Below are 61,796 nucleotides of genomic sequence, written 5' to 3' on the forward strand. Positions count from 1 at the left end.
TTTCTGGTCATAAGGAGACCAAAAGTGAATGCAGGATGTGAGGGACAGGCCCACCGGTGCCCTGTGGGGATGACACTCACTGCTCTGCTCCTGCTGGCCACACTGCTTCTGACAGAGGCTGGCATGCCATGGGCTTCTTGCCAATTGCAGCTTCTCTTGTCCCAGCCCGGAGCACTGCATGGCCTGCGAGAGGCCAAAGTGCAGCACTCAGCCTTCTGTGCCTTCTGTCTCACACAGGCGGACTTGAGCCATCAATTCCACCTGTCCAGATCCCTGAGTAGAACCTTCCTACCCTCACACACATCAACACTCCTGCCCTGCTCAGTTTCATTTACATTTCACTCCATTCAATGGCTTTCATTCCAAACCCTCTCCCCAGGTGCCAGGATGTCCGTGTGCATTTTGCTAACCTGCAAGGCCACACTGTGAAGATGGGATCCCTGCACCCAAGAAATGCCCTCTTGCTCTGAGGCCTTCCATGCCACTGGCAGCACAAGGGAGAGCCCTGCCTTGGCCTTTGCCTTCTGCAAGGCCCCAGTTTGGGCAAGCCCTGAATTCCACAGGAGGTCAAAAACAAATGAAGGCACATGGGGAGAGGGCTGCTAGGCCAAGGTGTGTTGGGCTGCTTCTGTTCTGTTTGAATTTTGGATCCCTTTGTCAGGCACTTTCCTACAAGCAATCATTAATCCCACAGCTGATCCTACAGCAGCGTTACAGGTCTATCAAACAGAGGGTGAATTTGACCATACTGCCATAGAGTAGGTAATTTGGGATGTCTGTACCTTCTGAGTGCCTCAGGCAGTGAGGGAAGGATGAGGGTGATGCACGTAGGAATTAGGATAAAAAAGGAGGCTGCACCCTTGTCCTGGATCTCAACAATTCCAGACATCCCACGGGAAATGTCCCACGGCCTCCCCCTTTATTCAAATAACATTCCAGGACTCCTCTGTGTCTTTTCCGGACATAAACCTCTTGTGTTGTGAAGGTTTTACACACAGGGAGACGCCCTAAGCCCTCAGTGCCCGTTCTCCAGCTCCTCTCTGCTTGCTAACACACCAAGAAGCCCTTGAGTGTCCTTGCTGCTGCACGCATCTCCCACGGCTCTGCCAGCCGCGCTCCAGAGCTCCCAGCTCCAGCTGCAGGGCCTCAGCGCCCGCCCTGTGCCCTCCCGCCCCCACAGCCACAGCAGGCCCCGCTGGCTGCCCTCAGCTGGCACTGCTGGCCCCAGGGCTCTCCAAGGCCTTCTGCGGGGGCCCCTTCCTGAAGCCCTGCAGGCCCTGCCCCAGCCCCAGCACACACCTGCAGAGGGGCTGTGCACAAGGCCTGCAGGGACAGCACCAGGGCCAGGGGCTGCCCACGGACACAGGGCAGCCTCAGGCTGCAGATGTGCAACAAATTCCTGCTGCTGCGGCTGCTCAGCCCCTGGCCCACGCTGCCCACAGCAGCTGTGCCTGCCCTGGATTGCTGCCACTCTTCCAGGCCCCCTTGGACGGGGCTTGGGGTAACACGGCCTAGTGGCAGCTGTCCCTGCCCTTGGCAGCACGGCTGCAACAAGACCATTTCTAAGGACCCTCCTGTGGGAGGTGGGGAAATCCAAGAAGAGAGCGACACTCTCCCTTGGAGGGAGAGTGTGTTGTAACAGCAATTCCACAGTTAGGTTTTCCCATAAAGGTAACTGTTTTCCCAGTTACTTCAAAGTTAGTTGTTCTCCCCTCCCTCATTGGCCAAAAGTTTGATAGTCCTCCCCTATTGGTTCAAAGTTGCTGTCCCGCAGACATTGGCTAAAAAGTTACTTCACCCTGTTCTCGCACCGTTGTTGGTGCATTTTCAATCCCTCGCCTGATTGGGCCGTTTCACAATCCCCTCCGTGATTGGAGAGTTCCTCATCCTCGCTCCTTGATTGGTGAACTTTTCAATCCTCTCTCTGATTGGAGAACTTCTCAATCCGCCCTGCGATTGGCCCTAAGAGAAAACCACACCCCTTTCCAACCCCATAAAAGCACAGTGTTTTAGACCCCTGGGGTCTTCGGTCCTTCTGATGTCGCCGGTTCCAGCCTCCGAATGAAGAAGCTCCGGAGATCTCCTGGCTCCCGCCGCTCCTTTCTGCGCCGCCTGGGCTCTGGATCTGTGGGCAAAACTGCTTACTAGCTTACCAGCTCCCTCTCCCTCTGCTGGCACAGAGCTGCTGGGGTTGCCTAGGCGACCCTTTCACAAAAGAGCTGAATCACTGTAGCGAGCCTGTGCCTCTGAGGCAGAGAGTGTCTTTTTAAAGACAACTTGCCGCAGAAGGGCGCGGCCCGCCGAAGACTCAACAGAACTGACCTCAGGTGGTCAGCGGGCTTCGGCCGCACACCCCCAGGATGCGTCAAGTGGCACCCGAACAGGGACCGGCTCCGGCCACCCTGCGGCAAGTTGTGTCTAGCTGGTTTCGGCCACTGGTTCGTACAACCTCGGGCTGCCACTTCCTCGAAGGGACACCTCTGCGTTCTAGCAGAGGCTACCGGAGAGGCACCGACCGGGACCTGCCAGCACCAGCAGACGGCAGCCGATCGATCCAGGCGGTCACCACCCACCGAGCTTTTGTTGACCAACGCCGTCGGGTGAAGAGAGACAGTGAGTTGTTAATATAAGGGGTCCTTTTCTTCAGTTCTTCATTTTCTCCGTGGGTGGGACACAGAAAGGAGGATGGGCAACAATATCAGCCGCCCATCACTCTCTCCATCTGAGCGGGAGTTTTATCTCCAAGTTAAACAATCCCTTGTTGTGGGAAAATTTCAGTTCAGTTCCAGCCTTTTAAAACGTTTTGTGCATTGGATTTTTAAGTCTTTTCCTAACACTTCTTTAGACCCTGTTTTCGTTGATTCTTTCTGGGACAAGGTGGGAAAAAGGTTTAATGTAGCTCAATTAGACGGGGACCTTTCAGTTGCAGAGTTTTTTCCTTTATTTAAGTTAATTATCAAAGCAGGGGAGACCAAGGGAAGTTGTAGTAAGAGGGATGGGGGAGGGCCCCAGTTGAAAACCCCTTCCCCCTGCCCCCCTCCTTGTGATCCAAAACCCCCTTCCCTTCCTGAGTGTAGGTCAGCAGGCGTAATGCGCGGTGACGCACCGGGATGCCACCGACCCCCGGACCCCTCCCGACCTCCTTTCTACCCCTGCCAGGACAGTGCTGGCCACACTGTCTTGGATCCTTTCCTCAACCCGGTTTCCACATCCCTCTATCCCAGTTTTCCTTCCTCCCCAGTTTGTAGTTCTCTTTTCCCCGGTTCTTAAAATGGCGCCGGCAACGTGGCCAGCCCCGCCATTTTGCCCCCTTGCGATCCAAGTTTACCCACCCTGTCCACACAAAATGGCCACCACATAATTACATCACCCTCTTGCCACTCTCCTTGCGCTTCGATTGGTGTGGTTGCGTCGGGCCCCTCCCCCGAAATAAAAATCACCCCTACCCCTTGCGGCGAGCTCACCAATACCGTTGCGGGCCCCACCCTTGACCACTCCCCCAGCACAAATACCACCCCAAACACTGGCTCCACCCCAGACGCCTGCCACTTTCCACAAAACCCTCCCCCTGTGTACCCCTCCACTTCCGGAAGTGGGGGTCCAGGCAGCCGGAAGGAAGCCATCTTGGCTCCCACTGCAACCCCGCATCACACACCTCCGGCACACAGCACCAAAACACGCCTGCGTTTTAAGCCCCCAACAACAGACGATGAAAGCAGTGAGTCTTCGCTTTCGGATTACGAAGATCACTGGGCTAAAACACGAGGGGACGCAGCCAAGGAAGGGGACTGGGAAATGGTAAACAAGATATCAGCCTTTCCTATTACCGTTAAAACTAGCAGGCGTTCTGGGAGGACTGTTACCTGGGAGCCCCTACCATACAATCAATTAAAAGAATTGTGCAAGGCTGCCAAGGAACATGGCAGAGGATCCCATAATTTTAAGAACTTATTGGAAGCTACCTTCGCCGCTCACACATTAATCCCGCACGACATCAAAAACATTATGGGATGTCTGCTCTCCCCAGCGGAGTACATGTTATGGGAAAGAAATTGGAAACGGCAATTAGGAACATTGGTCACTACATATCAAAACGATCCGAACAAACCTCAATTAAACTTAGAGCAGATTGCTGGCGAAGGGAACTTCTTTAAGCCACAAGATAAAACTAATATCCCAGAAACTGCAATGCTTGACATCACGATGGCCGCAAAATCAGCACTCTTGCTTACACCTGATGATTCCATTCCAACACAGAGCTTCACACATATCACGCAAGGTCCTGAAGAATCATTTATAAAATTCATAGGCAGACTAAAAGTTGCTCTAGAAAAACAACTAGAGAGCAAAGAGGTGCAAAAAGAAATGCTAACTAAATTAGCGATGATTAATGCTAATGCGAGCACCAAGGCGGTACTCAGATCCTTGCCCCTTGACCCACCTCCAACCGTAGATCAAATGATAGAAGCCTGTGTCAAACATAATTCCACCGAGAACACAGTGGCCCAAGCAGTTGCACAGGGAATTGCCCAAGGTGTCTCTGGAGCTTTTGCCGTAGTATCATCAAAAGAAAACTCCAGATGTTTTAATTGTGGAAATATTGGACATTTTATGAAGGACTGTCCGGAAAAGAACATGGTGTTGGACCATACAAAAGATCATAATTGGTTGCGCAGCAACCCTAGGAGAAGCTGGCAGCCGGGAAACTCCCGGCTGAGCGCGGACCGGCGCCACGCGAAGACACCAAATTCCCAGCCGTCTCGTCCTCCTCGCACCGTTCGCGTCCCTGGACACACCGACTCCGACCAGTTCCCCCACGGGCCACAGACCCCCAAGGAAAAGATACCAGCGGAGATGAAGAAGACTCAGTTTACGCCGCGGTACAGGTGGGGACCAGACGGGAGCTGGTGAGTGACCTCTCTATTCAACTTGAAAATGACTCTGTGTATAAAATTACCACTGGGAAACGGGCACCTCTTAACGGTCCCTGGGACATTTTAGTTATTGGAGACCCTTTACACAAACCACCAGAAATCGCAGTTATCCCAGAAGTGCAAACGCTAGAGCCCGGAGAGGAAATTTTTATTTCAATTTTGTGTTTAGATTATCCTTATTTTTTACCCGCTGGAGTTCCCTTGGCTCAAGCATTTTTACTTCCCCGAAATCTCCCTGATGTAGTTCCAGTAAATCCTACCGCTTTTTGGGTGAAAGTCATTGGGGCAAACAAACCCATCATTAAATGTACACTAGTTTCCAAAGGTGAAAAGGTAAAAAGACTCGGGATGGCAGACACGGGAGCGGACGTGACCATCATCGCAAGATCAGAATGGCCTGCCGACTGGGAGCTAGAACCCGTGGCAGGCATGATTTCAGGTATTGGGGGCGTTGCAACCTCATGGCGCTCCAAACGTAATGTAGTCGTAAGTGGGCCGGAAGGCAAGGTCGCAACCATCAGACCTTTTGTAGTAAGAGCTCCAATCACTCTGTGGGGACGGGATGTCCTATCCCAGTGGGGCGCATCACTGCAGATTAACTGCAGGGATTTTTAGTTGGGGCCACTGATGAGCGCGCTTGTAACATCCCGCAGCTCACATGGAAGAAAGACGACCCCGTGTGGGTTGATCAGTGGCCCCTCTCAGAAGAAAAGTTGCGCGCATTGAGATTGTTGGTCGATGAACAGCTTGCAAAAGGCCACATTACACCGTCTAACAGCCCCTGGAATACCCCATTGTTTGTCATTAAAAAGCCTGGAAAAGATAAATGGAGACTTTTACAGGATCTCCGGAAAGTTAATGATATTATTGAAGACTTTGGCCCTCTCCAACCAGGCATGCCATCGCCAATGATGCTCCCCAGGAATTGGCCCCTCGCGGTCATTGATATCAAAGACTGTTTCTTTAACATCCCCCTCCATCCCGCAGATGCACCCAGATTTGCTTTTTCAGTTCCTTCCCCCAATCGACAAGCTCCTCTCCAGAGATATCATTGGCTGGTGTTACCGCAAGGAATGAAAGCAAGTCCTTCAATTTGCCAATGGTATGTGGCTCGCATTTTATCACCTATTCGTGAACAGTTCCCAGATTGTATTTTATTACACTATATGGATGACCTATTATTATGTGCCAAAGACTCACAGACTTTACAGACTCTACTGACAACGACTATTACCACAGTAGAAAGCGCTGGATTTGAGATCCAACAGGAGAAAATACAACTTACAAGCCCATGGAGCTACCTCGGACTGCGAGTGCGGGAGCAGACCATCGTGCCCCAGCCGCTTGTCATCAACACCAATCCTAAGACGCTGCACGACTTGCAACAACTATGTGGATCGATCAACTGGGTCCGGCCTCTTCTCGGCATCTCCTCAGAGGACCTCGCGCCTCTATTCAACCTATTAAGGGGAGACAACAACCTGAACTCGCCGAGATCTTTAACACCAGAGGCCAGGCAAGCCATCGCAGTCGTGCAAGACACTCTCTCTGAACGGCAGGCGCACAGGTATGACCCATCCTTACCTTTCCTCCTCGCAGTGCTGGGTAGAGCTCCTCATATCAGTGGTGTGATATTTCAATGGGATCCCCAGTTAAAAGATCCACTGTTGATCCTTGAATGGATCTTCCTACATGCCAGGTCCACAAAAACTGTCACCACCCCCCAAGAGTTCATACCCTCTGTCATTAGAAAAGGGAGCGCCCGCCTCCGCTCTCTTGCAGGGTGTGACTTTGCGTGCATCTACATGCCTTTGGCCACTTCCGAAGAGCTTGAGTTTCTGCTCCGGAACAATGACAACCTCCAGTTTGCCCTCGATAGCTACTCAGGAAAAATATCAATTCACTATCCTGGCCACAAGTTGTTTAAAGCAGAGTTATGTTTGGTTCCCAAATTCATCCAAAGTAAGGTCCCTCTCGATGCCGTGACAGTTCTTACAGACGGCTCAGGGTCTTCACACAAGTCAGTTATGACTTGGGAAGACCCCAGAACGCGGAAGTGGGAGTCCGACGTTCAAGTTGTGGAGGGTTCTCCACAAATTGCAGAATTAGCAGCCGTTGTCAGGGCCTTCAAGAAATTCAAAAACCAACCTTTTAATTTGGTCACAGATTCGGCATACGTAGCAGGAGTAGCCATGAGGGCAGAACACGCTATTTTGAGAGAGGTGTCAAATAAAAAACTTTTCCAGTTGCTTTCTCAATTAATATTTCTTATCTCCCACAGAAAGCAACCATTCCATGTCATGCACGTTAGGTCACACACTGACCTCCCAGGAGCCATCACAGAGGGAAACAATAGAGCTGACGCGCTTGCTATGGCAGCACAAACACCTACATTGCCAGATACATTTCAACAAGCAAAATTATCTCACCAGTTCTATCACCAAAATACACCATCACTAATGAAGATGTTTCACTTAACAAAAGAACAAGCAAAGTCCATAGTAGCGACTTGCCCTCAATGTCAAACATATCAGGTACCCTTCTTGGACAGAGGGGTGAATCCAAGAGGCCTCAACAGCAATGACCTGTGGCAAATGGACGTAACACATGTTACGTCTTTTGGACGACTTAAATATGTACATGTGTCTGTGGACACTTTTTCTGGAGCGGTTTTTGCCTCCGTACATTCAGGAGAAAACGCCAAATTTGTTAAAAGACACCTCATGATGGCGTTCGCCACTTTAGGGGTCCCACAGAAAATAAAAACTGACAATGGACCTGCTTACATATCTAAACATCTTGAGACATTTTTTCAAGAATGGGGAATTCAACACACTACAGGCATCCCTCATTCACCTACAGGGCAATCTATAGTGGAGAGAATGCACCAGAGCATAAAAAAGGTACTCCACCAACAACAAGAGAGCACAAAAGCACTTTCCCCTATAGAAAGACTCTGTAAGGCACTTTATGTGATCAATTTTCTTAATTGCTCAGAGGCTGAACCGAACCCCCCAGTGATAAGGCACTTTAGTAACACCACACAAGCTAAACTACAAGAGAAACCCCCAGTATTAGTGAAAGACCCACAAACACAACAAATTACAGGGCCACATCAATTAGTAACTTGGGGATGTGGATACGCTTGTGTGTCCATGCCCTCAGGACCAAAGTGGGTCCCAGCCAAATGTGTTAAACCGTACCTTGAACCCCATGAGCCTAATGTAGTTTCTCCTGAGTCACGCACAGAACAAGACGAAGAACAAAGAACTGTCAGCTGGAAGATAAGAAAGAAAAAGAACATACAAGATCAAGCAAGGCATCAACCAGTGACACGCTCGATGAGCAAGAGACATCACACATGCTGAAAACAACGACCACTTCATCAAGAGAACTATTCTCCTTTAGTCCCTCCCCTGTTTGTCCTGATCCTTTCCCTCTTCCCTCCAATTTTAAGAATTTTATTTTGCTAAAGTTGTGTTGAATTATCACTAACACTGTTTTTTATTGCTCTTTAAATGCAGAGGCTCCTTACAACCTGCAACCATGAAACTGGTGCTTGCTTTCACTGCACTCATCTGTGTGTCCGCAGTGCACAGCAAAACTCGTGAGATAACTCATCCAGAGTCAGATGTTACCGCACAAAAGGTGTTGCAATTTGCCCTGCAGCAGCATGACCTGAACCACCGTCACAAGTCTCCAAGCCAGATTGTGAGGATTTTAAGAGCAGAAAAACAGATTCGCGCTGGAGTCACCTATGTGATGGACGTGGAAATCAAACAGAATGAACAACACCACGAATTGTGTAGCTTTGTAGTACACTCAGTACCATGGAAAAATTCTCTACAAATGCAGCAAGACAAGTGCAAAGATGTAAATTTGCTAATTAAAAGCACTACATCCAAGGCTCCGCACACAAGCACCATCTCCACTTTATCTACTATTACACCACAGCAACAAACCAATCGAGAAGCAAAATCAGATGCCTCTGTTACACACATTTTTCGTTCCCCCTTTTTCTATATCGCTATAGTCATAGGAGTCTCCTTGCCTTTAGTTTTCCATATTTTATATCTATATTACCGCAGACGAGCTATTAATGCCGTCTTCTCAGTTTTTCAAATGGGGGAGGAGGAGGGAGAGGACCAAAGTGAAGGGGGGGACAAGGACAATTATTTACAGGACACAGAAGTTTAATTCCCTGAACCCCATGTTCCTGAACCCACCTTCCAAGTTATACCAACCCTAGTCATTGCAGTTGTTGACTTAACGTTGTACAAAAGTTCTAATTTGTGTTTTATGTTTATTTAGCAGCAACCCAAGGGAACCGTTTCAGGTGAAATCTAGTTGCAACGTGAAAACATGCTGGTACTCTTCCTGTTCTGCCTGATAGCAGGAATTAAAGCGTGGCAAGTCGGACAACCACCCGAAAACGTCTGGGTGACATTAGCAAAGACACTACAACAGGACAACCTATGTTTGTCAATGGGCTCAGTCACCAGCCCTCTGTCCTCATGCCTGGTAGGAATGCCGTTTAACATCCAAGATCTAAGACCGCCACATCCCCTCGCTGGAAGGTGGCCCGCTCCGCCCACAGCACCTAAGTGGCCAGCTAGGGAGGCCTGGGAAAAGTGGGTAGCGCAATTACCAAAAGTTGCACCAGAACATTTTAATTCGGAAAGACCAGACAAAAGTCTAGAGCCCCAAGAACTAGACCTACTAGGGTCAGCTAGAGCAAGCAATTGTTTTAATTTTTATCTCCAAAATCCGAGCGTCAGTTACAAATTTGATTTGACCCCCTTAAACAAAAAGTATAACTCGGCCGCCTGGTGCAACCACACAGCAAAAGTCGCATTTGATACATCAGGATTTCTTCATCCCAGAGCTCTCCCTAAGGGTGTCTTCCTCATTTGCGGAGATAGGGCGTGGGCAGGTCTCCCTTCCAGAATACGAGGGGGTCCATGTACTTTTGGTCGGCTTACCACCCTCACCCCAAACACCACCATGCTGCAAGAATGGAAAAGAAATAGCACCAGATTGGCGCGCCAAAAGAGATCGTACCATCCATTTGACGAAAATTGTGATGCCACATTCTACTCTTGGCCCAAATCAAAAAGAATTGCAGTCTCAATCTTCCTGCCGTGGGTGGCAGCGGCAAAGAGTTTAGGGGAGATTGAACATTTGGGGTGCTGGCTCAGTAAGCAGGCCAACAAGACATCACAGGCATTGAGTGAGCTTTTAGAAGACGAAGAGACCACCAGGCACGCCACGCTGCAGAACCGAGCAGCCATTGATTATCTCCTTTTGCTACACGGACACGGCTGCGAAGAATTTGATGGACTATGCTGCTTTAATTTATCAAGCCATAGCGAGTCTATTCTGAAGAAAATTCAGCTACTGAAAGAAGAAGTCAAAGAACTAAAAACTGAGAAAGACCCAGAATGGTTCCAGAACTTGTTTGGACACTTCTGATTAGAAGGATGGGTTGCTGCAGTTTTAAATCAGTTACTTTGGTTTGTTATTGTCATAGTTATCGTGTTATTAATGTTTACCTGTTTAGTTAGGGGCTTCAGAAAAGCAGCTGCAGAAATTTTTTTAATAAATAAAAAAGGGGGAGTTGTGGGAGGTGGGAAATCCAAGAAGAGAGCGACACTCTCCCTTGGAGGGAGAGTGTGTTGTAACAGCAATTCCACAGTTAGGTTTTCCCATAAAGGTAACTGTTTTCCCGGTTACTTCAAAGTTAGTTGTTCTCCCCTCCCTCATTGGCCAAAAGTTTGATAGTCCTCCCCTATTGGTTCAAAGTTACTGTCCCGCAGACATTGGCTAAAAAGTTACTTCACCCTGTTCTCGCACCGTGGTTGGTGCATTTTCAATCCCTCCCCTGATTGGGCCGTTTCACAATCCCCTCCGTGATTGGAGAGTTCCTCATCCTCGCTCCTTGATTGGTGAACTTTTCAATCCTCTCTCTGATTGGAGAACTTCTCAATCCGCCCTGCGATTGGCCCTAAGAGAAAACCACACCCCTTTCCAACCCCATAAAAGCACAGTGTTTTAGACCCCTGGGGTCTTCGGTCCTTCTGATGTCGCCAGTTCCAGCCTCCAAATAAAGAAGCCCCGGAGATCTCCTGGCTCCCGCCTCTCCTTTCTGCGCCGCCTGGGCTCTGGATCTGTGGGCAAAACTGCTTACTAGCTTACCAGCTCCCTCTCCCTCTGCTGGCACAGAGCTGCTGGGGTTGCCTAGGCGACCCTTTCACAAAAGAGCTGAATCACTGTAGCGAGCCTGTGCCTCTGAGGCAGAGAGTGTCTTTTTAAAGACAACTTGCCACAGAAGGGCGCGGCCCGCCGAAGACTCAACAGAACTGACCTCAGGTGGTCAGCGGGCTTCGGCCGCACACCCCCAGGCCGCGTCACCCTCCCAGGCCAAGCTCTTCTGGCATTCTGTCATCACAGGGGCCACGGACAGCTGGCCTCAATTTCTGATCACAACCCAGTCAGCGCTGAAAGTTTGGCTCAGTTCAAGGAGACGCCCCACAAGCCCAGACTGACAGCTTGTCAGATTTACCAATGCTCTAGGGCTGCTTGAGATCAACAAAGTCTAGCACCATCCAGATTCTGCCATACTGAAGTTTATTGAATCAAGGGCACAGCACTTTCCAGCCTGGCGCTCATAAATGCGCTGTTATAAATGCCAATACAGTAGTCCAATTAGAAATATAATTTTTGGTTTATTAAAAAGGATCGAATTACAGAATTTCGGCAAACCCTCCCCCAGGGGAGTTACACTGATGATTGACCCGGGGAATCGTCAGTGGTGAACTGGGACATCTGCTCTCCCCCCTGAGTTCACCAATTGGCCTTGTTCTGGGTTAGGATTTTATACACTTTATTCCGCCTCTGGCAATAATTCCCTCATAGTCCTTTTGTTTTTAGGCTGGTTATTCGAATTCATAGTCTTCGCCGCTGAGCTGAAAAGAGTTTCCTCCTCCCTTTTAAAACGTCAGTCTTTGGTTTCCTGTGAGTCAATAGGCACCAAAGTTTATGAATGGAAAGAGTTCATTTCTGGAGATTTTGACCATGATGGTGCTCTGATGACGGTGCTCTGATGGCTGATGATAGTGCTCTGATGACTCTGCCATCCATGGTGGAAGAACTGATTGCTTATCTTAATGTGTCCTTCTTTCTGATGCCAAAGAGAAGGCCAGGCTTTCCCATAAATCCTTGGTCTCCTTCCTAAATGGAAATTCCAGGCTGGTGCCTGCCTCCGTCTCCGTGAATTCCAAGGCAGACTGAAACTTAAGACTATATTCTCGTATAACATATATACAGTGGTTTTTCTATTTTCTAACATGCCATTACCCATAAGAACACAAATTAACATCCCATATTTTTCACATGCACTTACTATAGAACATCATCCTGTGTCCCCAAAAGACAGAGACAAAGCCTAGGGCTTTACTTGTATAGAAAAAAATACTATCCTATATGTAATATATTCCATATAAATGTAACCTATGTAATAAACATGTTCTATGTGGTAGAAATAGATCCATTTCATCAAAATCTTTCCAGCTATAAATGCCCAAAGAGCATTAATGTATACATATACATAGATATACACAACAGATAGTCATACTAAATATGTGCTATATCATATTGGTTAAACAGAATTACATATTCAACTCATTGTAATCTGATTTACATCATGATAGAAGAATTTTATATCATCCTATAAATAGATCACGATATATAAAAATATGTCTTCTTTTCTAATATTTTTCTCGTGACATCATATTTCATATCTTTGTTATTGTTTCTATTACTGTATTGGCTTCCTTACATTACTTTTTGATATGTTAATTGAGAAGTTTATAATATACCATATCAATATACAATAGATATATCTATATGAAACAAAAATCTAAGATTCCTATATCTACAAATTTTCAGGTCAGCTCCAACACGGTTGGTACAATGCTGACCAAACGGTTTCCCTTCCCAGGACAAGGAGAAACACGCTGCGTTGACAGATCCCGGGCATTGCCCACAGATTGTGGAATCTTCCTCGCTGGAGATAATCAACACCCAGGTGGAGGCAATCCTTTGCAAGGCTCTTCAGGAAGACCCTGCTGGAGCAGCCCTCAACCAGTTGATCCCACTGCTGCTCCTTTCCAACCTTCACTCGTCTGGGATCCGGAGATGGGCAACTTTGCACACGGTGAAGCTCTCAGAGGGAAGATGGACTCTGAGAAGGAGGTGGGAGCAGTCCCAGTTCTGGTGGCAATGGGACTGTGTCACACAAGTGCCCTGGCCACGGCCTCTTCAGCTCCATCTGCTTGGACTCCCCGAGGGTGCTTTTGCTCTAGAGGAAAGGCGTGGCAGACACTGCCACTGCCCATGGAGCAGTGCCTTGTGCGTGCCCGCACGCTCAGGCCTGTGTCAGCTTCTCCCCGAGCTGGAGATTCTCCACACACTGCCCTGAGAGCAAAAGCAGAAATCATAGCATTTCCACTTGTCTTTCCTCATTCTTTGGAGCCAACCTGGACATCACTGGATGCAGTGCTGGGGAGACTGTTGAGACAACACTGCTGCTGCTGATGGCACAGTGCTGCTAGGAAGCGCTTTCCCTTCCCTCTCTGTCACCCACATTCTGCCCTCTTCTCCCGTGTCCTGTCAGCTGCTTCTCTGCCACCAGGTGTGAGCCTCACAAGCACAGCTCTGTGCACGAGAACCTCTTTCAGTCTTCGTCGTTCAGGATCCGGTGGAGCGACTCGCGCAGATCCATGTACTGACTCATTGCCTGTGAGTGGGCAACCGGATCCAGCTGCAGGTGATGGAAAAGATTGTATTGCCTGGCCAGCAGGACATGTAGGGGCAAATTGATCCCCTGGGGAAGCCTCTGGTTGCCAATAATGAAGTGGTTGAGGCGTCTCATTCCTATACATACGTGCAGGTTCTCGCTGATATCCATCAGTCGCCTCACAAAATGCCTGGTGGTCCAAGATGACGCAGGCAAGGTGCTGAGGATGTGCATGACAATGGTCTTCATGGTATAGGTGTCAATGCCTAAGCCCAGCTGAAGACGGGTGAAGAACTGCAGGCATTTGAGGTGCAAGCTGTCCGGGGGAGCCCGCCTGGTGATGTACCTGAAGAACTTAATCTCTGCCACGGCATAGCTCTCTGGCCAGATTGTGCTTGGGGTGTAGCCTTGCCTTGGCTCGCTGCTTGCAAAGATGTCGGTGTTGTCTTCCCGCACCCCAAACAGCATCTCAATCCGGAAGCTTTCTTGGCCATTGCTCACCTTGAATTGGCAGGAGCGCCTGGAGGGCAGCAGCACTAAATGCCAATTGTGTGCCTGAGGCAAGGCTGGCCAGATTGCTCTCATCAGCTGGCAGAACCAGCGGGCGGTTTTCTCCACATCCAGGTAGGAGTCTCTGCACAGGGACTGAAGGACGTTGGGATGCTCGTCGCCCTCCAGTTCCTCGTCGGGGTGGTGCAGGAGGCACAGCACCTGCTCGTCCTGCTGCTCCCTCCCGCAGGTGCACACCTGCTCCACACGGATGCGGAAGTTCAGCTCGCTCCTCTGCCCTTCAGTGTCCGTCTCCAGGTGGAAGCTGTGCCCTCGGGGAGGAGTCATGGGTATAAGCACCTGGTACACAACATCCTGCTCACGGGGACTCCAACCCTCAAAGGCACTGCCCACCGCAATGGCTTCATGCAGGACCGGGTAGAAAGTGGAGGACAAGATGTGGTGAAAGTAAAATGCCAAACTCTCCATCAAGATAGCTGTCCACCGGCACCCTCTCTCCAGGTCCTGCACAGGCCACTGGATGCGCTGCAGTAACATTCTTCCAATCTCATCATCCTCATCACGGTTATCAGCTTCATTTCCAACAGCTGCATTTGCAGCCTCATTGCCAACTTCATTTCCACCAGCACCTTCTTCATTTGCAGCAATGTTGTCCACTTCCTGGCCATGTCCAGCATCATTGCCGTTTTCCTCCCCATTCACATCGTTGTCCTCTTCACGCTCTTCTCTCCTCAGGCTCCTTTTACTCCAGATATACCACAGGGCCAAGACAAGGAGCACCCGTCCAGCAGGAGCCCAGACCTGCCAGTGCTGCAAGGCAGACCACGGCAGGTCTCTCCGGGCCCAGACACTCTGCTCCAGGGCCAGCTGCTCCAACTCCTGCTCCAGAGCCAGCTGCTCCACCTCCATCTCCAGACGCATCTTCACCTCTTCCTGGAACCTTGCACGTGCCTCCATTCGCAGACGTGTCGCCTTGTCCAAGCCATCACCCACGGGCTGTGGGTAATGCAGTACGCTTTGCAAGAGCAAGAACCACAATACCCAGGTATCCATGGTCTGCAAGAGGAGGGAGAGAAGGCCTTCAGTGGTGCTGGGAGGGAGGCAGCAGGCAGTGGGGACAGCAGGGATGGCAATGCCAGGAATGTGGGGACAGGAAGGATAGGGCCCCAGACAGCTGGCAAGCAGTGAGGCCTGTCCTGCTTCCCAAGCACCAGCAACAGCAACAGCAGCATCACGGTGCCCTGCCCAAGGCTGTGCCATCAGGCGCTGTCCCTGCATGCAGGGGGAGAAGCCAACCCTGGCTGCAGCCTTTCTGCCCCGGCCCTTGTCCCCAGCCCAGCCTCCCCACCACGTGTGCACTCACCGCTTGCCCAAGCAACACAGAGCCAACGTTACATGCTGGGGCCTTTTACAGCTGCCCCCATTGTGACCTGTGCCCCGTGATGTCACACATGTCACAGTACACCACAGTCAGGCCAGCCCTGCCCTTTGTCCCCAGCCCAGCTCAGCCAGTCCCAGGGGCCCTGGTGGACTGCTGAAGGCAGCCTTTGAGTGAATCTTCTTCCAAGAATTTCTCTTGCTCCTTCCTTTGTCTTGCTTCTCAGCTGCCCTCCCTTGCCAGTCCCATAGATATCCATGTTGGAAGGCAGCCTTGAGGATCATTGCCTCTAAGCCTTGACTCTAATCCATGCTGAGCTACACTTACATCTCTGATTGCTGAGCTTGGAAAAGACCCTGCAGATCACACAGTGCAACTGCAAACTTCACACTGCCTACTCCACCAATCAGCTGCATCCCCAAATGCCACATCCACATGACTTTCCAGTCTCTCTGAGGGTGGCCACTCAGCCATTGCCCTGGGCAGCCTGTTCCCAAGAGGGAGATGCGTTTTGTTGAAAGAGTCCACTTGAAAACTCCTGGGGCACAACTTGTGCTAATTTCCTCTGCTCATACTCTTTATTCTGTGGGGAATATAACGACCCTGACCTGGCCACGGCCTCCCTTCAGGGAGCCCTGGAGAACTGCAATGTTCCCATGAGGCACTTCTGCACTTTGCTAAACAGCCCCACTTCCATCTGCCCTCCTTCATCACACTTGTGCTCCACACCATTCCCCAGCTCCAATCCCCTGCTGTGCACACACTCAAGCACCTGCACATCTTTCTGGTCATAAGGAGACCAAAAGTGAATGCAGGATGTGAGGGACAGGCCCACCGGTGCCCTGTGGGGGTGACCCTCACTGCTCTGCTCCTGCTGGCCACACTGCTTCTGACAGAGGCTGGCATGCCATGGGCTTCTTGCCAATTGCAGCTTCTCTTGTCCCAGCCCGGAGCACTGCACGGCCTGCGAGAGGCCAAAGTGCAGCACTCAGCCTTCTGCGCCTTCTGTCTCACATAGGCGGACTTGAGCCATCAATTCCACCTGTCCAGATCCCTGAGTAGAGCCTTCCTACCCTCAGGCACATCAACACTCCTGCCCTGCTCATTTTCATTTACATTTCACTCCAGTCACTGACTTTCATTCCAAACCCTCTCCCCAGGTGCCAGGATGTCCGTGTGCATTTTGCTAACCTGCAAGGCCACACTGTGAAGATGGGATCCCTGCACCCAAGAAATGCCCTCTTGCTCTGAGGCCTTCCATGCCACTGGCAGCACAAGGGAGAGCCCTGCCTTGGCCTTTGCCTTCTGCAAGGCCCCAGTTTGGGCAAGCCCTGAATTCCCTAGGAGGTCAAAAACAAATGAAGGCACATGGGGAGAGGGTTGCTAGGCCAAGGTGTGCTGGGCTGCTTATATTCTGCTTCAATTTTGGGTCTCTCTGTCTGGCACTTTCCTACAAGCAAGCATTAATCCCACGCTGAACCCTCTGTCTCAGGGTTTTTTATCACTCCCAGGTGCCGTCCAACTGCCTGCCAGCAAAATTGCCACAGCAACAAGCTCTGTCTCTGGGGCCATGCAGAAAGTGTTGGGCACTGTCCTCTTCTCTGGGCATGCTCAGCATGGCGCAAAGAACGTAACGTGAATATACATTTCCCTCTCAAAAAGACTGCTTCCTTGTAAGCTGTCTTTGCCTGTTTGAATTGACAACCATTTGGCAGAAGAATGGAATCTCAGCCCTGACACCATTTTCATCTCATGGCAAAGAGGTCAGGAAACACAGTCAGACAAATCTGTATGAAGGGAGGTGGAAATTCTCCTATAGGATAAGAACTAAAATAGAACAGAAAAGGACAACCCTCTCCTGCTTTGGCAGCACTTGGCTTACATGGTTAAATAAGTTTGTACTTCATAGTTGCTTCACACCTCTTAGAAGGCTCAAGTGAGATGTACTAAGTTGCCTGTGAAGTATCTGGGATATCACAGCCACAAAGTGATGGGGAAAGGGACTGGTTGATGAAGAAAAGTGAGCCTAGCTGCATCTGTTGGACTTGGCCCAAGACAAACTAAAAACCATGTCAAAAAAACTTGCGAGGTAAACTGGAGGACTGTAAAGCAGGAATACCACAGGAGCACATGGAATGGAATTGAGTAGAAGAAAATTTTCATAAAAGATCCATTCAGAACAGAGCACTGGTGCCATTTGTTCCATGGAATGGCTCTGCCCCCTCTGCTGCAAACTCTAGTTCAGAGCAACTCCACAGGCTGTGTCAGAAAACAATTCTCATTGCAGGGTATAATATACAGAAATATAAATAGGAGGGATGTGTGTTGTATAATTTTGTTGTGTGGTCCAATCCTCTAAGCAGGCCCTGATCACAGGTGGAAAGCCCTGGAATAAGCTCAGTGAGCAGAAGGCAGGTGTTCTCATAGGGGTAGCTTAGAAATTCAGTGTGACTTGGATAAAAGGTAAAGGGACAAGAACGTACAACAACCCTTCCTCTTCAATTGGTTGCCAAAACCTAACATGGACAGAACATGCATGAGCTACAGTGAAGAAAACTACCTCAGCCCAAACCAGTGCACACGTACCTTACAGAAAAACTGTGTGCATCAGCTAACTGGCATTTCTGAAGCACTTGAGTTGCCTCAGGGAAAAAAACAAAAAACATAAAACAAACCAATGGATTTCTTATGGAAAGTGCTTGTTCTTGGGAATTACCAAACAAGTATAAATGGCCATGGGGAGCTTGGCAGTGCTTAAACACTCCTGAGGAGTCCTCCGTCCTTGCCGTTTGCATCCTGGAAACAGGGCTTGTAGATAGCAGAGTGAATGAACACACTTGGAACGGAAGAGTGGAGGGCTGATGTGAGGCTCGGTGGCTGACACACCATGGCTGGAAAATCGGCCTCATACTCTGGCAGGAGCAGCTGCGTGCCCCACAAAAACAAGAATATTGCTCAGTAATGAAGAGGTGGCTCTCATTCCACATGTAGGATCTGGACTGGGGGGAGAAGCTCTTTGAGTCCCTCTGGCAGTAAAGTGGCCCAGAGGAAGAGATTCTACAATCCCTTCTTGGAGCTCACGGTTTCTTGGGCTTTTTCCCTCTGTCCAACAAGGTGTCCAGCCCCATTCTACACCTTTTGTCATCCATCAACTGCGTGTTTACTGAGATCAGCTCAGTTGTGCATTTGCTGCCTTCTGCATCGCCCCTTCCATGAGCAGCAGCCTCACAGCCCTTCCTCAGACATCCCTGATGCTTCTGCTCCCCATCAAGAGCTCTCATCTCCAAATCCACCCAGAGATATTGAGAAATCAAATGTGTCCCCTCCAAACTGCCCTTTCACTACTGTAACTGGCCCAGACGTTTTCTTTTCCCCTCTAAAAATTCTCTTGGAGAAAGACTTTTGCCCAGGCATGTAACTGCCTCTAAAAAAAGGAAAATTTTATCCTCCTCAGTCATTCTCAATTCATGGAGGACATGGGCCTGAAGATGGAAAATTTCAATTCCCTTTATTCAACACTTGCCTCATGAAGGAAACAGGCAATAAAGAGGGGTCTTTTTCTTCAGGGAAAGGAATTGGAAGAACACAGGGAAAAAAGCAAAGGAAGTAGACAAGGGAGCAAAGATAAAAGCACGGATATTTTGCATGGTTTTATGTTAATTTTCCTTTAATAGGCAAACACCACATTTCAAATTAAGTCTTCCATCAGAAGTCTTTCATTAACAACACTGCCATTTCTGTCTCTAAAAGACTACATAGACGTAGGGGTTCTTTTCTTTTCCAATGGTTTCTAGGTAGTTATTTGTGATATCGCAGTTCAGTTTGTTATACTTGATTAAACTGAATTATGCCTTCATTTCTTTGTGCTTTCTAGCTCTGGCATTACCTAATCTCTAAAGCAAATTGTACCATGAGAGCCAAAGAAGGAAGTGATCCTAGAAAGAAGCTGAAGAAACCATTGGATATGCACCCAGAAAGACAAGAATATCCTTCCACCCATGCTATAAAATGGCAGTCTTGCCTATTAGCAGCTGTAAAAGGTGCACTTGGGTTTCAGGCTTGCTGCTTTTCTGAAGGATGAGCATGACAACGTCCTCTTGCTTCCCCACAACCACTTGTGTACCAGGCCTCTGGGGAACACTAAGTTTTTCTGCTCCAGAGAGAGTTTCCCAGCACAATGACAAGATGTTCTGCATTAGAAAGATGTATTTTGTGTGAGTAGTTCCACATAGATTGGTCTGTCTTCTAGTGCATCAACAGGCACAGCTACACAGACTGCAGTGAGGAACGGCCTTCTAACAGTCACAGGCTGGTGCTGCTGGCCTTCCTTCTCATGCCTGCCCACAAACACTCCAGCCCATCTGCAGCAGCATTCAGCTTTAGACAGTGGCAAGCCCTCCTTACCGAGATGGTGACCCCAGCCGCTTTCCTTCCTTGCCTGATCCTACAGCAGCGTTACAGGTAAATCATAACAGAGGGTGAATTTGACCATACTGCCATAGAGTAGGCAATTTGGGATGTCTGTACCTTCTGAGTGCCTCAGGCAGTGAGGGAAGGATGAGGGTGATGCACGTAGGAATTTGGATAAAAAAGGAGGTTGCACCCTTGTCCTGGATCTCAACAATTCCAGACACCCCACGGGAAATGTCCCACGGCCTCCCCCTTTATTCAAATAACATTCCAGGACTCCTCTGTGTCTTTTCCGGACATAAACCTCTTGTGTTGTGAAGGTTTTACACACAGGGAGACGCCCTAAGCCCTCAGTGCCCGTTCTCCAGCTCCTCTCTGCGTGCTAACACACCAAGAAGCCCTTGAGTGTCCTTGCTGCTGCACGCATCTCCCACGGCTGTGCCAGCCGCGCTCCAGAGCTCCCAGCTCCAGCTGCAGGGCCTCAGCGCCCGCCCTGTGCCCTCCCGCCCCCACAGCCACAGCAGGCCCCGCTGGCTGCCCTCAGCTGGCACTGCTGGCCCCAGGGCTCTCCAAGGCCTTCTGCGGGGGCCCCTTCCTGCGGCCCTGCAGGCCCTGCCCCAGCCCCAGCACACACCTGCAGAGGGGCTGTGCACAAGGCCTGCAGGGACAGCACCAGGGCCAGGGCTGCCCACGGACACAGGGCAGCCTCAGGCTGCAGATGTGCAACAAATTCCTGCTGCTGCGGCTGCTCAGGCCCTGGCCCACGCTGCCCACAGCAGCTGTGCCTGCCCTGGATCCCTGCCACTCTTCCAGGCCCCCTTGGACGGGGCTTGGGGCAACACGGCCTAGTGGCAGCTGTCCCTGCCCTTGGCAGCACGGCTGCAACAAGACCATTTCTAAGGACTCTCCCATGCCAAGCTCTTCTGGCATTCTGTCATCACAGGGGCCACGGACAGCTGGCCTCAATTTCTGATCACAACCCAGTCAGCGCTGAAAGTTTGGCTCAGTTCAAGGAGACGCCCCACAAGCCCAGACTGACAGCTTGTCAGATTTACCAATGCTCTAGGGCTGCTTGAGATCAACAAAGTCTAGCACCATCCAGATTCTGCCATACTGAAGTTTATTGAATCAAGGGCACAGCACTTTCCAGCCTGGCGCTCATAAATGCGCTGTTATAAATGCCAATACAGTAGTCCAATTAGAAATATAATTTTTGGTTTATTAAAAAGGATCGAATTACAGAATTTCGGCAAACCTTCCCCCAGGGGAGTTACACTGATGATTGACCCGGGGAATCGTCAATGGTGAACTGGGACATCTGCTCTCCCTCCTGAGTTCACCAATTGGCCTTGTTCTGGGTTAGCATTTTATACACTTTATTCCGCCTCTGGCAATAATTCCGTCATAGTCCTTTTGTTTTTAGGCTGGTTATTCGAATTCATAGTCTTCGCCGCTGAGCTGAAAAGAGTTTCCTCCTCCCTTTTAAAACGTCAGTCTTTGGTTCCTGTGAGTCAATAGGCACCAAAGTTTATGAATGGAAAGAGTTCATTTCTGGAGATTTTGACCATGATGGTGCTCTGATGACGGTGCTCTGATGGCTGATGATAGTGCTCTGATGGCTCTGCCGTCCATGGGGGAAGAACTGATTGCTTATCTTAATGTGTCCTTCTTTCTGATGCCGAAGAGAAGGCCAGGCTTTCCCATAAATCCTTGGTCTCCTTTCTAAATGGAAATTCCAGGCTGGTGCCTGCCTCCGTCTCCGTGAATTCCAAGGCAGACTGAAACTTAAGACTATATTCTCATATAACATATATACAGTGGTTTTTCTATTTTCTAACATGCCATTACCCATAAGAACACGAATTAACATCCCATATTTTTCACATGCACTTACTATAGAACATCATCCTGTGTCCCCAAAAGACAAAGACACAGCCTAGGGCTTTACTTGTATAGAAAAAAATACTATCCTATATGTAATATATTCCATATAAATGTAACCTATGTAATAAACATGTTCTCTGTGGTAGAAATAGATCCATTTCATCAAAATCTTTCCAGCTATAAATGCCCGAAGAGCATTAATGTATACATATACATAGATATACACAACAGATAGTCATACTAAATATGTGCTATATCATATTGGTTAAACAGAATTACATATTCAACTCATTGTAATCTAATTTACATCATGATAGAAGAATTTTATATCATCCTATAAATAGATCACGATATATAAAAATATGTCTTCTTTTCTAATATTTTTCTCGTGACATCATATTTCATATCTTTGTTATTGTTTCTATTACTGTATTGGCTTCCTTACATTACTTTTTGATATGTTAATTGAGAGGCTTTATAATATACAATATCAATATACAATAGATATATCTATATGAAACAAAATTCTAAGATTCCTATATCTACAAATTTTCAGGTCAGCTCCAACACAGTTGGTACAATGCTGACCAAACGGTTTCCCTTCCCAGGACAAGGAGAAACACGCTGCGTTGACAGATCCCGGGCATTGCCCACAGATTGTGGAATCTTCCTCGCTGGAGATAATCAACACCCAGGTGGAGGCAATCCTTTGCAAGGCTCTTCAGGAAGACCCTGCTGGAGCAGCCCTCAACCAGATGATCCCACTGCTGCTCCTTTCCAACCTTCACTCGTCTGGGATCCGGAGATGGGCAACTTTGCACACGGTGAAGCTCTCAGAGGGAAGATGGACTCTGAGAAGGAGGTGGGAGCAGTCCCAGTTCTGGTGGCAATGGGGCTGTGTCACACAAGTGCCCTGGCCACAGCCTCTTCAGCTCCATCTGCTTGGACTCCCTGAGGGTGCTTTTGCTCTAGAGGAAAGGCGTGGCAGACACTGCCACTGCCCATGGAGCAGTGCCTTGTGCATGCCCGCACGCTCAGGCCTGTGTCAGCTTCTCCCTGAGCTGGAGATTCTCCACACAGACCCCTGAGAGCAAAAGCAGAAATCATAGCATTTTCACTTGTGTTGTCCTCATTCTTTGGAGCCAACCTGGACATCACTGGATGCAGTGCTGGGGAGACTGTTGAGACAACACTGCTGCTGCTGATGGCACAGTGCTGCTAGGAAGCGCTTTCCCTTCCCTCTCTGCCGCCCACATTCTGCCCTCTTCTCCCGTGTCCTGTCAGCTGCTTCTCTGCCACCAGGTGTGAGCCTCACAAGCACAGCTCTGTGCACGAGAACCTCTTTCAGTCTTCGTCGTTCAGGATCCGGTGGAGCGACTCGCGCAGATCCATGTACTGACTCATTGCCTGTGAGTGGGCAACCGGATCCAGCTGCAGGTGATGGAAAAGATTGTATTGCCTGGCCAGCAGGACATGTAGGGGCAAATTGATCCCCTGGGGAAGCCTCTGGTTGCCAATAATGAAGTGGTTGAGGCGTCTCACTTCTATACATATGCGCAGGTTCTCGCTGATATCCATCAGTCGCCTCACAAAATGCCTGGTGGTCCAAGATGACGCAGGCAAGATGCTGAGGATGTGCATGACAATGGTCTTCATGGTATAGGTGTCAATGCCTAAGCCCAGCTGAAGACGGGTGAAGAACTGCAGGCATTTGAGGTGCAAGCTGTCCGGGGGAGCCCGCCTGGTGATGTACCTGAAGAACTTAATCTCTGCCACGGCGTAGCTCTCTGGCCAGATTGTGCTTGGGGTGTAGCCTTGCCTTGGCTCGCTGCTTGCAAAGATGTCGGTGTTGTCTTCCCGCACCCCAAACAGCATCTCAATCCGGAAGCTTTCTTGGCCATTGCTCACCTTGAATTGGCAGGAGCGCCTGGAGGGCAGCAGCACTAAATGCCAATTGTGTGCCTGAGGCAAGGCTGGCCAGATTGCTCTCATCAGCTGGCAGAACCAGCGGGCCGTTTTCTCCACATCCAGGTAGGAGTCTCTGCACAGGGACTGAAGGACGTTGGGATGCTCGTCGCCCTCCAGTTCCTCGTCGGGGTGGTGCAGGAGGCACAGCACCTGCTCGTCCTGCTGCTCCCTCCCGCAGGTGCACACCTGCTCCACACGGATGCGGAAGTTCAGCTCGCTCCTCTGCCCTTCAGTGTCCGTCTCCAGGTGGAAGCTGTGCCCTCGGGGAGGAGTCATGGGTATGAGCACCTGGTACACAACATCCTGCTCACGGGGACTCCAACCCTCAAAGGCACTGCCCACCGCAATGGCTTCATGCAGGACCGGGTAGAAAGTGGTGGACAAGACGTGTGGAAAGTAAAATGCCAAACTCTCCATCAGGGCAGCTGTCCACCGGCACCCTCTCTCCAGGTCCTGCACAGGCCACTGGATGCGCTGCAGTAACATTCTTCCAATCTCATCATCCTCATCATGGTTATCAGCTTCATTTCCAACAGCTGCATTTGCAGCCTCATTGCCAACTTCATTTCCACCAGCTCCTTCTTCATTTGCAGCAATGTTGCCCACTTCCTGGCCATGTCCAGCATCATTGCCATTTTCCTCCCCATTCACATCGTTGTCCTCTTCACGCTCCTCTCTCCTCTGGCTCCTTTTCCCCCAGATATACCACAGGGCCAAGACAAGGAGCACCCGCGCAGCAGGAGCCCAGACCTGCCAGTGCTGCAAGGCAGACCACGGCAGGTCTCTCTGGGCCCAGAAATCCTGCTCCAGGGCCAGCTGCTCCAACTCCTGCTCCAGAGCCAGCTGCTCCACCTCCATCTCCAGACGCATCTTCACCTCTTCCTGGAACCTTGCACGTGCCTCCATTCGCAGACGTGTCGCCTTGTCCAAGCCATCACCCACGGGCTTTGGGTATTGGTGTAAAATTTGCAAGAGCAAGAACCACAATACCCAGGTATCCATGGTCTGCAAGAGGAGGGAGAGAAGGCCTTCAGTGGTGCTGGGAGGGAGGCAGCAGGCAGTGGGGACAGCAGGGATGGCAGTGCCAGGAATGTGGGGACAGGAAGGATAGGGCCCCAGACAGCTGGCAAGCAGCGAGGCCTGTCCTGCTTCCCAAGCACCACCAGCAACAGCAGCAGCATCACGGTGCCCTGCCCAAGGCTGTGCCATCAGGCGCTGTCCCTGCATGCAGGGGGAGAAGCCAACCCTGGCTGCAGCCTTTCTGCCCCGGCCCTTGTCCCCAGCCCAGCCTCCCCGCCACATGTGCACTCACCGCTTGCCCAAGCAACACAGAGCCAACGTTACATGCTGGGGCCTTTTACAGCTGCCCCCATTGTGACCTGTGCCCCGTGATGTCACACATGTCACAGTACACCACAGCCAGGCCAGCCCCACCCTTTGTCCCCAGCCCAGCTCAGCCAGTCCCAGGGGCCCTGGTGGACTGCTGAAGGCAGCCTTTGAGTGAATCTTCTTCCAAGAACTTCTCTTGCTCCTTCCTTTGTCTTGCTTCTCAGCTGCCCTCCCTTGCCAGTCCCATAGATATCCATGTTGGAAGGCAGCCTTGAGGATCATTGCCTCTAAGCCTTGACTCTAATCCATGCTGAGCTACACTTACATCTCTGATTGCTGAGCTTGGAAAAGACCCTGCAGATCACACAGTGCAACTGCAAACTTCACACTGCCTACTCCACCAATTAGCTGCATCCCCAAATGCCACATCCACATGACTTTCCAGTCTCTCTGAGGGTGGCCACTCAGCCATTGCCCTGGGCAGCCTGTTCCCAAGAGGGAGATGCATTTTGTTGAAAGAGTCCACTTGAAAGCTCCTGGGGCACAACTTGTGCTAATTTCCTCTGCTCATACTCTTTGTTCTGTGGGGAATATAATGACCCTGACCTGGCCACAGCCTCCCTTCAGGGAGCCATAGAGAACTGCAATGTTCCCATGAGACACTTCTGCACTTTGCTAAACAGCCCCACGTCCCTCTGCCCTCCTTCATCACACTTGTGCTCCACACCATTCCCCAGCTCCATTCCCCTGCTGTGCACACACTCAAGCACCTGCACATCTTTCTGGTCATAAGGAGACCAAAAGTGAATGCAGGATGTGAGGGACAGGCCCACCGGTGCCCTGTGGGGATGACACTCACTGCTCTGCTCCTGCTGGCCACACTGCTTCTGACAGAGGCTGGCATGCCATGGGCTTCTTGCCAATTGCAGCTTCTCTTGTCCCAGCCCGGAGCACTGCATGGCCTGCGAGAGGCCAAAGTGCAGCACCCAGCCTTCTGCCGCCTTCTGTCTCACACAGGCGGACTTGAGCCATCAATTCCACCTGTCCAGATCCCTGAGTAGAACCTTCCTACCCTCACACACATCAACACTCCTGCCCTGCTCAGTTTCATTTAGATTTCACTCCAGTCACTGACTTTCATTCCAAACCCTCTCCCCAGGTGCCAGGATGTCCGTGTGCATTTTGCTAACCTGCAAGGCCACACTGTGAAGATGGGATCCCTGCACCCAAGAAATGCCCTCTTGCTCTGAGGCCTTCCATGCCACTGGCAGCACAAGGGAGAGCCCTGCCTTGGCCTTTGCCTTCTGCAAGGCCCCAGTTTGGGCAAGCCCTGAATTCCACAGGAGGTCAAAAACAAATGAAGGCACATGGGGAGAGGGCTGCAAGGCCAAGGTGTGTTGGGCTGCTTCTGTTCTGCTTGAATTTTGGATCCCTTTGTCAGGCACTTTCCTACAAGCAATCATTAATCCCACGCTGCACCCTCTGTCTCAGGGTTTTTATCACTCCCAGGTGCCGTCCAACTGCCTGCCAGCAAAATTGCCACAGCAACAAGCTCTGTCTCTGGGGCCATGCAGAAAGTGTTGGGCACTGTCCTCTTCTCTGGGCATGCTCAGCATGGGGCAAAGAACGTAACGTGAATATACATTTCCCTCTCAAAAAGACTGCTTCCTTGTAAGCTGTCTTTGCCTGTTTGAATTGACAACCATTTGGCAGAAGAATGGAATCTCAGCCCTGACACCATTTTCATCTCATGGCAAGGTTTCTTCCTAGATTTTAAAGTGCAAAAGTCCTGCAGCTGAATCTTCTCTTTCCAAGGAAAAATGGAAAAATATTGTAAGGAGTTAAATTGCATACAAATACCTGATAATGGTATTAGAATCTGAGTGGGAAATAAAGGTTGGCAGCTCCACACCTCTGTTTTTTGTTCCATTTTTTAAATAGCAAGACAGGGGAGCATCCTTTGAAAGCAGATAAACCTGGATTATTTTTATTAGGAATTATAGAGAGCACGCCCTTAATGGTATTATTTTTCTAGACCCATTATCTGAGATTTGCTCTCACCTACTTCAGGCAATCATTGAAGAATTAAAAAATAGCAACTCAGTCACTGCTTCACCACTTTTTTTGTGGGTTTTTTTTCCCCAAGAGAATACAACAGCACCACTACCACCATGCCTCTTCCCATGGTAATTACCAGGAATATACTTCAGACCCTGGAATCTGCAAAACATCAAAATAGGCTGTATGTGTGACCACTGTGCCTAAAAAAGTAAGAGTCTTCGTAAGCTGGTCTCATGTCCCAGTGCACAGCTATCTCATCACTGCCAGGCAGGAGATTCTACCCAAGCAGAGCCATCCTCCAAGTGTCTAGCACAGAGCAGCTCTGTCAGAGGTGCTGGTTTACATCAGTGCTTCTTTCTTTCCCTTTGTAAAGTAAAGGATATCTCTGCCTTGATTTGTAATCAGAGAAATGCAGATTTGTGACTAACTATAGTCTTTCTGGCTACACCCCACCCTCATGGAAAGTTCTTTAATTCAGCATGTGTTTGTTCAGATTTTCAAATTCTCATATCATAAAATGATTCCTGAAATTTCTCATTTACTGGATTATTCACCATTTAGTCATTATGTTCATTTAAGCACCTCAAAAATGAATTTTAAATAGATTCTCTCATACAGGAAGGCAGATGAATACACATGCACCCCTTCCTTATACACTGTCAGAAACTACAGTGAGCTGAGAAACAACATTATAAAATGAAAAGTACCAGGGCCTAAAAAAACCTGAAAAACAGGTTATGCAGCAGCACTTCCCCAGAACTCCCTTCCCTCTGCAGGACTAGTGCCTGCCCCTGCCATAGGTACACGGTGGGATGTTTTTCTGTGGAGATCACCCTTGGCCACCCCTACCTCCAGCACATGGCATGAGGAGTACCTCACCCTGGCTTTCCTTGCTAGGAAATAAATCTAGTTAATCTAGTTTGCAAAGCACCCTCCTTTTTTTTTTTTTTTTTTTTTTTTTTTTTAATAAATAATCTTCATTGGAAGGCAACAAGTTAAAACAAGCATTAAAACACATCCTCACAGAAAAATAAATATGAAATTCAGCTCACAGCAATTGGATTACTAGAGCTGTCAAATCACAGAATAAATAAAAAATAATTTCAGAGAGGAGCATATCTCCAACTATTAGTTAATTTTCCAGTACGCTAATTCAGGCTATTTGCTGATGGATTTTGCCATGTCTGATTACCAATCGGTTAAAAGCTTTGCTTGGAAATTACTGGTTGTCCACAGCCATTTTTCCAAAGATAATGCAAGCAGGATTTCCATAATCAGCTTGCTTCCACTCCCTGATAGACAATTAATTCTTAAACCATTCATGTTGGATTTGCTTCAGTGCTTGGATGAGAGTAAATCAGAGATATTGGAAAGTCATAAGGAAATATCCTTCTTCATGGTCCAATACTCTTTGCTACATGCAAATATGGCTAAGTATGCAGAGAGGCTGCCGCTGAACACTCAGCACAATTATCTGCAGCTAATCCAAAACAGTTTATGAGCAAAACTGGAATGAGCATTTCATGCTGCTACTAGGATTGCAAAGGAGTCTTTCTTGATTGGACTGGCTCCAAGCCAGCAACAAATGGATTTTCAGGAGCCACCAAGTTTGTGGTAGATTTTGTTTCAGGGGAAAGTTGTGAGGAGGAGGAGGAGGTGGGATCACCTTCCAGACGCATGTCCGTGGTTCTCCCCATAACAGGTCAGCACCCAGCTGCCCACACTCCTCCCACCCTGCCTTCCATTTGTGTCCCATGGGTGGAGTCTGCCACTCTCACGAGCACTCTGTGACAATCCTGCTTGGTCTAGGATTTGCTCTGGAAGGCATCCATGCAGCATCCCCACAACGGCAGACTATGTATTTTGAAAAGGATTTTCCGACATGCTTTAATTTGGTTTAACACCCACTGAATTCACAGCTAAGTCAGTGGTGGGAGTCTTGAAAAAAGAACACCCACGAGCCACACAAAGCACCGTTTTTGGACAGTATCAATGCCTCCTCTGGGTAGAGTAGGTAGGAGGGAAAGCATTGCCTGCCTGGTACACATTCTATCTCTCCTTGCACACAGTCACCTCTGAGAGACATTTATTCTTCTGTCCTCAGAGCTGTGTGGTCCCTTCCACCTGTGTATTACCACCAGTGCTGGCAGTATTTCATACTCAGTTTTGTAGGAATAACCTCACAAGGAACAAGGTGGTGAGAAGTCAGAGAAAAGAGAATTTTCCAGCATGCTCAGTGAGGATATTTGTTGATGGATTTTCATACACTTGATTACCAAGCCATTAAAAATCTCTTTGAAAGTCTTGTCTGCCCGCCAGCATTTCCCCAGTGGGTATTGTCCTGAGCATTTATGTGACAGCTCATATGCAGCTGGGCTCAAGCAAAGACTCAGGCCACCTATCTCAGGCTCTGCACCAGCAGAAGCAGCAAAAGGCGGGACCTCAGAGCTGGCATTAAAGCACACCACTTAGCCTGCTGGTCACTGAGCCCTTTCCTCTAAGGGACACAGATCAGAAGGTTCCCATCCATCCGTCAGGACTGTGTTTTCTTGCCCATGTTACTCTGTCCTTCTACTGGCAGCATCTTCTTGGAAGGTAAGAAAAGGAAAACAGTGAGGCTGTTGAGACAATATAAACCTTCCCTGTGCATCCTCCAGCTGTCCCTCCAGTATCAGCCAAGTTTCTTTCTCCTCCAGCTGCCTGTGCCTGCTTGCTGTCCTCCTCCAAGTAAAACTCAAATCCACTTCCCTACTTGCCCTGCCATGGCTCACAACAGTCATGGGGTATTTGCTGCTCCTCCTCACAGGTCACTTCCTCAGAGATACTGCCACATCCCCTCATCCATGGAGCTGGAGGCTCTGGGTAGGTTTTGGTCTCCTCAGGAGATGGCAAATGGCTGTGGAAAAAGAGGTGCAGAAAATGATATTCCCCTCACCCCACTGGGGGCTCTGGCAGCTCCGCTGCTGAGAACCAGACAGGCTGAGCAACAGAAAACTGACAAACCCTGATCAATAATAAAGTCATAATAAAGCCGTGCCAGCTGGCAACAGCAGCGTCTGTCAGCAGGGCTGGATTTGCGCGGAGGGAGCCTGCTGTCGTCTGGGTCTGGAAAAATGCAGAGCCCCGCAGGAATTGTGGAGAGTGAGGGTGTCCCCCCATACTGGTGCCTGTCAACAAAAGTCCCACCCTGCACCTACAGACCAGTCACAGCCCCTGACACACTGCTGGCCATGCTGGCCACCCCTTTGGGCAAGGCAGTCACTGGATTAATGGTCTGCAGGAGGAAAAACTGGGTTTTAGGGCTCACACTGAAGAACTCCCTGATCTTACTGACTCCCACCCTGAGCTGGCACAGATGGGTTCACAGAAGACACACCTTGGGAAAGGGATTTCATGTGCAAGATGTGCAACAAGGCACTGACACATAAAACACACAGGGATTCACAGCTACAGATCTGATATTTATTAGAGAAAAGGGCCATTTTAAAGACATGGCCACGCCTTGGGATCACATGCAAGCACAGTCTGCAGGACTTTATGCTCTTCAGATATCACCTGTAAACATTCTCTTGGGCCAGGTCTTTGGGGTGCTCAATGCATCAGCTCAGCTAAATAGCAAGGAGGCACCTGGGCAGTAGTTTCACACTGTCACACTTCTGATAAAGCTAAAGGAGCATTGCATTAGTAAGTCACTTGGGTGTAAAACCTTGCCCTGCCTGCTAAGCATGACAGACCAATCCAGGTGAGACAGCTCAACAGGGTACTTTTGCCTGGATTACACTACAATGTTTTCAATAAGCTGCTTCAAAAAAGAGAAAAATATGCAATTACTTTCCTAAAGGGACCTGAAGAACTCAGTTTCTCTGAGAAAGCTTTCACAAGATGATCATCTTTAATATAATCAAGCTGGTTGCTTCATTAGTACTTTAACATTCATGTTTGTGTATGTTCACCTCTTATTAAACACTGCTTGGGTTTATTGAACCTGGTGATAGCTGGCACTACACTTGATAGCCTACTCTGTGTAGATGTTAAAAGTTTGCGGAATCTGTTTTTGGTTTTTTTGCAACAAAGCCTGATATTTTTGTGTTTTCCTGATTCTAAAATAAAGGGAGGAATTATTTCAAACAGTATATTAAAAGAGAATGAAAAAAAAATTGTACCAGCTGGAAGAAAATGGTTGCTTTGGAATATGAATCAATTTTCTGGATTTCATTTTCTACTCACACACTAGAGCTGCCTTTTCCCACCTCCACCCAAGAGAACAAGTAGGGACACAACTTCTACTTTGTTTTTTTTTTATTATTTAAAAAACTTTTGGTATAGCAGATGACACAAAATGTGTTAGCTGCCCACTTCTGCAGAGATGCACAGTGAACCTCAGTAACATGCCATGAGCTGAATTAAATTGTCTGCCAAAAGCAAGCAAACTTTTCCAGACAATCTGTTATTTGACACACTCCAACCAGTAAAGCCTGTTGGACCATCTGCTCTGCATAAAGTCCAGGGTACGTGTTTTACATGGTTCTAAACTTAGCAGCGAGCCAGAGTCAACATTTCCACAGTGGGGATCCCCTACAAGAAATTCTATCAACAGCTCTTGCCCTCTTGGCTTGGCGTCTGAGATCCAGGAAAATCCCTTTCCCCAGCCTTTTTCCACCTGTTCACTGCCAACCTGACACACTCAGGAGAAGCTACACTGCTGCACACACAGTTCCTACCTGTGGGCATCTAGAAATCCCCTGTACAATGGCAAAAAACCCCAGGATACAAAAACTGCACCAGAGGAGGCTGACCTGTTGGAGCTCTCAAACACTCCAAAAATTTCTAAGCCTCCCTATTCAACATTTTCCTGCCAAAAAGGGAATACAGCCAGGAAAACTAAGCGCAGACACACACACATCCCAGCTGCCCTGCATCAAAAGGTAAAAGGGGGAAGGAAAATTAGCTCATTACTGGATCTGGCTGTACTTCTGCATCCCCAACACACTGGCTCAGTTAAAATGTTATCTGCTATCTTTGATAATTTTTTCATGTTGGAGGAAGGATAAAAAATTATTCTTGCACCACTGAGAAACATTTTAAATTCTTACATAGAGAAGCCAGCTGGTGTTTCCAGAGTCTTTACACAGCTTTTTGCATTTAAAATACAGTTTCTCTACCAGATACCCTCCCAGTGACACCCTGGCAGCTCTGAGTATGCAGAGGAGAAGGAGCTGTTGCACCACCTGTATCAACTGGACAAGGGGGGCAAAAAAGGGAGAAAAATTGGGGTGAACAAGGATTCAGAATGCTAAAATAATGAACTATGTAGGAGGAAGCACACATAAAATTAGATGCTAGAATGAGGCTGTAAATTGAGGTTTATTAATTTCTTTCATAATTTTAGTCAGTGTGTCTGCAGAATAGCTGACAAAATTACAAATATCTGACTCCACTAGGAGTATTTATCTTACTATGACACTAGTATAATTTAATGTGGCCCAAACTATCCAGATGTTTTCCTATTTTATAACAGAATTGTGTTCTTCAGTTGTGTTCAGGGTCAGATCACACACCTGCAATAGTATTTCTAGTAGAAACATCCATGACAAGAACTACTTTGGTACTTGTGGCTTTTTTATACCGTGCACTTTGTTTTTCCTGGCTTTTGATCCTTGAAAACCTGACTAGTGCTGTGTTTACAGACTTGAAAATATTTTTTATGTTCTCTTGGGGCTGGCAAATGGATTATGTGATAGGTGGTCTTGAAAGACATCTAACCCTGGGGACAAACCAGACCTCATAACCTGCAGGAAAAAATGGAAAAAATATAAAAAGGAAAAAGAACATATTTTCATTATACCACTGCCATTTCAGATCATATATTTCAACTTCCCATTTAACATGGGCACAACCCTGTAACTGGGCTCCATTTCCCAGAGGAAACTGAAGCTCCCCACTGCCATGGGGTGTGTGCTCCCTGCAGCCCGAGGATGAGCTCGGGGCAGGCTGCAGCTCTCTGGAGAAGGTGAATCCCAATGGCAGCTGCAATACAGAGCAGCATGAAGGACTCCAACTACAATTCCCCAGCATTTCATGACAGCAGATTTGGGGAGCTCCCATCTAAGCATCCAGTTACAGTTCTACAGATAAAACTAAAGAGTTTTTAACCAAGCTACTCCATTCTCCTCTAATATTTAGTTGCTATTCTGGATTATTTTATTGGCTACTTGCTGAGGTGTGTGAAATGAGTTATGTGCAGCCTAAGAGAGGGCATCAGTGGAAAAAATCCTTAGTAACTTTAATTTTAGCCAATGGCTAGAGCAGAATGACTTTGGGGATTCTGGTTGTAAAAGAATGACATGGGGGAAAAGGCTTAGAAAACTAAAGGGGGGAATGCATGGCAAAGGCACCCTGATGCACTTTGGTCAAATCAAAATGCAAAAAGCCCAGAGGTGGTTCACTGTGTTTGGGATTTTTTCCTCATTTTTAAGTTCTAGAAAGTATAGTTTGTTGATAGAGAAGATGGGACGCCAGAAATGTGCCAGTCTGCAGTGCTGCTGTCTTGATTTCATTATCACTTGTCTCAAAACTCATCTCTGCATACCTCAGTCTTTACATCCTATTCACAGTCTCACCATCCTAGAAAAATTTTGAATGGCAGAGGAAACCCATCCATCTCCACAGTGAGCAGAAAGGTCCATAGACACTAATTTGTTTCCTCCAAAGTAACACTTTCATCTAGTCTTTATTCAAATATTAATTGACTAGGGAAAAAAATCACTTGAGAAAAACTGACGATGGCTTTTACTATCTGGGGAAATTTTAGCAGCCTGTAGGAGAAAGAACAGCATTCATACAGACACAAACACAGCTCATGGAGAGCTCATGGAGAGGAAGAATTTGAATGAGCTGCTTTTTCCATGGTTTGAAAGCCTAATTGCCAAAGAGACTTACAGCAGCCACTGTGAAGATGGCTCCCTGCAAGAAATAACACAATAGAAACCATTGGAAAAGAATAAAGGAAGGGGAAAATGAGAAGAAAGGAAAGGATAAACACTAAGAATTGGCACTCCCACCCATCAAGCAGGTGGAAGCTGCCAGCATTTTCCATCTGGAGTTCCCCTGCCCCATTGCAAAGCAGCAAGGACCTGGCTCTGGGGCTGAGGCCACATGATGGGGGTCACAAAAATGTCAGTGTAATCCTGACAGGACCAGTTCCCATGGCGGAGAAGGAGGTTTGACAAGCAGGGACAGCTCTCCAATTCCCTGTCTCAGCTTTTACAGGCAGTACCAATCTCAGCTGGTGGCTTGATCCTGTTAATGAAAACTTCTGTGCATCTGTATTCCTTTAAAATCACCCTGGTAACTCTGCCCCTTCCACATGCATTTATCTCCACACAGCCCTGCCTCTCCACCTCCAGAAATATGCATTTTTATGGATGAGTCTGGGTATTTTGGAAAGAACAGATCATGGAAAGATGACAGCCAGCAGGAGTTGGGAACCCTTCAGATCTGTCCCCCTTCCTGCCTACTGCTGTGACCCAAAGCCACTGCACCACTGACCTGTGGGACAGGGAAAGCACCAGAAGCTCCTGAGGGCTTTGGAAGGGACCTTAATGACCATCCATTTCCTACAGCCCTTCTGTGGGCAGGGACACCTTCCACTAAACCAGTTGTTGGAATGTTCTTTTTAGCTCTGTCACTTTATATTCATTATTAAAACTGTGCCAAGGCTGTGGCTACATCTCAAATGTAAATAGTGCACTTGTATACTACACCAGTTTATGGAGTAGGTGTCTGTATGATGGATTAGTAAAATTCCACAGCATGTTTTAGGAATCAAACACAGACCCTTTATCAAAGTCTTCAGACACGTCAAGTGTATTATAAATTTGCTCTCAGCATGAAAAGCAGATTAAAACATTAATTTTTGGTCTCAGCATGTTTTTGATTCAAGCACATGAACCATCTTTGTTTTCCCTGTATGTTTTCAAAAGAATGACTTGTTTATAACAGGTTTAGGCAAGCTGGTGCTGGAAAGGGAACACGACCCTTTCTTTTATTAAATATCAAGACCTAGACTTCCCCTGCTGGAAATAACAAGCACTGGATTTATTTATGCCAGAGGAGTGGAACACAAAACTCAGAGCACACAGAAAAAAACCCAGCAGTTTCCTTGAGCAGTAATAACCATCTAACCAGGGCAGCACCAGCTAATGCTCCCAGCACTGGTGGCATTTTCCTAGCCCAGGTCGTATGCCTGGTGTCACACACACTGGAACTGAATTCTAATCACCAGCACAAGGCAAGAGGTTCAGGATGGCTTCCCAGGAGGAAAAGGCCACACTGCTACCAAATCCCTGCCCAACCCCTCCTGTCCCTGCACACCTGCTCTGCACAAGCCACAGCCTGGGTTTATCTGCTCAATTCATTCTCCAACGAATGCATGTTCTGTGTGCAGTGTTACAGCAACCTAAAATTCTGCCATGCAAGAATGAACTTCTCAGGTCTCCCAGTTGATTCTTGGAAGCCCATTAAGGAATCAAGCAAGTTTCCTATGGGGACTTGCAAATGAAAGAACCACGTATTTTTTACCTAAACTGTCCAGATCATCACACATAGCACACATTTGCTGGGGAATCAAGTGATCTTGGTAGCTCGTTGGCACCACACATTGTATTTTTCTCTGTAGAAATATCACAAGCTAATGCTTGGTGTAGAAGGGATTGGTCTCAGGGCAGTTTGCACAGCTCTGTCCCCCAGCAGCTATGCAGTATTACCATTTTCAAAAGACTTATCAGCATTGCTGTCTAAGGATCTTCCCTGGGCTGCATGATCCAGAGGTAGACACAACAAATTCTCCTCTGTAAATGTCAGCACTCGCACTGGGCGAGCTCTGGTTTCCCATTAACACACAGATGGAGGATCAGACCAGAGATCAAATGTCAGAGTTACCAACCATAGGAAATTAAATGTTTAGATGGAAGAAAAAAAAAAAAAAAAAAAAAAAAAAAAAAAAAAAAAAAAAAAAAAAGCAGCTTTTTTTCTTCCTAATTATATCTCTAGTTTTATGCAACATGACATAAGTTGAAGGTCAAGAGAGCAGATGGAGGTTTTGAAAGGAGTTCTGAAGTTCTGATTTAAATCCCCCAAGAAAGACCAAGACCAAGGGTGGCCACTAATAACTAATCAATAATCTTGATGAATCCAGAGGAAACTGCTGAGAGGCTCTGAGTAGAGGCTGGTTAAATTCACCTAGGAGAGCCTGAGGAGTTTGAGAAGATGCAGCTGTCAGGAGTGGTGGGAAGCTGAATTCAGCCAGCATCTGCCCACCTTTCATTGCAGACAAAGTGTAAACGTGTGACTCCCTCTCACAACATGCCTGACAGGGTTTGGCATCCCTGCTAGCCAGAGCTTGTGCCAGGGCTGCAAATGGAGCTGGACATGGTTTGGCACTGGCTTGGCAAGGAAATAATGGCATCTTTCTACAGCTGTGCAGGAGAACTCCCCGTTCCTGCACAGCTCACACCAGCATATTGTGCTAAGTGCCTTTTCTATATTGGAGCAAATGAGCACTGAAATTCTTATCAAGCACTTGGTAAGTTCAGGTTTCATTTTTGATGTCATTTGGCATCCAGTTCATACCCTCCTGTCTGACAGTACTGGCCACCTCTCTAAAGCAGATTTTGAACTTCAAGTGTGTCTCAGCCTTCCCACTTCTTCTCTCTAGTTTCCCAAATGACTTCCCAAAGCAGGAAAATGGGGAGAATGCAACAACTTTCAAAGTCACCTTCAGGAGCAAAGAACGCAGAGCCCAGAATAAACAAACACACATTTAATTTCTTTGAAACATTGGAGGGGTTCAGAGGAAACAGAAGGCAGGATCTGGAACAAGAGCTAGAGCCCTAGAATTACACAGTACTCCAGCTGTGGACACACATTTACAGTTGCTCAGGCTGTGTATGTGAAACCTTGCATGAATGACACATTTGCTATACAATGTTAACACAGCAAGTATCAAACACCAGTGCATGCCCAGGAACAGTGGCAAACAGAGCTGGGAATCCAAAAATCACACCATGGCCTGCTAGAGATAGAGGAAAATATATATATATATATATTTCAAACAAACAAATAAAACCACACACACACAAAAAAGGCAGCTCAAGCTCTTGGCCTTGTTCTTCATGCTTCTTTGGGTCTGTATTTGGAGTACAAGCAATACAGTACTCTCATTATAGCCTTCGTATCTCCGTTCACAATATCTGTGGATACACAAACCAGAAACAACAAAACCAGATGGGAAATATTAGCAACCCCTGGAACAGGAGGAGACTGCACCTGCCAAAGACAATCTCCCACTTTTCCCCAACTCTAATGTGAACTTGGACAATTGAATTGCAACAGGCAGAATTACAAAAATAGGAACGACGGAGGTAGAAATTAATAATTTATTAAATTAACTTGAAAAAAAAGGGATTTCAGCTGCTCTCTATTGCTGGAAGGCAAATAAGGGCAAATAATGCAGACTAAGAATTTCACTAGCAAAGAACAGAGTAGATAATTTAATAGGGCTTTATATCTTGAGATTTTTCATGATTATTCTGTGTCAGGAATCATGTTGGAATTACCTGACACTTCAATTTTTTGTTGTAGTATTTCCATTATATTTTGCTGCCATTTGATGTGTTGTTTTTTGTTGGGGTTTTGGGTTGATTTTTTTTGTTTTGGTGTTTTGTTTTTGTTTTTTTAATTTCATTTTCAGCTTCTGTTTTCTTGGCTATAGAAACTGCTCTTGTATTTAAAAGTTGCAGTGGGAGAGGATAATGGATTCAGAGGGTTTACTGTTCTTATGCTGCTGTAAATCACTTGGAGAAAGACTAACAAAGAAACACTAGTAAACTGAGATCCTTGAAGATTCTAAATAGTGTAGCTGTAGCAAGGACCCCTAAATCATATTAACTTCACTCACTAGCTGAGGATTTCCCCAGTGAAGCTAAAGGACTTGCAGATGTTAAAACCAGTATTTCTTACACTGGTCATCTCTGTGTTTGAGGCAGTGCAGAGCAGCCAGAGGGGAGGAAGGAAAGCATACATTTATCTCTTTTTGCACAAAAGGTGGATCTCAGCATGGAGACCTGAGCCCACACCAATTACTCTGTTAATGTTAACATAAATAAAAGCTCTTTAGCTTTCCAGGCTCCTGGCTCTGTGCAGCACAGCAGAATACCCACAATTCATGAATGCCCAGCATGCAAACTGCTGATATCACCAAAGCAGTAGTGGGAAAAAGAGAACAAAAGGAAAAACAAAGGAAGCCCTAAATCCTCTCTTTCCCTCTCCACAATGCCATGTGTTACATACCCAACACATGCACCCACTCACAAATAACTAACAGGGAGCTAGAACTGGAATAATGCTTTTTATTTTTAATAAAGATTTTTTATTTTTAATGAAAACTTCCTTATTCAGCAACAAGCTTATAGGGGAATGCTGGGATTATAAGCCCTATAAGAGGTCAGACTTTGCAACCACAGCACCACCCATTAATTAACCACATCCCTCATCCCACCAGGAGCTGGCACCAAATTTTTTGGTGGAATATTTTAATTGGAAAGCTGGACTCATCCAAATAGAGCTTGTTTGTTTGTTTGTTTTTGTGGTGGAGAAGGAAAGAGGAGTATGCATGTACATTGATTCAGTGATGGAAGCATTTGCTTGGATGACTGAGATCAATATTCATCTCCCAGGTCTGAACCAAGCACAACAGTGACTAAAAACCTGTGGCTTTCATATTCAGACTGACCCACCACTCCTCTGAGTCTGAATGGACTGATCAGTGTTTCTGATTTTCCAGACCTATTCCTCAAGGTATCTTCCCACAGAAACAACCTTGCTTTTAATGCACTGGAAGTTTTTATGAGACAGGAAAATAGCTTTGCCTCCAGCTCAGCTGCTGTAATTTCCCTAGGAGCTGTCACTGGTTTAAATCTTTAACAAATACTGAATTACTAAACAGCTTAAGTTTAGTATAAAGTCACTGAACTTATAACAATCCAACTTTTTTATTATAAGAAATAATGATTTTTTAAAAAAAATAAAAAAATCTTATTACCTCTACCATTCATTCTGCATGAGGAGCTGTAGGGCAGCCATATAATGAAATGTGTCACTATCATTTCCAGAACCTGCTTCCTGCAATTACCCAAACTTTTGCTGAGCTGGGATGTTAGCAATTCTATTCCAGGTAAGTTTGCATGTCATGACTCACCTTCAGAGTTCACAGGAAAATTCAGAAGTCCTGCCTCTGCTAGCAACTCCAATGCAAGGTTAACGTTGTGGAGCTGTAGGAGAGAGAGAGATATTAATATAGCTCACAATATTTTCTAACCAACAGAAGGTTCTTAAAAGTATCCCTCTAGTAGCTGAAGGTACTGATTCATAAATATGTACTCTTATCCCTCGCCTTAGTTTTGATCAAGTGCACTTCAGAATTTTTACCAATTATCATATAAAATTAGATCCATCTCCAGCAAAACCTATCCCATTAGGTGGGCAGAAGAACCCATTTATTTAAAAATAGATCTTGCATGTGAAGAGTTGTTTAATAGGGAAAACAAGCTAGATTCCTAACTAGATCTAATGGATGCAAGGAGTTATTTCTGGGTATATTTAAACAATGCCCGTGTGCTCACCACACTTGGAACAAACAAAAAGGAAAAATTTCTCCATATTTCATTCAGAATTGCAAAGGTCAGGTATGCTTGTTAGCTAGAAGTTTCTGCTGTGCTTCTAAAATGTCTATTCACATTAATAGTAGTGATGACATCTTTAATAACACTCATCAAAAATTGGGCACACATCTATGCATGAAGGCTGAGGGGTTTTTCTCATTTTTCTTCACTGCTTTTTGTCTCCCTTCCTGACACAAAAGCAGCATCACACACATAAGCAGTAGCTGTAATTGATTTTTTAAAAGTAATATCCCCTTCTAATAGTTCAAGTGCAGTTGTTTGCTTGGCTGGTAATTAACAAATTCCCTTCCTCTAAAGGAGTAACAAGACCTGAATGAACTTCAGATTGTCTCTTCCTGCCTTCCTTGAGCTACTGGGCAATTTATCCTTTGGGAGGCTGCTGTTCCCAGTTATATTGTGACAACAAGCACAGGAGTCCCTCCTGCATAAGCCAAGCAAAGCCCCTGTGCTCTGAAGTGAAGAAACAGATTTGTGTTTCACCTGATTCTCTGGTTTACAAGTAACTGAGACTGCCTGCTGGGATTCAGGTTTGTTTTCTTCCTCTGATACTGAGAGGGGAGCTTAAGACCATGCAGTTCTACACAATTTGCCGATCGGAATGAATAAATCAAATATTTCCTTAGTGAACCAGCACAGGCAAAAAAACCCACATTTCCCTCTCTTTAATGCGTTGGGGATTTTCAAGGAATGGCAACAGGCACATTGCAAAAAAGCATCTTCAGACAGAAATACCAATAATTACTCAAGAAAGGGAAGCCTTGAAAATAAGGTGCTTTGTCCAGCTGTGCTTCCTGACTCAAAAGAGCTGGACACGTTTCTAGAATTTACTACTGCACAGCAGCCAGGATATCTGGGGTGTTATCAGCTCTGGGCCTGTTTTGGCAAAAGTACTGAATTCACACAGCTTTGATAAGCATATGAGCCCTCCATCATCATCATCTCTGGACTCTACAGATAACATCCCTACTTTCAGCCTGAACTATTTTGTGATTATATTCTTTGTCACAGAAAATGCACACCTTTCTACACTCACGAGCATCCAGAGCTGCACTTCTGTATGGTTACCTGTTAACGCCCTTTTTTTGGCAGTAAACTCCCCAAAAAACCCTGCAGCAAACCCACCCACATGCAGTGTTGTCTTCTTGCACCTCAAAATCGATCACCTCCTGAATTTCACTCATGGAATGGCTTTGGTTAGGAGGATGCACCACACTGGCCCCAACAGAGCCTGTGGTTGTCACCGTTCCAATAACAAATGAGATCTTTTAAATGCCAGCAAAGGCTACATCTTTGTACTTTACTGCACCAATTAATGTCTAAAATGACAGGGAGTTAGAAAGCACAGGGGAATTGAAAGACATGTTTTGTGTACAAATGACAGCTGAACTCTGGTTGATCGATATTTTTAGTTGTAGTGTCATCCCACTTTTCATTTTGTAATGAGCATCAGAGGAGAAACAAATGGGAAATACCACTTTGGCAAGCTGTTCAACAGCAGGTCCAGTCCTTGGGCATAACTTTGCTAAAATGAAATTGCTACATTTTGTAAATGTAATACATTTTATGTAAAGAACTGTACTGAAGCAGTACCCAACCCCATTCTATTCTTCTCTGAAGCCAGTGATGGGCAGGGTAAGAACTAGGAAGTCTGAGCTTTGATTTGTACCAGAATTTTAGGGCTATCTCATTTCCAGAGAGACATCTGTGATGCTAGAATAGGGCTGAACCAAAAAGAAAATGGTTATTTATGAGATTTTAAATAAGAAAATATTCAGTGTCTTCTTCCGAATAAAGCCAATGGAAATGTTAAAAATTTCTGTCCAACTCAACGGGAGCACACCAAACAACTTTGAAAACTGATTGGAAGAGAAAGGGAAGAAAAACAACTCTAGGGAAATGCTTTGATTATGTCTGATTCAACCCTTCAAAATATATTTTTCCCTGTTCTTAGATTTAAAAAAAAACCCACATTTTTTTCCCAATACTTTAAACAGTTACCAACTGACAGCAATGAAATTTTGACAACATTTGAACCTAGGCATCAAACAATTGTGCTTTTAACTTCCTGATGAAAAGCTCCATGGGAATATTTATCTGTTAATATGGGACCGTGGAGAATTTTCATTACAAATAAATATTGCCCAGGGGCATTAACTGTGCTAAGGGTGGGAACTAGATGAAAGATTCATCTGTGCGGGGAAGCCGTACTGCAAACCATGCCAGAGGAGAGATTTTCTTCTCTGGCAGCTCTCAAGCAAAAAAGATCTTATGCATTTCACTTCCAGAGATTTGAGCACAAACCAGGAAAAACAGCTACAGTTTCAAGATTTTTAGAGCTACTCAGTGGCCCAAATGAAAAGAAAACCTACCCACACCAGAGACAATCTGAAAATACCTCAAATATCTCAAAATATATCAACATTCCAGACCTGTGGAGGAAGCAGCCCAGCACACACTTTCTTCTGGCTGGTGACAGCTTTTACTTTTAAAGCACAGATGAAATCTGCCTGGTAGAGGTGGAAAAAGTGCCAAGCAGGTCTGGCTGAGTATGTAACAGCCCCCAGCTTTGGGGGAGGAAAGGATGTAAACTCTCAAGAGCTGCCCAAACAGAGAAAGGGCCTTCAAAATGTTCTGGCCATGTCTTCATTAAGGTATATTTTTAGGGCAGCATAAAGAAACTCACATGGATCCAGTTCTGCTACGGAAGAGGTGTCATCCTCTTCAGATCCTGTTTGCAGGACAGACTGGTAGAAGAGAACACACCCATTCCCCCCCACACAGAGCCCTGGATCTCACCATAAGGCTGCAGAAGCATGGCCATGCCAAACAAATGCAAGTAACAGGTGTTTGCCTCCCATGAGATGCTAATTTTGAAGAGGACACCGACCTGTTCTGAGATATTTTGACAGCACTGAGAGCCTGTGTTGGCAGTGTCCCAAACCCCCCTCCTGCAAACACCGTGGGCATGGGACTTCACACACAGCAGGAGCAGTGGAAGCAAGAGGCAGAACACACAGTTTGATGGCTCAGGCTCTAAATAAATACATAACAACTTACCATCTCCATGGTGCTGGCCGGAGTCAGGAAGAAATTCCTTAAATTCAGAAAGTAACCCTCTAGTTGTCCAATTAAGAGAAGTAAGATAACCCCATCTGAAAACTAGATAAGAATTACCTGAATGTTATTTGGCTTTAGTAACCTATTCCAGTAAATGCCATTCTAGCAATAAAGGAATTTAAATGTTACTCGGGCAAGCAGAGAGTCTAATGACTCAGCTCCCTCAACCTCTTCCACAGTGAACTTCACGTTTAGTTAGATAAGGCTCCCAAATTTGTACTTCTGAAAATACAATCCTGTAAAAGGACAGCTATTAAAAAAATCTATTCCAAATATGAAAATACTTCAGAGGAGCACCCATACATAACTATAAATAATAGAAAATTGTGCCTAGTTATGTATGACAAAACACTTGAAAAACCCCTTTTTCTTACAGTTGCCCACTGGAAAAATCCAGAAGAGCACTCCGTTCACCAGAGCCCAGGGTGCTCAGCACAAATTCTCTTGCAATTTCATACTCTAAAGAAGTTCTACATTCAGAGGATGAGGCTCTGAAATGTGATGAAAATAAGGCCTTCATACCATGAAGCAAATGCACCATCAACAATCATTAAATACAGCAATGAACTTGGCTTTCATTTTATTGTTTAGGACACCTTTATTTCCATCCTGACAAGGAGAGCACCCTTAGGAGGTGGGCAGACTCTGAAAATCACTCCCTGTAGCATAACAAGGGCAGCATTCAATACAAAGGCTGGATTTTTGCATTAATTATTAGCTTCAGAAGCTTCAGAGACCAAAGCTTGATATCTTAACTTAAACCTGGAAATTATTGTGTTGCCAAGTTTCAAATTACTGTAACAAAGAGGAGAATTCCTAATGGTGAGAGGAAACAGCCAAATGGCTGACAAAACATGGGTGACGTGCAGCTTGGAGCACTCTACCTGGGATTCGATGTCTTTCACATTTAATCCTAATTTTCCAACATGCTGGTCAACAAACTGCAAAAGTGCCTAAAGAAAAAAGAAAGGGAAGAAAGGGGGAAAGGATAAAAAGTAAGTTTTTCAGCATTTAAATTCAGCCTAACAGATTTTGATGTCTACTAAAAAAGTAAATTACCTTTTTTACAGCATCCAGTTTATCTGGAGCACAGCTAAATAATTCATCAAAGGCATCATCTTCTGTATCAAAACAACATTAATTGGTTTTATTTTGAATAACTGAGAGACCAGAGCTCTAATGTGGTTCCAGAAGGAGAAAGGTATTTGCAACTTACAATCCAAGGAGGAAAGGAGTAGCAGGGAGGCAGAGAAAGATGCTGCTTTTCTATTTATCAGAAGAGAGGATGACAGGCTTCCCTTCAGTGTGACCACAACATAGAAAACAATTTACTTCATTCAGCTCTGCAATTTTCACCTGCAGAGGTTCTCAGTTTGTGCTGCCACCAGTCTGAGCACTGGCTCACTAAGGTTTATCTCTTTTCACTTAGGTTTTTAACCCTGAACCTCTGGGATAAAATGCAGGGAGCAGAAGAGCTGTATGTTATACTGCTCTCCCCTAACAGAAATGCCAGTTACACCCAGTTGGCAGATAAAAAACAGTCTCCTTCCTTCAAAAAACCACAAGCAAGATATGGAGACCCTGTCCTTACTCTGGAAACTCAGAGACCTCAAAAACAGCCAGTTCTGCCACCCAGTTTAAAGTGAGCAATGAGCTGGTGCCAGCAGAGCTGTGCCAGAGAGCCAGGAGGAGTCTGAAGAGTTCCAAGGAAACGAGATCCATCCAAGTCCCACCCTTACCTCCCCTTTCTGCCCAGGTGCAGCAAAAGCAGATCCATCTCTTCCCCCAGCCACAACACAGCTCTGGTTCAAGCATGAGCAAAATTTCATTTGAAACACTGCGAGCAACGACAGACACTCTGGCAGCACAATTAAATGGAGAAGCAGCTTCTACAGCAGAGGAAAGCAAAGGCAGCTTTGCTTAAGGGAAATTCCTTCCAAAAGACAGTGACAGAGACGCCTCCTTTGTGAAAGGGATTCCTCAGGTTTCTCTGTTCTGCCTGTCTGGGGGTTGCTGCAGGAGCAATGTCAGGGAATAGGTGAATCCATCAAATAAATCAGAGAGAGCCCTCTTCTGGAGCCACGCTTTGGGATTTCTCTCTTTGCTAAGAAAGCTGTGTCAAAAATAGAGAGAGAGCATCTTGAAGAGTGAATTGCAGATTTCTCTTCCCAGCAGAAACAGCCCACTAAAAGAAACACCTAATTATGGGTTGGGGTTTTTTCTTCCTTTTTCTTTTTCTAATTTTATTTTCTTTTTTTTGTTGTTGTTTGGGGTGAGGAGGTGAGCGTTGGAGGGGGGTTTTTTCACAATTTCATCCCACACTAGAGAACACTCAGTGGAATAAGTGATAAATACTTATCAAATGATATTGTTTGCACCTCTGCAAAGGATGGAAATGCCAAAATAAAGGGCACAGCAGAGAATTCAAATGGTTGCCTTGGTTCTGTGGGGATGCAATGTGCTACTTGGCAGCAGGGAAGAGCAGCTCACACTGAAGCCTGAGCAGTGCCCAGACCTTCTGCAGGCTTTGCACATGGGGACATTTTTCACCTCAAGCGTTTCCCAGCCCTCAAAAGCTCTAAAGGTAAAAGCTCTGGGGATGTTGGTTTGACTGAGCTGCCATCCATAACCAGTGTATTTCAAAATCTCATTTGCAAACTGTGGGAAGGAAAGCACAAAAACCAGTAGCAACAAGGACCCCAGCTCTGAGGCCTTTATAAATAGTTCCAACAGCAAACATGGTCCATGCACAAATCCAAGCTGCGCTCTTCCCCGAGCCAGGTTTCTTTTTTGGGTCACCAACCCACCCTCATGCCCTGTCTCCCTCCCATCTGTTGCCTGTAGTCCACAGGCAAAGTGATCCCCCAGTTTCCAAGCTGATTTGTGTTGGTATGAACAGGCATTGACAGAAGACATTTGGAGAAAAACACCAGGGAAAAATCCATGAGTCTCCATTAACTTTAGTGGGAGCATACTGATTTTATCCTGGTGTAAAAATGGATCAGGACATGGTGTATGAAAGCACATAATGAAACACTGAACTTGGCAATGCCAGCACTTACTTGACTGTGCTTCTATATTCTCTCTGGAAGTGCAATAAAAAGCAAGAATTAGAAATATGATTTAGCAGGGTTGATCTTATTCATAAGCTTTGCTTATCTGCTATGCTGTAAAGCAGGAGATAGAGTTCAAAGTGGCATTAACTGTATGTCAGAGTGATTTTCCAACAGACATTTTTAAGTACACTGTATATCTGTGTAGGGTCTTGAAAGCATATGAGATTTTAACTGGCCCACACATCGATGAACATTTACTTTACAAGCACAATTGTCAATATCCTCTTCCAATAAGCTGCTCATGATATTAGAGCTTGAAGATGTTCTGGCATATAAAAAATGATAGGAAAATCTGTTTCTACTTCTTAGAATAATGTTCACTTTTTTTTTTTTTTTGATATAAATGGAATTCTACTACTTAACTCCTTTAATAATGACAGTACCTCACACTCAGCAAGCTAAAACATTTCTTTCACAGTAAAATAAGAAAAGAATTGCCTCCTTCGTCTTTATTTAAAGACACAACAGCAAAAAATTGAAAGTAGATTTAAACCTTTGTGGCTTCGGAAAATTTCCAATTTAGCCTGGCACAGGTAAATTTACAGTCCTGGAATCTTGTTACTATGTTTGCTCTGAAATTCCATGTCAATGACAAATGCTAAGCTTTGGGAATAATCATGTATATTGGTTTAGAGAAATTTATATGTAGAATAAATTAAGGTATTGCACCATAATGCCAAACATGAAAAGGGGAATTTTTAAAAAAAAGGGAAGAAATCAGAGAAACAACTCACATGTGTGTGCATGTCTGGGCTTACACCTTTTTCATCACCATGATCCCAGCTACATTTTGTAAGGGGAAACACAGCCACAATGTTTCTTTTCTGACTGACAGTGTAAAAACCAGACATATCCCTTCTTACTTGTTTTCTGTGATATATTCCACTGCATTTGATGTCTTCAGTCCTCCAGAGGTGGTCTGTTGAAAGGACAATGTTGGGTTTGTCACACAAAAAATATTCCTTAAACAAGTTTTCATGACTTGTTTGCTGCCTTAAATGATTATCAGAGGGTATTCATTCAATAAATTCAGTAAAATTAGTACTTTGAGAGATTTCTGCTTCCTTCTGCCCTCTTCAGTCTCCAACCAGAACTCTCTTACTTCCCCAGCAGTCCTTGGTGTTTGCTGCTCTTCCCTTTCAGGCAGAAAAACATTCTGTGTTTACATACACTGGTGATGCTAATTTTTGGAATTATATCCCAAATTGTGGGATATTCAATACTCTCCTACAGTCCCAGAACTGACTTTAAGAAACAAAATAGAGGAAGAAAGCGTGTAGATCTCTGCTTGTAGAGAACAACACCAAATTGTGACCCCAACAGAAGAGGGGTAAAAACTCCCATCACCTAAAGAAAGAAATCTTCAGCATTTAAAAAAACTTTATGATTTATGAATACAAGCTACTATTTTAAAACACAGCTGCAGAGTTTCTTTATTTTCTTCTTTACAGAAATCAACAGCTGCTTTCAGTTTGGACCGTTCCCTTGTTTGGCTGAGGAAGAAAAACAGCATAGTAGTTTTCCCCTTTTAAAGACAGAGTGTCTGAGCTGAAAACTCAATCTAATCCAACAAACTCAGAAATTGAAAGGTGTGGTTCACAGAAAATGCGAGTATCTCTTTCAGCTGCACACACACTGTAATTCTAAGCAGACTGGCCTTATGAAAGGACTCTAGGATCTACTGTAACAAACACTGGAACTACAAATACCTCGATGGTGATTGTCTCCACTTGAACATTTGGAGGCAAGGCCAGGGTGGGTTCAAAGTGCTTTGCTATTGCAACCAGAAGATGCAGGGTGCTCAGCAAGTCCTTTGCCAAGATAGCTATGGAGTGTAAAGGAAGAAAACAATGCTCAGAGTGCAAAACCCGTGAACTTCCCTCCAACAGCAGGCATCCTCCCTGTGCAGAGGGCCCCAAAGTCATGGAGGGCCAGAACACAGGTGGGAGGGACATCAAACTGGGGTTTATATCATGTCAAAAGTTAGCAATAGCACAGTTTGAAAGTGAGACATACAGGGGTGCTGAGGGCTCTTAAGTGATCCACAAGCCACACACTTAGAGGAGGCAGACCCAGGAGGGGTCAGATATTTCTGTCTCACTTTTGATTCAACTAGTAATTGAAAACAGGTTGTTTAATTACTGTTCTGGCAGCACATTGCCTCACAGCAGCCTTATAGCACAGGAAGCCTGTGATGGATAATTTTCTTCCATTTCACTTCTGCACCTACTTTCCACACTCCATTTCAGCTGACTTTCTTCCAGTTGCAAACACTTGGCCACAGCTTCCAGAATCACAGAGAGTTTCTGTCGCTGTTTCTTTTCTGTTAATGCAATCTTTTCAACATCCAGCTTGACACATCCTAAGTTTTCTTTTACAGATGGTCCACAGGAAGAAGGATGTATTTTAACACCATTGTAGGGAAAAAGAAAATAATTAGAAACATAAAATGACAGCGAAGCACACAAAGTCTTGTTTTAAATGTTCAATATAATTTAAGAGCTCTGCAAAAAGGAGAGGACTCAGATCACTCCTTGTAGCACCATCCCCCAGCCCTAGCTCTTTACATTCCTTCTACAGAAATCCAAGGAGTGAATCTTTCCTGTAGATAATGTACAGTCAGTATCAACTCCTATATAGAAGAAATCCGAGCTCATTGCTCGGGCAAGTAAATGATGAAAATCGGTCAGTCCTGCTCATGCTGCTGCTCCCAGCCTTGGTGGAAAGGAGATAGATTTAAAAGATGTCCCCAAAGTGAGGGAAAAGGGAAAGAAAAATGTAGTAGGATCAGGAGAGATGGAGAAATAGAAATAGATAACAGGCTGCTCCAGGAGGTCACATCTTTATACAACCACCATATAGTGCCAAAAGCCTTTTATATTTTTACCAGTACCAGAAAAGTTATTTGGACCCAGAGCTTTTAAATTTTTCTTTTCATTTTTCTTTTAAGGCAGGAAACATATATTGCAGTGCTGATTCCATCCAATGTTTCTGGTAGCACCACAAGCCACCTTTGTGTTCCTGGTTTATGACACTCTCCTTCATTTCAGGAGCACTGAATTTCCCACTTCATAGTTAACCTTTTTATTATCTCAACTAGCAGGTAATAGGAATTTCTTAGAAGTAAAATAAGCATGTAAAATAATTGGGAATTTGTTCAGAATTGTGATTATCACAGCTGGCCCCAGTGCAGTGAGAAGTGATGGCAGGTCGCTGAGACTGCAATTCCTGAGGTTTGTATTCTAATTGGAAAGTTCCTCCATGAAATGTCTGCAAGAACTAAACTCAAAGGAGCAGCTCACCCAGGAGATGATGAAGTACCAGCCCATCATACAGGTCTTCCTCCAGACTTTTAACTACTATATGTTCCTCTTTCAGAGTTCTGTTGATCCACTCAGTCAAGAGCTGCAGGGGAAAACAGAGCAATTATATTCCTGTTGTTTAGACAATACAGCACTGGGTGCTATATTCTGTTTCACCTCTCTCTTCAGCCCCTTATCTCAGATCTTGGTTTGCTTTCAGTCTCCACTTTGTTTGTACTTTTTGGTTGTTTTTTGTAGGGCTAGTTCTTCCTAATTTTCAAGTGAGATAGAAATCTCTCTACTTACATTCCAAGGAATTCTGTTATACAGCTGGGAAGAGAGACCCTCTTCCCACTTCCACCAGGCAAAAGGCTGCACAGTACACTTCCCATCCCCTGCCTTCATCACACACCACAGAATTCACACTAATTCATCTGCCAGGCAGAAGTTTGTAAGAGAAGAGGCTTGGCTCTTTCTGTGGGTTGTTTCTTGTACTCACCCATGCTACTAGCACTCCTCCCTCCCATCTCCTGGTTTTGTTTTCTTTTTCTTTCTGCAATATTGTACCACTCAATCCCCAAACACCTCCTTGGAACTTTCTTGCATGGCAGTCCTCCCACTGGCCTTCCAAAATCCTTCCTGCCTTCGCAATGGGAAGCTGCTCAGGAAGCCAAGGTCTGGCTACAAGAGGAGAGGAGCACATGTGCTCCTAGACAGGACAAAGCAGTTCCTCAGCACTTCTCCAAGCTTGTGTTTTATTCACATGTGTTGAGACAAAGGGAACATGGCCTGGTGAAGCAGAACAGAAAAGCAGTAGCCCCAGCTGGCTGTCAACCTGAGCATCCCCCTTGTAGGGGGGAAGGGTATTGCTTTTATTGCTGTGATTGTTATGAGTGAGTGTCTGCAGTGGATAATATCCTTCTCACTCGGCATAAACAGAGGAGAAAATTCATAGCAGATTCCTGTAAGCTCGCCAACATTAACAAAAATGTAAGAAGGGTTCGAAAAGAAAAGTCTCTGAGAAGTTTGGAACTGCACAAGAAATAAGAAGGCCTGAACTGAGAAGCTGTCAAACTGTAATACACATCCTCTGTGGAAAAGTAACAAGAGAAGAAAGCTCTGCTCTTCAGCTGATTCCTGTGGACACTTTGGATGTGTGAGGAGTAGAGCAGTACCCCAAACACAAGAGTACAGCCAGAGGGAAGGCAGGAAAGCAGCAAGTACTGCTGAGCACAGACCTAGGGCATGCCCCCTTTCCTCTCCCAGCTTGGCACAGCCTGCAGCTCACACAGCTCTGCTTTCTGCCCTGCTGTGGGGGTCCCACTCAGCTGCAGAGCAGAGCCTCATGTCTAAAAATGAGTAAACAGGGAAAGAAGAAAAGGAATGCTTCGAGAAATTTGTTGCTGGCTTCCGAATGCAACCATCTTCTATTTTACATGCAGCAACTACAGGGAGTCATTTCATATTTCTCAGTTCTCCAAAACCACCTCAAAATGAAAATGCAGTGAAGCAGTCTCTCTCCCCAGGGAGTTTCTTCTCTTCCCTTGTTCTTCCCTTGAAGATTCCTCCCTGTCCCTGTCTCCATCCCAAAAGTTTCTCTACAGAAGCCATCAAATCTTTAGATTAAGAAGGCAATCAAGGGGCACTGATGGGCACCCAGAGGACTTTGTCTCCCTCAGGACACAATTTCCACCTCCTCATCACACAATGAAAGTACATTAGACAGTGATAAACACCGTTTCAGGAATCTCTGACAGGAAATGGATCAAGCACTGAAGCCCACAGAAATTTTCATGGCTGAGGAAAACTTTTCATTTTTGGCAATTTCAAAATAACAAATCCAGTCTTTCTGTAGACAACATAATTACATTTTGCAGCTCCACCTTTCAGACTTTCCCTTTGGTATAACAACATTGGGAGAACTTGACACAAAATCAAATCTTTTTGATCAAATGTGCATGAATACCTAATACAGAAACACACCTACCTGCATGTTTATCAATGCTACAAAATACAAAAAACAGCACATATCTTAAGCTGCTTTTCATAATATTTATAACAATTTCAGCACCTCCATAATGCAAGGAGTGCTGGTCTCATAAGACACATGACATTTTTCTTCCAGGAAGTTTCATTACATGGACTGTGCCATTAGAGAAATTGAAACAGTGATTGAACACACCAGGGAGACTTTCGAAATTAGATGGAAATAAAGTACTTGCCTGTAGAACAGGATTCATCCTTCACAGTTACCTCAAGCAGGCAATGTACCATACAAGGGCCTGAAGCCTTTCTGCCCAAATTCCTGGTGGTTTGCATACTCTTCATCCCACCCCCCTCTGCTCACCTTGCCAGCTGAGCCAGCTGCTGTTGAAGGCAGCTGGAAATCAGTAGAGGAATCCTATAAATTACCATGGGACCAGTGCAGCAAACCTGCACCACATCTCTCTTCAGTCTCAGCACATTCTGTCACGGGTCTGCCTGTGCTCCCAGCCCCGTGTTTTGGCTGGATTCTCATTGCTGTTACATTACCATCACAATGAAAGAGCAGCTGGGTGCTTCTGGTGTGGCTCACCCACACAGCCCAGCTAAGAGAGATGTCACCCCAGAAGCCACTCAAGCTTTCTCTGCACTCCACACCCAGCACTGCTCACTGCATTGGAAGCTTGATCCTGCCTGGCCCCAGCCACCCTGATGCTCTGCTGAAACAAAAGCTCTGCTCCACTTGTGTGGAGCCCAAATGCCAAGAGCAGAGCTCATTCCCATCTCTAGAGAGTGGGGACTGGGGTCAGAGAGCTGGGCAATTTACAGGGCTGAAAGAGGTTGAAGAACCAGGATCTTTGTTTCCTTTAACACAACTGGAGGTGAGGGTTAAGCTGTACAGTAAAAGAAGTGGTACCAGTTTCAATTCTTCCAGTTTGGGGTTGTTGCTTGAGGTGGGTTTTATGAGTTTCCTCTTCTCACCTACGGGAGGAAGCAAACAAGATCTGTCACAATTATCAGATATGACTAAAGCAAGTTTGCAGCTAAATCTGCTATTAGTTTGATATTCCAAATATGGCTAATTTCCCTATGTAGAGACATTTATTTTTCATTTTAACTAATTCCTTATGAGCAAGAAACTGGTATAGCAGAGTACTAAGCCTGCTGTTGGAAATTATGCTTGAGTGCACTTCAAATCTGTATGATCTAGATGGACAATTCTAGAATGAGGAAAACACACTTGGTCAGATCCATGTTGTGAAGTTTAAACTTCAGTTAAAAGACCAGCTAGACTTTGTGTTGCTTCCTCATGATCTGCCCCTAAAGAGTCAGCATCCAAATTACACACAGAGATCTTACTCATTTCTGATCCAGCCATGGGATCCCTGCTGAAAAATACACAATTCATTTGTGCAGCACGTTTTCTGTTTGGCCCTTCAGGTGGTTTTTTGGCCTTTTTCTGTCCTAGTTCATAAAGCACATACCTTTAGGGATGACATCCTCTGTTAGGAACCGATCAAGTGTAGAAGGCTGTGTAAATGCATTTAAAAAGTCTGGATCCATTGTCTTTAATCACTCTTGGTAAACTGGTAAAAAACATTGTGGGGGAAGGGAACATGAGTAAAGGCACATAAAGATCAAAAATAGTGCTAAAAAAACAAACTGAAGGAGGTTTTTTATCAATTACTATGTCATCACTAGCTGCTTTAAAAAAAAAACCTGAGAATATATTTAAGTGTGTACAAAGAAAAAGAAGTTAAAAACAATTATTTTTTTCTGTTAATCATCAAAACGTGGGGACAAAAGACCTGAAAACTTTAAAACGTGCTTTAATTATATCTAATTGTATTTTCCCTGTATTAGATAAGTAATATCCTATTTCAGCTCAAGTGAAAAAGAAGTTTTCAGTCCCTAGATATTAATGGATATGTGCTAGAAAATAGAAAAATTACTAATACTTAAGGTAAAAAAAGAATTAAATCAAGAACCCAGAAGTTAAATTACTGAGACAAGTTACTAAATACAAGCAGCTTCTTTTATTAGACCAGCTGGTAGAGCTGTGGGGAAACCAGGACAGCTATTGGCATCTGAACAATCTCTTCTACAAATTCTAGTACAGAGTCACAGAATCATTTAGACTGGAAAAGACCTCTGAGATTGCTGAGTCCCACCACTAAACCATGTTTCCAAGTACCACACTTGTATTGTTTTTGAATCTCTCCAGGAATGGTGACTCCAACACCATCCTGGGTAGCCTCTTCCAATGCTTGACAGACTTTTCTGTGCAAAACTTCTCCCTCATATCCCACCTGAGCCTCCTTTAGCACAAACTTGAGGCCATTTCCCCTTGTCCTGTCCCTGTTCCCTGGGAGCAGAGCCTGAACCCCCCCCTGGCTGTCCCCTCCTGTCAGGAGTTGTGCAGAGCCACAAGGTCCCCCCTGAGCCTCCTTTTCTCCAGGCTGAGCCCCCACAGCTCCCTCAGCCCCTCCTGGTGCTCCAGCCCCTTCCCCAGCTCCGTTCCCTTCCCTGGACACGCTCCAGCCCCTCCATGTCCTTCCTGTCCCCAGGTTCCAGAAGTGCCCCAGGGTCTGAGGTGTGGCCCCAGCAGTGCCCAGCACAGGGGACAGTCCCTGCCCTGGCCCTGCTGCCACCCCATGGCTGGCACAGCCCAGGTGCCTTTGGCCTCTTGCCCACCTGGGCTCCTGTCCAGCCGCTGTCCCCAGCACCCCCAGGGCCTTTCCCAGCTTTGCAGCCCCTCTGCCCAGCCTGGAGCTGCAGGGGTTGAGTGAGCCAAGGGCAGGAGCCAGGACCTGGCCTTGCTGACCCTCAGACCACTGGCCTGGCCCATGGGTCCAGCCTGTGCAGATCCCTCTGCAGAGCCTTCCTGCCCTCCAGCAGAGCCACACTCCCACCCAGCTGGGTGCTGTCCATGAAATGACTGGTTGTGCCCTCCATCCCCTTGTCCAGATGGTCATTAAAGATATTAAACAGGACTGGCCCCAGTGCTGAGCCCTGGGGATTCCACTTGTGACTGGTCACCGTCTGGATTTGACTCCGTTCCCCACCACTCTGGGCCCAGCCTTCCAGACATGCAAGAAGCAAGATGGTTCTTCATAAACTAAATGCACATTGATTGAAGTGCCAGAAATCAGAATTACAATTTGCAACTGTACTGTGGCCTGCAGATGTGAAAGAAACTACAGGAGGATGAGGGCTCTGGACACTTACAGCAGACTGCGGTTCTAGCATGAGAAGAGAACTCATCCTTCCCAACAGTCCAAAAATCTCTGGATGTCAGAGCAAAGCATTTGTGATGACAAGGAAGACTTTTACTACTGGGCCACTGTAGAAGAGGGGATGCTGATTGGTTTTGTGCTTTTTTAAACAGAAATGTTTAAATGTTAAAATGTTGAGATGTTCCATATTGAATGTTCCCTTAGGAGAGGACTCCCACTCTCTACCCAGGGTGCCCACATTGGGAGCCCTGTTTCCTAAGGCTTCCTGCGAAATGAGTGGGAATGGCAGTTCTAAAGAACAATCCAGAGCATTCAAATGAGTGGTTAATCCCAGTTTTAGGAATGGGGTTCCCTCCATTTTGGCACCAGAGACAGCCCTGGCTGCTGCTGCAGGTGCCTGAAGTGAGATGCCCCCACGACCCAGAGCAAGGCACCTGCTGAAAATGCTGTGGCATTTTCAGAACATCTCCAAAGTGACATTCCTCTGCTTGATGGCTTCATACACCAAACAGCACAGTGCTGCTCTGAAGGCTTTCAATATTGCTTAGAGGCTCCAGTCAAAGTGCCTTATGAGGATGTATTTGAACACAGATTTTGCCAAAGCTGAGAATATCGGTAGAAAACAGTGACTGGATGCTTTTGCACATCAATCTGTTAAAGCAAATTGGTACAAAATTGCCAGCAAGGCACGAGGGGAAAGGGTCAAAAGAGAATTCATTTCCTTATGGTGGTGGCAAAACTGAATGCTATCTCTAAAACGTGTTTGATAAAAAAAGATAGGAGAAATTGAGTGATGTAGTGCCTGAGGAACAAGTGAACTGTCTGAAAAACAACTGAGATAAGACTGCCCAGACAAAAATAACTGAGAGAAGTTAATTGAGAGCAACCCAAGGACAACTTACTTTTAAATTAGGTTTCTGACAGCTGTGATGCCTTGGGGAAGTCCAGCTCATAACAGGAATGGTCTGTGCAAACCACAACTTACTCTCACTCAGCTTTGCAATATTCAACTTGTGCATCTCCTACTTCCTTCAACTATCAAAGTGGTGTGCACTGCCTGCCACACCCTCAGGTTCTTTTTGGCCAAGGAACCCGAACATCAGAAGCCACTCTAGAATTTGGAAACCTGTAAGAAAAGGTCTGAAATTCAGAATTTGCAATAACGTAACATAATACCCTCTAGGGCCTCAGTCCTGTGTTGTCAGTCAGAGCTAAAATTGCTACGCTGGGTAAGATTACTTTGCCTGGCATCCAGTCCCTTGGGGAAAAAGAAACAGAACCCCAAAAACTCTAAGCAGTGCAAGGATCCAGAGACACTTCCCCAAAGCATTTACAGTCTGCAGTTCAGCCTTCTTAGAGCAAAGCTGGGGCCTGGTCACTGGAAGCTGCCAGCACATTTACTCCCCATGAGCTCCCCACACCTCCCTCGAGCGTGTGTCTGTCCCTCTCACCCCTGAGGAGCAGGACTGTGGCCCTACAGCTTGTAAAGCTCCATCTCCTGTTTCTTGCTCTGACCCACCACCATCCCCTGAAGGCATCATGCAAAGACCAACTGATCCACGTTTTTCACACCACTGTTAATGCTCTGTGTCATTCCTGCCCTGCTACCCCAAACCCTCCATGTCCATCTCTTTCTGAAACTGAGAAAAGACAGCCTACAGTTATCCTTCCCTGGAAAACCAGCTGGTCACCCTCAGTGCTCTTTTCTGAGCTTCCTCCAGCACCATCACAGCCTTTTGGAAGTCTAGGAACCAGACCTGCCCAGATTTAGAGAGGTGCACTGCAACAGTCACAGTGGTCTCTGCTCCTCTACTCCTAAATCTTGATTGCTTTTTTCATCACTGCTGAACCTTTATTGGGAATTATCTATTAGATCACCAAGATCTTATTCCTACATAGCAACACACCATTGAGAGCCCATCATTTATTGTATTTCAGCTCACATTTATCAATATTGATTTCCCACGGGCATTTCAGAACCTGAGAACTGCAGTGCTTCAGCATTTAATAGACTCATTGCTTATTACTGATAATTAGCATTCACAAGCAGTCCTCCATGTGGCAGTGCAGCATATTGGTGATGCTTGCTCTCAGCAACAGCCTTTCAGAGAATTACATACTGCAGGAACAGCATGAAATGGAACATGCCAGGGCTGGGACACCTCCTTGGCTGAGCTGTTTAATGAGAAACAGGAAGGTCAGAAGAGTTTGTGGTTCTCACGCACAAATTTCCATATTTGCTGCACCCAGCCCCTGCAGCCCATCAGTTAAATTTGCTGCTCAGAGCTGTGGATGACACCCTGGTTTCTCGAGCCACCATCCTGCACAAGTTTTTTATCAGTACTTGTAGTACATTGTAAGAGACAACTGCCTGAATACTGACTGTACAGGCCTTTATTCATGCCATCTTTAAATAAAATAGATGCTTAATTATGGGCTATTCAAAGGAAACAGCATTGTCTGAATAAAGCACTCATTCTCTGAGAAGACCATGGATGTGTACAGGCTCTGCTTTAAAGCTAAGGTGTGTTTGATTTCTTGTGTGCCACCTTCAGTGGCTGCCAAGAAGGGAATTGGTCTTAGGTCAGGAGCTAGGCTATTGCACAAACTCACAATGTCTCAACTACTGAGAAACAACTAATTCTCAGGTTGGGTCAGAGCAGCTCACTTTTCCTCCATGAGTCTTCACAGGGTCTGGCTCCCAGATATCCCCAAGGCACCACTCAAAGCACTAAAGGAGGTCCCTGGCTTACAAATCAGCTGCAGAATATTCACAAGGCACTTTCCAGTGCTACCAAACTGTTTAATTTCCTGTTTGAAAAGACAAAAGCCCTACTCTGCCTAGCTCAAAACCATTTCCTAAGTAGATCACACAAAGGAGTGGGGAGGAACAAATGTGAACATTAACAGTAATATTTCCACCTTTGGGAAACCAGAATTAAAAACAAGTAAGGAAAAGAAGACAATGCACATTGTGCACCCAGTTTAAAACTTATTTTCACTTCCCTGTGTAGTGCCAGACTTTTCAGGAGCCATCTTTGCTCATAAGCATCCAGAAAGATGTTATCTCAGTAAGAACAATCCAAACAAAGACAAAGAAAACCTTCCCGTTGAGAACACTAATTATGAAAAAAAAAACCCTGAAGGGGTCCCATTTTCCAAACTTACTATTCTCTCCTTCAGGAACTCTCCAGAAGCTCTTCCAGGACCTTGTCCCAGCAGTCAGGATGCGATTTCTGGGGAGAGGGCTGAGGCCAGGCTTGGAGCCCTCCCGTGCAGGGCAACACAAAGCGCACAAGGGGAAGTTGTGCCGCAGTGCTCTGCTCCTAAAAATGAAACCACGGCCCCATCCGGAACTCAGCTGTCTGTGTGCTGGTCCCTGTGCAGAGGCTGAGATAAAGAGGACTGCAAGGGCAGGAAACGTGCAGCCCTGCAACTCCTGCAACACCAGGCAGTGTAAAAAGGTATGATCCTTCTTAGATGGCACTGCCCAGCGTGACTGGGCTACTCTGCTGTTGGAGACACTCAGAGAGCACTTTTGCTTTGTACATAATAAAAAACTAGCCAAGAGCAGACAAGATTGTGTTCAATCCACCTTTTCCTCATGCTCCTTGAAGTATTTTATAAAGCAGATGAGGACCACTCCACCTACCTGGCAGAATGAGAAATCTAGAAAATTATTAATTCATTTGTCCTTAGAGAGGAAGTTAGCCACACCAGGGCCCAAAACCCTCACGTGAGACAAGAGTTCTCTCCAGCACACAGTGCTGCTGCTCTTCCTCCCCTTTTGCATCACTGATTAAAGAGGAAGAGCTTCCTACAGAAGTCACCATTCCTGGGCATTTCCTCCAGGTATGAGCTGCATTTATGAACACACCTTTTTCCCTCCAAAACCTGATGTGGTGACCAGTGCATGAAGTATCCAGACTTCTGCAGAACAGCAGTAATCAATCCTGTATGAGTTGCACTTGATTTCTTGCCTATAAGATTTTTTCTTTTTATACATTTTTCATGTATTTGTAGCTTTGGAAACTGTTAATACACGGTTATATAGTTCATAGAATTTTTCCTTCCCTTTCTCTTATGTTTTAGAGTAATAGGCAAACTCTTTTAACATTCCTGAAATTCTGTTGAGTCTTATTCTCAAGAAGAGAGCCTCTAACAACGACATTCTGTTTTGCAACCAGAATCTGAGGAGACATCACAAGAAAATAGGGCAAAGCAGCCCCTGGACCAGCTGCAAGAGGTGACCCAAGGTGGATGTTTCTGTAAGTTCTCAAAGCACATCTCAAGCACACACCCCCACCACAAATACCTGGCCCCCACATGAAAATAGCCACTGAAGAACAATTCAAGGGTTTAACAACAATAACCAGTCCTGATAATGCATTTTCCTGCTTCTTCACACAGCCCTGCTGTATTGGAGAGCCACTCTGCACACCAGAGCAAAGGGAAGCTCACCATTCATAAATTCTTGCACAGATTTTTCTATTGAGAGAAGAAAAAAGGAGTAGAAAACATAGTGATCATTATTTGTTTATTTGAATAAATAGTACAACTGTCAAAAACCATGCATAAACACTCCTGCTGTGAATTTTAGCACACATAGCATTGCATTGTAACTTGCTTACAGTACACAATTCTTATCACTAAGATGGACGTCTCCAGCATATGACAAATCCAGAATTTTATCTGCAAGGCTGGTTTTTAGTAGTTAGAAATTCAGAGTAAACACTGTTAAAAACAGTAGAAAAGACTCTTAAAAAATACATTAATACTGAAAGCACTGGAGTGTGGGGAAGAGGAGTAAGAAATTCTATAAAGTTTAAATTGATTTTAAAAAATCTACCACTGTCAGTTTTTCATCTTGAAAAACAGAATGCAGCTGAGGATTATCTCAGCTTCTTCTGTGGTAATACAGCTCACTGGAACTGAGGTCAAGTAAATTCACCTCAAAGTCAAGGTGTATGGACTGGAAAAGACAGACAATCATCAAGTACTTCCAAATGCAGGAGCTGTAATGCTGCAGAGCATTCAGTATTCCAGATGAACTCAACAGGATTCAGAGTGGTAAAACCATATGTAAAACCCCAGTAACACAAAGACATCATGGATAACATTTTTAACACTGACTCAGCTTTCTGAGAGGCAAAGAATTTTCGTGCATGTGTCACAAAAAGGTACAACAAAAGCAGGAGTTCAGAGAAGCTTTACCTGCGTGGCTCCTCCAGGAAACTGGGCTGACTGGGATGAAGCCACCCTTCAGCTCAATCTGCCCTGCTCACCAATCTGGTTAACAATAAATACAGTGTCTACAGAACAGTGAGCTGGCCACACAGCCAGGAGCCAAGGAATGAAGAAAGTTTTTTCCCTGTGCACCATCTACCAACAAACAAGACCACAGCAGAACGGGCTGTGAGTCCTGATGCAGGGAGCAGCCCTTGCTGACAGGGATATTGACAGAAGGAATGCTAAAGGACACCCATGGGTGCAGCCAGGGGACCAGAAACACATAATTCAACAGAACACACACTTCTATAACCTGTCATAACCTGCTCACCTCTGCTCACATGCCCTGAAGATGCCAGCTGCATGGTCCCAGCTCAGAAACAGCCATTGCCCTTTCCAAAGCCAAATTACCCTCACCAATCTTTTCTGTTTATCTTCTGTTTGCTTTTGATATTAACACTGTTAGCAATCTCAAAAACTACACTCTCTGGAGGTCTTTCCCAGCAACTCAGAGCATACAAACAGAGCTGGCACCTCCACATCACCTGAAGGAAGGGGGGTGGAATGACAACTCTCTAACAGACTTGCTTCCTGCAAATAACCCTGCATTAAACAAAAACTTTGAGGGATCTTTCAGTTCAGTGACCTTCCAGCATCATGACACCTTTATTTCTCAGCACTAAAGTCAGACCAACTTCATTCAGCTGCCAGGAGAGCTGTCCCACCAGGCCTCAGCACCTGTGCAAGTCTCCTCTGTTGGTGTTGTGGTGGTGTTGAGTGGCCCCATCTGAACTGCACATCCACTAGCTCCAGGCTCAGTGAGAGGTCAGCTCCTTCCTAAAGCACAGGCATGCAAAGATTCCCCAGAGAGCCTTGCAGAGCACAGGAGATCTGAATTTTTCATGCAAAGAAAGGGCAACCTCCTACCATCTTTTATTTTTTTAGAGGTGTGAGGGGAAGTGATTAAAGTAATCCGAATACTAGAACTCAGAACCCAAAAATACAAAGAAAAGAAGCAGAAGCTCATTTCTCTCCCTTTTAGATGAAAAAATGTTTGAGAGGGGAAGGAGAAATTCCCAATTGTAAAATTATACCATTCAAATAGTTTCCTCTTGAACCTGAGCTCAAAGGCAAATAACATTTGGTGTAAAAAAATCGATTTTTAGAGAAAAAAGATGCCAGCTTACAACAGGACTCAGCTGAGCCCATGGACCAGAGCAATTCTACCTGCTCTCCTCCAGGGCACTCTGCCTAGTGTTACACCCAGAGGAATGGCTGCCCATAAAACAGAAGTTGCTGCTGTGATACAAAAAAGCAGCAATCAAAACTCTCCTCTACGTGCTCGAAGCAAAAGGGTGATATTGAGTGCATATTCCACATCTCATTTACTCTGGAAATGCCAGTCCCATTTCCTCCACAAAGCTCTCCTCAAAACTCCTCTCAGCTGGCTCCTGTTCCAGCACATTCCCTCTGTCAGTTCCAGGAAGGAGTAGGGAAAATGCACTAACCCAGCCTGTGCCTGTGACCAGCCCCTCGCCAACCTGACTGAAGCTGCCTGCTCAACAAGTGACAGTGGCCCCAGCAAACAAATTCCTCCTAGAAAAGAGATTAAATAAAAACCAGACACCAAAAGATTAGTTGGTCATCCCATTGCGAGACTTATTCTGTGTAAACACTGAATGGAAGTAACACTGAGTAGAAAGAGGTGAACACAAAAACTGAAGCTTTTACCATTAGCTTCAGTGCCTGAAATTCCCCTCAGCCCAACCCACCCAACAGAACACACAAACTCTTATTTCATA

At 46.0% G+C, this 61,796-nt stretch overlaps 3 protein-coding genes across 4 annotated transcripts; all 3 read right to left on the minus strand.

Annotated features, from left to right (window-relative positions):
• Positions 1 to 13,668: 13,668 nt before the first annotated feature.
• LOC134549269 (inositol 1,4,5-trisphosphate receptor-interacting protein-like 1) lies at positions 13,669 to 15,294 on the minus strand. Its single transcript, XM_063394837.1, has one exon. It carries the CDS (start codon positions 15,292 to 15,294, stop codon positions 13,669 to 13,671), a length of 1,626 nt encoding a protein of 541 aa, XP_063250907.1.
• A 7,957-nt stretch (positions 15,295 to 23,251) lies between these two features.
• On the minus strand, positions 23,252 to 24,883 carry LOC134549270 (inositol 1,4,5-trisphosphate receptor-interacting protein-like 1). Its single transcript, XM_063394838.1, has one exon. It carries the CDS (start codon positions 24,881 to 24,883, stop codon positions 23,258 to 23,260), a length of 1,626 nt encoding a protein of 541 aa, XP_063250908.1. The 3' UTR covers positions 23,252 to 23,257.
• An 11,363-nt stretch (positions 24,884 to 36,246) lies between these two features.
• On the minus strand, positions 36,247 to 58,071 carry PARVG (parvin gamma). 2 transcript variants are annotated; one of them, XM_063395405.1, is made up of 14 exons: positions 57,934 to 58,071; positions 55,668 to 55,891; positions 53,014 to 53,115; positions 52,446 to 52,510; positions 49,547 to 49,649; positions 48,475 to 48,615; positions 47,954 to 48,069; positions 47,108 to 47,163; positions 46,191 to 46,213; positions 44,188 to 44,249; positions 44,013 to 44,081; positions 43,069 to 43,170; positions 39,528 to 39,600; positions 36,247 to 37,521 (listed from the first exon to the last, which is right to left on the minus strand). In XM_063395405.1, the coding sequence occupies exons 3-14, from the start codon at positions 53,090 to 53,092 to the stop codon at positions 37,442 to 37,444; spliced, it is 969 nt and encodes a 322-aa protein (XP_063251475.1). In that variant the 5' UTR covers positions 53,093 to 53,115; positions 55,668 to 55,891; positions 57,934 to 58,071; the 3' UTR covers positions 36,247 to 37,441. The 2 variants fall into 2 exon arrangements, with proteins under 2 accessions (XP_063251475.1, XP_063251473.1); XM_063395403.1 differs by lacking the exon at positions 55,668 to 55,891.
• Positions 58,072 to 61,796: the final 3,725 nt, after the last annotated feature.

The sequence above is a fragment of the Prinia subflava genome, chromosome 4, assembly GCF_021018805.1.
Source record: "Prinia subflava isolate CZ2003 ecotype Zambia chromosome 4, Cam_Psub_1.2, whole genome shotgun sequence".
Taxonomy (NCBI): Eukaryota; Metazoa; Chordata; class Aves; order Passeriformes; family Cisticolidae; genus Prinia; species Prinia subflava.

Excerpts from the sequence above, each read along its gene's own strand:
- LOC134549269 (XM_063394837.1), bottom strand. The coding sequence starts at position 15,294 with ATGGATACCTGGGTATTGTGGTTCTTGCTCTTGCAAAGCGTACTGCAT.
- LOC134549270 (XM_063394838.1), bottom strand. The coding sequence starts at position 24,883 with ATGGATACCTGGGTATTGTGGTTCTTGCTCTTGCAAATTTTACACCAA.
- PARVG (XM_063395403.1), bottom strand. The coding sequence starts at position 53,092 with ATGGATCCAGACTTTTTAAATGCATTTACACAGCCTTCTACACTTGAT. Across the intron at positions 48,070-48,474 it reads GCTGAAATGGAGTGTGGAAA|CTATCTTGGCAAAGGACTTG; the intron begins GTAGGTGCAGAA and ends TACACTCCATAG. Across the intron at positions 43,171-44,012 it reads TGAAAGACATCGAATCCCAG|TTTTCAGATGGGGTTATCTT; the intron begins GTAGAGTGCTCC and ends ATTCTTATCTAG.